This window comes from Urocampus carinirostris, chromosome 2 (assembly GCF_059441175.1).
Source record: "Urocampus carinirostris isolate Australia breed hairy pipefish chromosome 2, RoL_Ucar_1.0, whole genome shotgun sequence".
NCBI lineage: Eukaryota > Metazoa > Chordata > Actinopteri > Syngnathiformes > Syngnathidae > Urocampus > Urocampus carinirostris.
Genome location: NC_142350.1, coordinates 44,833,510 through 44,905,598, shown reverse-complemented (window position 1 = coordinate 44,905,598; position 72,089 = coordinate 44,833,510). Strand labels below are relative to the sequence as shown.

At 40.5% G+C, this 72,089-nt stretch overlaps 2 protein-coding genes across 6 annotated transcripts; one reads left to right on the top strand and one right to left on the bottom strand.

Annotated features, from left to right (window-relative positions):
* The first annotated feature begins 33,284 nt into the window (after positions 1–33,284).
* Positions 33,285–37,424, top strand: cited4b (Cbp/p300 interacting transactivator with ED-rich tail 4b). The gene is made up of 2 exons (XM_088326713.1): positions 33,285–33,485; positions 35,228–37,424. Exon 2 carries the CDS (start codon positions 35,234–35,236, stop codon positions 35,921–35,923), a length of 690 nt encoding a protein of 229 aa, XP_088182839.1. The 5' UTR covers positions 33,285–33,485; positions 35,228–35,233; the 3' UTR covers positions 35,924–37,424.
* Positions 37,425–45,911: 8,487 nt separating this feature from the next.
* Positions 45,912–60,351, bottom strand: LOC148372029 (polycomb protein SCMH1). 5 transcript variants are annotated; one of them, XM_088326708.1, is made up of 17 exons: positions 60,055–60,346; positions 59,822–59,976; positions 58,620–58,692; positions 58,409–58,486; positions 56,145–56,215; positions 55,848–56,082; positions 55,684–55,772; positions 54,286–54,532; positions 53,293–53,531; positions 52,354–52,539; positions 51,694–51,820; positions 50,521–50,721; positions 50,256–50,450; positions 48,431–48,547; positions 48,254–48,349; positions 48,073–48,194; positions 45,912–46,568 (listed from the first exon to the last, which is right to left on the bottom strand). In XM_088326708.1, the coding sequence occupies exons 3-17, from the start codon at positions 58,642–58,644 to the stop codon at positions 46,449–46,451; spliced, it is 2,148 nt and encodes a 715-aa protein (XP_088182834.1). In that variant the 5' UTR covers positions 58,645–58,692; positions 59,822–59,976; positions 60,055–60,346; the 3' UTR covers positions 45,912–46,448. The 5 variants fall into 5 exon arrangements, with proteins under 5 accessions (XP_088182834.1, XP_088182836.1, XP_088182837.1 ...); XM_088326710.1 differs by lacking the exon at positions 59,822–59,976 and having other exon boundaries at positions 60,308–60,351; XM_088326711.1 differs by having other exon boundaries at positions 54,286–54,529; positions 59,822–60,347.
* Positions 60,352–72,089: the final 11,738 nt, after the last annotated feature.

The following is a 72,089-nucleotide window of genomic DNA, read 5'->3' as shown; positions in this document are numbered from 1 at the left end:
TGGGAAAAGCTACCACGCACGATAGAAATTTGCTGTCTCGCCTTCAGCTCTCAACCATAATAGACTGGGGATAATGTGTCGCGGCCGATAAAGGTGCTGTTCATCTTAGGCTTTCTGCCTAACGAGGGAAAAGACGCCTCACTTGACAGAAATTCGCTCTCCCTGCCCCTGCTCTTAGCAAAAGTCGACTAGGGATAATGGGTCACAGCCAAAAAAGTGCAGTTAATTTTAGGCAGGCTACAAAAACACGCTTCAGCAGCCCCTGCTGAAAAATGCGCCCTCCAATCAAATCCCCTCCCCGTTTCGAGCCCTACAAAAAGACTGTTATGATGCAACAACGAGAGGAACAAGCCATGTTTTGTTCTCGGCGTTTTGATAGCCGCCCACAAGAAACAAAGCTTTTCTTTTCTTCTCTGCGGCTTCTCGTAAGAGGAACAGGAAGATGGACACACACAGAGACACAACAAGAAAGAAAGTATATTATTTGCAGAAAGCAACTTTATGGTAGAATTAAACAACTCTTTACCTCTTTTCCTCATGTCCTTTATCGGGTAAATTCGATATTTTAGGGTTATACGACCTGAACTGTCTTACTTTCACGTTTTCTTCAGTTAGAGGTAGATAGTATTTCAGCACATTCTGCATTGACTTTAATGTTTTGTTCCTTTAGATCTAGTGTTCTAACACATCTTAGATTGTCCCCCTTTCATGTTTGGTTCAATTAGGGTTTTTCGTTATTGTTAAATCATTGTGTTCTTGTGTCGTATCCCTTTTATGTTTTGTTCAGTAAGAGGTAGCTAGTGTCCCAACAGATCTTGCATTGTTTGTCTTTCATATTTTTCTTTGTGTTAGAGCTAGTGTTCCAACATATCCTGTCCCCCGTCCAGGTTTTGTTCAATTAGAGATAGTGTTCCCACATATCCTGTATTGCTCTTCTATGTTTTGTTTTGATAGAGCAAGTTAGTGTTTCAATTTGTCCTGCATTGTTTTTCTTTCCTGGTTTTGCTCTGTGAGAGCTAGTGGTCCAACACATCCTGTGTTGTCTTGTATGTTTTGTTCTCCAAGAGCTAGCTAGTGTTACAACATATCCTGTGTTGCCTTACTTCTATGTTTTGTTTTGTTAGAACCAGCACAGGTTCCAACATATATTCTGTGTTGTCTGCTTTTGAAGGTTTGTTCGATGATAGTGTTCCTGGGTCATGTTTCATTCTGAGCTAGTTGGTATTGGAACACTCGTTCAATCTACTGTACAATCCCCAATCAAACGTTCAATCTACATTTGAGAATGTTCCCCGCATCCTCTTTCTTCTGTGTTTTGTTGAGTTAGAACTCATTTTTACACCAGTGTATCCCACCTTGTCTTTCTTGCAAGTTTCGTTAACTGCAAGCTAGTTTGTGTTCCAACATATCCTGCACCTTTTTATTCATGTTTTGTTCAGTTAGATCTAGAGTGTAAAAACATAATGTAGTAGGGATGCACCGTCAAGCCTGAGTTAGCATAGCTTTGAATACCGTCTGAATTGTGGAGGGCTTAGTAAATGTCCTTTTTCTGTACCCTATCTGATACAGATTCCTTTCCTGTTAATCAATATTTCCAAACAATCTTAGTTTGTGTCTATGTTTAAGGGATCTATTCCTCTGCCTCATGACAGGTTATGAGTACAGAAACATGGTTAATCCATCGTTTTAGACCAGGGGTCGGGAACCTTTTTGACTCAGAGAGCCATAAAAGCAAATAATATTAATTTTATTTTGGGAAAGAGCCACACCATATATTATGAGACAAATTTACAAAATTGCTAAACCCGCACCCCAGACAAAAGCTCAGTCTTCAGCACATTTATTTTTGATGATTTGATAAAAAATATGAAAAGAGAATAATGCCAGAGCCCGTGTCCCAAAATCAACAAACATACCACTTTAAACTTGTCTCTTTCTTGCAATTACTCAAGATCGGTTAAACTCCTTTTGACCCTTTTTTTCATACATATTGGTTTCAAAACCAGATGCAAGCAGTTATTGTGTAAAAACGTCACAACATTCTGCAAATAGGGAGCCTGATAAGCTCACTTTTGGCGCAGATGGCGTAGGGCGAGAGATGGGAGGGAATGCTTGCGCTTTGCATGGCTCCACCCATCCCTCCCACTTACCCAATCGAAAGACTAAGTTCTCTTCCGGTGTTTTGGCGTATTTACAGTGTGTTCTGTGGATTCATCATAAGGTATCTGAACACAGATTATATAGTGAACTTTTATATAAAGGATTCTTTAGCGTTGTACAGCCAAAACGAGTTTTTTCCCACCTTTTTTGTGTGACACCTTGACTGTAAATTGTAGTGAAAAACGTGCCCTATATATACTGCGAAGTAACATCGGCCACTAAGCTTTGGATTGGATTTGCATGTACCTGAATAGGATGAATAACTCAAGTTTCGAACAAGATAGAGATATTTTGCATGCAATCAAATTTGTCTCTGAGCCATAGATATTCATAGAAAGAGCCATATATGGCTCGCGAGCCATAGGTTCCCGACCCCTGTTTTAGACTATGCCTTTTTTGCGTAAAATTCAGGAACAAATATGTGTGAAAAGAAATAAAGAATGATATCCTATCACAACAGTACATGGTGTGTAAATAACAACTGGGAAATTTTTTCACATGGGAAATGAAGCGCTGGTTAATGTGGGAGGCCCCCGTGGGAGACTGGAAGCCACGAGCTGGTTTTCTGGACGCGATACGCTCTCGATTGGCTACCGATTCTTTCCGGATGCTTTTCCTTCTCGAGGCCTTTTGTTCTCGGCGCCGTCATGTGAATTTTTCATCACCGACAAAAAAAAAAATATCGAGCAGCTTAAGACGGTCGAGCGCTACCCTGGAATCAATACGGATATTATCCTCCCTTCGACGGCTGTTAAGAAAAGCGTCAGGATTATCGGTTATCGGAAACCATTAAATGATGTTACGTCCTCAGCAGGAAGAACACATGAATACAGTGATACAGTGTAGATAGTGTACTCATGTTTAATCCATTCTGGATCGGTATTAGACCGCAAATTGTTAGACTACTCAAATATTGTTTCTCATAGGAAGTCATGGGATTTCTGTTTATTTTTTTTTGGAGGTAAAAAATGTGGAATGTAACTGAAGAAAACAACATTCAGATAGAGAGATTTGTTACTTAAGACAAAGGCTAGAAGAAACATTTTGTTCCCCGTTTTTTTGACCATAGTTTCAGTGTCTCTAGTTTCCGATGAGCGCAAGCTAATTTGGCTAAACGAGAACGGGCAGCGACATCTAAGTTCTTGTTGTCCCTCCAGCTGGCTCGCCGCCCGCATTTTAAACACCAGATGAAGTAGCTGTGAAGTTCTTCTAAAATAAATCCATAAAAAAACATAGTTTTATGCCAAATGCTCAGAAGCAGACGAGCGCTTCGTCGTTTCGTGGCTCCTCGTTTTGGAATGCTTTTAAAGACGTCGGAACTTGCGTGTTTGCCGGCAACAAAACCGGACGAGATTTTCATTTTGGGGGGGACCTTTCTTTTGCAACACTTGCAAATCGGGGGTGCAACCCTCCTGCTGATGCGGCACTTCCTTTCACTCACAATTGCCTTGTTAATGTTAGCACCCCCGCTAGCAGTTAGCATTGCCACTTGAGAACAGTAACGGTGTTTGCTAATAAAACCGTCTGTATGTGGCCCGTGGCCCGTCGTTTTCCCACCCCTGTGCTAATGCACGCTTTTACGGCCTCTCGTTTCGATTATATTGATTCCCTGCTCTCTGGATTAGAATTTGAAAAAAAAAAAATACAGCGGTACCCTCAACTTACAAATGTGTCTACATACAAAAGTTTTAGGTCACCAAGTACCTGAACAGAAAAGGATTGGCTCTAGTTCCAAAGGCGTTTCAGGATATGAAGTACAGTACAGTACGCGCTGCTTTTAGCCGCTCCCAGAGTTTCTGGAACGTAAACAAACTGGCTAACACTTCCATTTTGCCTGGCAACCAGTGCGCATGCCAGCTCCCAGCATGCTCTTTGGGTCACTGTCACAATTCAGACTTCAGAGAAGAGGAGGAGGGGTTCCGGCAACAAGCAGCGAGCATTTAATGAGCCCAAATTCAGAAAAAATCCATAAAGTCTCAGAATTTGTGGAAAGGAATCACCCGAAAAAGTGTTGAAAAGTCGGACAGACGTCATTGGATCAGTTTTTCAAGAAATGCGAAGGTTTTTAATATTTCCCTCATATTGTATATATATATATTTTATACAATGTGTTTCTCGTTTTATGCTATTTAATTTCAGCATGTATTTGTTTCATTTTCTTATGCTCATTTATGATTTATTAGAAAAATATCGTACCGGACTTGTGCGGGGTTTGGAACGGATAAGGGCATTTACATTCAAAATGCGTCTCTACTTCCGACATTTTCAGGTGACGAAACTACTCCTAGAACGAATTCAAATACGTAAGTCGAGGTACGTCTGTATCCGCGACGTAAAAAGTGAGAACGTTTAAAACGGTCGCCCGGTCAAGGGTCGGGATGCTATATTTAACCGTTCTCTCCTGGAACGTTGCTGACGATGACGAGCGAATAAGAGAAGCGGAAGGTTACGACGACGACGAGATAGTAAAAGCTTTCCACTGGAAGACGAGTCACCGTCTCCTTGTGACTCATTTCCCCGATGAGGTACAGTCAGAAGCCAGGGCGGGCGGGCTTTCCAAAGATGAAATGACCAAAAAACAACGGGGACGGAGGAGCCGTGATGCCCCTTTTTTAGAAATACATGTAAAAAGGACAATTATCTACAAATATATCCCATGAACATATCAACAAATGATGTCATACCTAGATATATGACATCAATGTAATTTGTTCATTTATTGATTTATGGATTTTGTCATTTGTCGTGTATTTCACATTTTTTGTTTATTTTGTCATGTAATTTGTCGTTTGTCATGTATTTTGTGATTTATCCATTGATCTATTTCGGTATTTATTTTGTCGTGTAGCTTTTTTGTGTGGCAGCACGGCGGCGCAGCGGTTAACGCAGTTCTGAGGTCGTGGGAACCTCCTGCGTGGGTTCAAATCCAGCTCCCTGCCTTACTGTGCGGGGTTTGTATGTTCTCCCCGTGCTTGCGTTGGTTTCCTCCGGGCACTCCGGTTTCCTCCCACATTCCAAAAACATGCATTTCAGGTGAATTGGGCGGTCCAAATTGTCCCTAGGTGTGACTGAGCGAGTTGTCTGTCTCCGTGTGCCCTGCGATTGGCTGGCAACCAGTTCGGGGTGTCCCCTGCCCACTGCCCGATGATTGCTGGGATGGGCTCCAGCAAACCCCGTGACCCTACTGAGGATAAGCGGTGTAGCTTATGAGAGATGAGACCTTTTTTGTGTGTTTTTTTTTGACATTTATTTATTTCAGTATTTATTTTGCTGTATTTTGTCATGTGTTTTTGTTGTGTATTTTGTCATTTGTCACTTGTTTTGCCATTTATTTTGTTTTATGTAATTGTCTATTTTTTTGTGTCTTGTCATTTATTTATTTGTGTTATTTGGAGTGTCTTTTGTCATTTATTCATCTTTGTATTTATTCATTCATTTCAATATATATTCCATTGTGTATCTTGTCTGATATATTTCATGTAACATGTTATGTATTGGGCAGCACAGCAGCGCAGTGGTTGTGCGGCACAGTTCTGAGGTCATGAGATCAAACCTCCCTGTGTGGAGTTTGCATGTTCTCCCCGTGCTCGCGTGGGTTTCATTCCACATTCCAAAAACATGAATCCCTGGTGAATTGGCCGGTCCAAATTGTCCCTAGGTGTGAATGAGCGAGCGAGTTGTCTGGCAACCAGTTCAGGGTGTACCCTGCCCACTGCCCGAGGATAGCTGGGATGTGCTCCAGCAACCCCGTGACCCTACTGAGGATAAGCGTTGCAGATAATGGATGGATGGGTGTTGTGTATTTGGTTGTGTATTTATTCATGTTTTTTGTTGTCTATTTTGGCATTTGTCATTTATTTTGACTTCCATCCATCCATTATCTGAACCGCTTATCCTCAGTAGGATAGGCAGGGGTGCTGGAGCCCGTTCCAGCTGTCTTCAGGCAGTGGGCAGGGGACACCCTGAATTAACCAAACATGCATGCTTTGGGAATGTGGGAGGAAACCAGAGAGCCCGGAGGAAACCCACGCAGGCACGGGCAGAACATGCAAACTCCACACAGGAAAGTTCGATCTCATGACCTCAGAACTGTGTCGCACACGCGCCAACCACTGCGCTGCCTTGCCGCCTTATTTTGACCTTGTCATTTGTCATTTTTTGTGGCGTTTCGACATGTATTTTGTTGTGTATTTCGTTGTGTGTTTTGTTATGCATTTGTTCATGTTTTTTGTGTGTATTTTGTGGTATTTTCAGTATTTATTTATGTATCCATATATTCGCGCATTATGTCACATAATTGGCCATGTGTTTCGTCTTATTTTTTCAACATTTATTTTTTTCGTCTATTTCGTCTTTTTTGGGGTATTCATTTTTTGCTTGTAGTTGCTCCTGATTTGTCATTTATTCCATCATTTATTTTGTTGAGTATTCTGCTGCCGTGATTTGTCGTTTATTTATTGGTGTATCTATTTGTTGAGTATTTTGTCATGTATTTGCAAATGTATTCCGTTTTCATTTGGCATTTTTTTTTAGTGTTTTTTGTCATGTAGTTTTTGTGTATTTGGTTAAGTATTTTGACCTTTATTTATTTATGTATCTATTTAGTCGCATATTATGTCGCATAATTTGCCATGTGTTATGTCATTTATGTTTTTCAATACTTATTTTGGCACATATTTTGTCGTGTACTGTATCTATTTCCGTGTTTATTTTGTCTTTTTTTGTCTTTTCTTGGGTATTTATTTTTCTTGTAGTACGCGTGTTTTATCATTTATTTCATCATTTAATTTGTTGTGTATTCTGCTGCCGTGTTTTGGCATTTATTTATGAGTGTATCCATTTGTTGAGTATTTTGCCATGTATTTGGATATACAATCCGTTGCGTATCTTTTTTATTTGTCATTTATTTTGTCGCATAATTCATTGCACATTTTGTTGCGTATTTGGTCGCGTATTGTATAGCTTAATTCATCATTTATTCTTTCATGGATTTGAGCATTTCAGATTCAGATTCAGATTCAGATCTACTTTATTGTCATTCTAGTACACGTGTATACAGAACGAAATGTCGATTTGTGATGTATTTTGGCGCCTATTCCTTCATTTATTCCCTACGGTATTTCCTCACAAGAAAATGTTATTCAAAAGAGCGGGCGGGTCATACTGACCTTTTCACATATCGGTTGATTGACCAGTGCACCGATCGTTCATCACTGATTAACCAATGGGTGAAAAGATCAAGCAGTTTGACCCGCCCCCTGCATTCAATCACGTTGTTGCAACAAATTCCACGACAAAATCAATAGCAAAAGAATTCAATACCTTACAAAATAAAAACATGCATAAACTAATAAATAGCATTCATGTCATGTATTAAGGTACCACGTTTTATTCAAGAGTTAATTTATTTCTATGGCATATATTTGTAGCTATTTATTTCGACATAAAACAGGATTGCTCCTTTATAACCGCCATCACAATCAATGAGCTCACGACCGTAAACTTGATTCACCTTTTATTGATTTACACCAATTTGCAAGCTAACGCCATTGAAAATCCATGTCAATCCTCAAGAAACAAATCCATAAAAGGGAGCGCTTGTTTGCGTTAGCCGACCTTTAACGTGCCGCGATTGGACGGTTATTGCCGTCTGGTGAATTTCACGAGTGGAGTTACATGACTGCATCGGCTAACGTTTGCTAGCGGCGGGCGCTATGTGACCTTTGCAGACTTTTACGATATTGCGTTTATATGTCGTAAAAATGTCGGGGGGAGGAGCATTTTGCTTCCAAGGTGGCTAATTGAAATGAGCAGGCCCTGGATATAACATCTATCGCTAGCTGAGAAGAGGACCTCAAGATGAAATTGCCGTATAGCGGGGGAATAGAAACCAATAGTAATGAGATAACACGTTTCCACCACTTAAGATAAGAATATTAAAATAACAAATATGAACAATAAATGATTAAATAACAAAATAGATTCAAAACCATGCATGTCAGATTAATTGGCCTGCCCAAATTGTCCCTAGGTGTGAACGAATAAGTCTCCAGTAAGGATAAGTGGCACGGTACATGGATGGATGATAAGGCGAGAGTTGAGGTGGTCAAGAGGAGTTGCAGGTGGATGCAAAGAGGTGGGAGACGGCGCATTAAAATTAAAAAACATTATAAAACCTCAATTTACGAGGATTGCCATTCCTGTAAAATACTTTAATTTCCTTTTTATTTTTAAAAGAAGTCCTGATCTTGGATTGCTTAGGGCCATGCAACTTGAAGCAATTCTTTTGTGTTTTTTTTGAGTCGGGTGTCCATGGTTATCATGTTTTTTCTTTGTCCTTTGTCATCATTGCAAGTTTTGGGAGCAGTAGCCAAGCAAATTCAAGGTTGTTGTACAAGATTTTGAACTGAACGAAAAAGAGAAACAAGGCATTTTAGAAAGTAGTTTAACCAATAGCCTGTTAGTATTTACATGATGACGCAAACCAATAGCAGACCAGCATCTTGAATGACACCAACCTATAGCAGAAAGGTATTTTTTGAAACATAGTTTGTCATATACATGAATTTTGAATTCTATCAATTTTTTGAACACAAAAAAAAAATGGTTTTCATATCGTGCAGTGGGTGGAAAGCCGTAAACAGGGAGCGTAAAAACATCATACTCTGCATGGTAATGGGCAACAAAAATCATAAAGAGAGGGCAAGACATCTTATTGCACTTGGTAATGGGAAAATATTGGAAACAAGGTAAAATGGCATCTATAGGAAGTGAAAAAAACATCTTATTCTGCATGGTAACATGAAAACATTGTTTCAAAATATTTATTCTGATCATTTATAGTTGATGATGTATAGTGGGTAAAATGTCGTAAAGAGGGTGTACCCCGAGAGTTTGGTGCGCGTGGTGCAGATGAAGGCAGAGGACAGACCTGGCTGGCCTTCAGCAGCCAATCAATCACAAGAGTCTGGGAAGTAAGCAGCTAGACAAGTTCAAGCCACACAAGAGGTAAGTATTAGTTTCAGGAGCGAGCAGCAGCAAGTCAACTGCAGGAGAGAGAGGGGGAAAGGTGAGATGGCACAACATTCATTTGGACAGGTAACATAAAATTAGTTTTACCTGGTTATATCAGTATCAGAAATTATTTTCCCCCCATTTTATTAACATTTTGTTTGTTTGTTTGTTTGTTTGTACATGATTCAAATTGAATCGTTTTTTCCGGCGCCGTCACGAATGGCAGCCACTCCAGCAGCTCCCGTGTTATTTTCGATTGTTCTCGATTGTTCTCAGCTCAGGGATGCTGCTGGAAATGTGAATTTCCCTTCGGGGATGAACAAAGTATCTATCTATCTATCTATCTATCTAAAAACAGCATAACCCAAGGAAAATACCGTAAAGGGGGGGCCTTAGTACATCTTATTTTACATGGTTACATGAAAACAACATCCATAACCTGGGGGCTTACTGTATACTTTTTTTCTGAGAATTTGTTGTTGATGTTGCAGACTGAGGAAAATGCCTGAAAGTGGCGGTCGTAAAACATCTTAATCTGAGTGGTAACAGAAAAAAATGAAAGATGAGGAAAATGCCTTAGAGAGGGGGCAAAAATACATTTTATTCTCCAAAGTAACGTGAAGACATTGTGAGGCAGGGACGCCATAACCCGGGACTCTCCTACTGTATACATATTTGAGAATTTATTGTTGATGTCCTATAGTAGAGAAAAGGCTTTAACTCGGGTGAGGGTATTGCCTTAAAAGGGCCGGCCTAAAAACATTTCAATCCGAGTGGTAACTGAAAGGAAAAAATAGGGAAAAAAAAGAGGAAAATGCCTCAAAGAGGGGGCAAAAAACCCCATCTTAGTCTCCATGGTAAACGTGAAGACATCATGAGGCGGAGACGCCCTCACCCTGGACTCTACCTGTACATATCTAAGAATTTATGGTTGATGTTGTATAGTGAGGATAATGCCATAATAAAAAAGAGGGGGAGGCGTAAAACTTATCCAAATCTTATTCCAAGTGGTAACGGAAAGAAAAAAAAACAAAAAGAGAATGCCTTAAAGAGGGGGTGAAAAAAACCATCTTATTCTGCATGGTAAACGTGTAGACATCGTGAGGAGGGGAAGCCATAACCCGGGACTACTTCTGTACACATATTTGAGAATTTGTTGTTGATGTCTTATAGTAGAGAAAATGCTGTAATTCGGGTCTGAAAAAAAATTTCACATGGTAATGTAGAGACACCATAACCCGGGGGTTTATTATATTTCATTGTATTCATCCTTTATTGGAGTCGTCCAATGTTGTAACAATGACAATGAAGGCATATTCTATTCTATTATTTGGTCTCGTCCCACAAGCACCGATCCCAAGCTCGATCTCGAAGACGGCGGAGGAAGAGTGGATGAGCAGAGCAGGAGCATAAATCCTCTCCAGCTCCGGGGGGATTGTTACCTTCTCTTTTTATTGAACGTGTCGGCGAAGAGACCGTAATTTGCGGTCCGAGATCTTGCCTGAATATAAATCCCGCTTGGACTTCGGAGCCGGCTCGGCGTCCCGCTTGTCTTGACTGACGGTAAATAATCGGGACCGCAATGAGGATTTTTGTTTCATTGACGAGAAGTGATTACAGTAAACCCTCGCTATAACGTTGCAGTTTAATATGTACTCGTACGTAAAACAGCTAGCCAAATTGACCTTACCAACATGCTAATTTAGTTGGAAGTATCTCGCAACCCATAATGCTGAGAAATCTTTCTGCACCAACAGAAGAATTGAACTGTATAATACAATAGACCCCCAGTATACGGCAACCCCACCTTAAGACATTTAAGTTTAAACGCGGGATATGTTGTTTTTTTACCCCCTCATTATGGATGACCAATTCTGCCATATGTAGAAATAGATGAATACATACAAATATATGCCATAAAGAATGAACGCAAAAAAATATATATTTAGGACTTTTATTGTCATTTGGTATTTACGTATTTTGTTGTATACTTTCCTGCAACGAAATAGTATTCAAATGAGGGGGCGGGTCAAATTTGACGAACTCTTCATTTATTGGTTGCTTAAGGATGAACGATCAATAAAAAGCTCAGTCAGTTTTACCCTCATTAGAATAACATTTTCTCGTGACAAAGTACCTGATAAAATACATATTTTTGACAAAATATATCACGTGAAAAATTACTGGAGAAAATACGCCACAAAATAAACGACGAATGACGAGATACAGAACAAAATACACGATATTGAGAAAGAACACAAAGAATAACAAAGTACATCACAAAATAAACAAAAAATGCTGAAATACACGACAAAATACATGACACTACATAAAAAATGGTCAAATACATGACAAAATACATAACCATATACATGACAAATGACAAAAAAACATGGTAGAATATACAATATAAAATACACGACAGAATACGCCACGAAATGACATGCGACAAATTACACGGCAACATACATGGCAAATGACAAGATACATAACGAATTACATGACAAAGTACTCAACAAATGACGAAATACACGACAAATGACAAAATACACGACAACACACACAAAAACAACAACAAAAGGATTAAATATATGACCAAATACATGACGAATGACAAAACACAAGACAAGATAAATGACCAAATATACGACAATATACACGACCGAATACTCAACGAAGTTAACAAATTAAACGACAAAAGACGTAACAAATGACAAGATACGCGACAAAATACTCAAGAAATGACAAAACAAATAAAGACCAAATACACGACAAAATCAACAACAAATGAGAATACACGAAAAATGACAAAATACATGACAAAATACACACAAAAAAACAACAAAAAGATGAAATATACGACCAAATACATGACAAATGACAGGATACATAACGAAATTTACGACAAAATACACGAGAATATACATGACAAGTGACAAATTAAACGACAAAATAAGTGACAAATGACAAGATACATAACGAAATACACGACAATCTACTGGAAAAATGACAATGCACAAATACAAAAAAAGACCAAATGCACTAACAAAATCCACAAAAGACAGAGTACACAAAAATGACAAAATACACAAAAGGAATGACAAAATACACGACAAAAAGATGAAAAACACAATCAAATACACAAAAAATGACAAAATAAATGACAAAATCCACAACAAATGACAGAGTGCACAAAAAATGACAAAATACACAACAACAATGACAGAATACACAACAAAAAGATGAAATACACAACCAAATACATGACAAATGACAAAATACAAGACAAAAGAAATGACAAAATACACGACAATATACACGTCAGAGTTCTCGACGAAATGACATGTGACAAATCTCATCTCGGGCAGCACGGCAGCGCAGTGGTTAGCGCTTGTGCGGCACAGTTCATGTCATGGGAACCTGTTGTGGGTTTAAATCCAGCTCCAGACTTCCTGTGCGGAGTTTGTATGTTCTCCCTGTGCTTGCGTGGGTTTCCTCCGGGCACTCCGGTTTCCTCCCACGTTCCAAAAACATGCATTTCAGGTGAATTGGCCGGTCGAAATTGTCCCTAGGTGTGAATGAGCGAATGAGTTGTCTGTCCCTGTGTGCCCTGCAATTGGCTGGCAACCAGTTTAGGGTGTCCCCTGCCCACTGCCTGGAGATGGCTGGGATGGGCTCCAGCCCCCCGCGACCCTACTGATTTCTCATTAGCCGTACCGCCTATCCTCAGTAGGGTCGCGGGGGGCTGGAGCCCATCCCAGCCATCTCCGGGCAGTGGGCAGGGGACACCCTGAACTGGTTGCCAGCAAGCGACAAAATAAGAGACAAATGACAAGATACATAACAAAATTGCCTAACAAAACTAAGCGGCCGCTAATGCTAGTACCTTTGCATGAAACATCTCTAGCTAGCATGTAAACTAACCAAACATATCATTTTGACTCCGATAAGATGGTTGTTTTTGGGGGTTTTAGCATTCAAACGGCGACAACATTGTCAAGAAAATGATTAGCATGCAAAAAGCGGAGGAGATAAAGCCTGCATTTGAATAACTCCGGGAGCGTCTTTTACTACGTTGTCTCCAGAAGAAGGACGAGAAAAAGCCTTGGAGACCTAACACCGATTACAACAAAGATAAGCAAAGAAATAGCGTGTACTCCATAAAGAAACCATAAAAAGCGCAATCCTTCACGTAGACACCTTGATTTCTTTATTTTTTACAATTAAAGTAGAACCCCAGGATACGACATGAATCCCTTCTGAGGTGGGAACTGCAAAGTGAAATGGCTGTATAGCGGGGGATAGCAACCTAAGCCAGATAATACAAATAGAGTGTAACAGGTCCAAATTATAGTCAAAAATGAATGACCTGAATTAAATCCTAAAGAATTATAAAAACGTTACGCTGTCTATTCAGGCAATTTAAGATTTAAAAAACAAACATGAAACCCGTTCCAATAATTCATTTTAAAACGATTCCCACGGACGGTGACTTGATAAAAACGTTGAAAAATACCGGAGTAAAGCCCCGGGATTCGACATGAATATAATCGGAGGACAATGTTGTAAGTTGAAATTGGCATATGGCGGGGGTAGAAACTTACACTTGTTTTTTTTTTTGAGTGTTTCAGATCAAACTCATTTTAATATCACACAGACACAACCCCAGGGAATACAAACTTTGGGATATAAAAAGAGGAGTGGCAACTATTTTTTCACGCCACTGTATGGTGATGAGCTAAACTCTTCCCAACCCTCGCTATCCCAGATCAAAACATATAAAAATGACAACATAAAGTAAAGATAAAGACTACTATGTGTCTTTTGTGTACATACAATTACATAACATTATAAATAGAAATACTTGTATAGGAAAAAATTACATTGGATTTCCGTTTGGTGGAATAGAGTAGCGGGTGGATGCAAATGGAGGCTGAGACAGCAATAATTGACTAAAAATGGATGAGTTAAAAGAATTGCTTGCTTTAATTGTCTTATTTTTAAAGGGACAGTGTGTGGAGACAGAGACAGAGAGAGCGAGAGATACTTTATTCATCCCCGCAAGGAAATTCAATATTTGACCACAGGATCTTGGTGTATTGTGTACTGCAACCAAAAAGGACATCGAAGAATACCAACTACGGAGATTCAAAGTGATAAAAATGGAAAAGAAAAACATTTTTCTTCTCATTATTTGCTTTTCACAAGGCTTTTTTAATCCCCCTTAGAAGCAATATGGCGGACAATCATGTCGGCTCCTTCTAAGTGAACGCATGTAAATGTTATGTATTCTAATACAGCCAATAGCATATCCGCATTTTCATGCCATCATGATGCAAACCAATCGCAGACCAGCATTTGATATGCCGTCAACCAATAGCAGAAAGGCATAACATATGACAAATCCTCAAAAACGATTGGTTGTTGATGTATCATAGTGGTAAAATTGCTGAAGAGGGCCGAAAAACGCACCAAAAAAAAAAAAAACACTGTAAAGCGGGGACGCCATATTCCGAGGTCTACTGTACAGTTAAATACTTTTATGGGTGCCAAGCGTTGAGTGGCATTTATGGGTTTTAGAGAATCTTGACATTGAATGAGCACGTACATGTACATTTGAAACGGCAACGTGTTTGTCACACAAGAAGCTGAGAGACTGTTTAGCCAATCAGAATGCAGAAGACAAACAATCCGTGAAAAGCCAACCACGTTACAGTCAAGGGTCACTGTAGAGCACGGGTGTCAAACGCACGGCCCGCGGGCCAGATTAGGCCCGCCGGGATTTACGTTTCGGCCAGAAAGACAACACCCTGAGAAGCACAAGAGAAAAATCAGCTACAATCTGAAAGATGTCCACTTAATGTTGACAAGGCTAAGTGCAACTTGTAAAGCAACTGGAACTGTATTACTTTCGATCATGCTTTTTCTTTGTTTCTTTTTCACTAGTTTTTATTCCTTTTTTCTCTCTCTCTCATACTCTCTTTCTACCCTCTTCTCTCTCCCTTTTTACTTTCTGTCTTTTTATTCTCTTTCTCTGGTTCTCTCCTTGTATTTTTATTCTTTCTCTCCGTCTCTTTATTCTCTCTGTCTCGCTCTTGCCTTGTATTTTTATTCTCTCTTTCAGCTTTTCTTTTTATGCTCCGTCACTGTATTTTTTACCCTCTGTCTTTTTATTTTGTATGTTTATTTTCTATCTCTCGATGTCTTTTTACTGCCTGTGACTCGCTTTCTGTCCATTTATTCACTCGCTCTCTGTCTTTTCATTCTGTCTTTCTATTCTCTGTCTCTCTCTTTTTATCCTTTCTCTCCACCTCTATATTTGTCTTTTTATTTTCTGTCTCTGACTTTCTATCCTCTCTTTTTTTCCTATTCTGTCTTTTTATCCTCTATTTCTCTTGAACCTCTCTCTCTCATCTACCACGCGGCCCCCGTGCTAAACCGAGTCGGACACCCCTGCCGTAAAGCAAATCTTTGGACCTTTGCCGGTAGGACCCTTCTGGAAAAACAATATCTAGCCGAGCGGCGTCCTGCTAATAATTAATCGGGCAGCGGACTTTGTGTGGTTTGGACGGCTTCCCGAATAAATTCAAACCCGGATCGCGCTCCCTTGTTTACCTTTCCCGTCGCTCCGATAACCCGGTTATTTTTAGCCGGCAAAACGTGACTCGGTTCCTGGGACAGAACGCGTCGAGCGTCCCGGTGAACAAACTGATCGCAAAACAGAGAAAACGAAAAGAACGTCCTTGTTAGCGCGCGAGGGGGGGTTGTTTATATTTGGGTGTTCTCTGGATAACTTACTGTACCGGAGCAAAATGTGCCGAGCGCTGTCACGGAACACAGTTCTGGTGGCACGTCATGGGTCATGGCACGTTGCCAGGATCATCTGTGGAAGGAGCTCGACGCTGAAAGGAAACATATCGGACAGTTTACAGAAAAACCTCAAGGAAGTTTATTAGCATCTTCACTGTTCAAAGCTGTGCTAAACATTGCTTGACTACCGTTAGGAAATAATTATTAAAAATGTACATTTTAGCAAATTGTTCTAATTAGTTATCTGACTATTAACCAAACACAACCTAACAATGCGCGCTCGTTTCTTGATGGGAAAATATGGACAAGAGACCAGCATTTCCACACAGGGGCAGATTTAATTTCTTAAACAATTTAATTAAGTGAACTCCATCGAAATAGCCGAAATAGTGTCGCTCGAATCTCCATCAAGCCCCCTCTCTCGATCTGTCGCCATTCCTCTCCCGGCCCACGTTTTGTTCCGCAAGCTGGGGTGCCTGCTCCTCCCATGGGTGTGCCAGGAAAGCCCCCTCGCCTCTATGTCTGAAAATCAAATCAACACAGAGCGTTTATCAAAATTCCCAACCAAAACATTCCGAACAGCGTGACTTGAAGCCCACTCTGTGAAAATCTTCATTACACTCAATAAATGTAACTTGTATTTAATCGTATAAAATCCTTTATAGTAAAATGTAAAAAATCCTTCACTACGCAAATGAACAAAACACAAAAGTAAGATAATGCATGTTGGAACATCTACCAGCTCTAACTGAACGAAAGCGAGATGACGGGCATAACAACTGGTTCGAAGTGAACAAAACACAAAATACAAATATGTAGAATATTTTGTGACACGAGGACTAATTGAACAAAACATGGAAGGAAACAACACAGGGCATGTTGTAACACCAACCAGCCCTAACTGAACAAAACATGAAAAACAATTATTCTGTTCCAGCAGCAGCTAGCCTGGATTTAACTCATTTTGGCTTTTGCTAGCGCTGGCCACATTAGCAATAAGCAGCACTTTGGTCAAGTCATGTTTATTTGTATAGCCCTTAACCACAAGAAGTCTCAAAGGGCTGCACAGACCACAGATTATTGCAAACCACAGACTATTGACACCATCCCCTGATCTAAAACCTACATGAGGGCAAAGAAAAACTCAAAAACCTCAACATGAGGAAAATGAGAAACCTTGAGAAGGGGCCACACATGAGGTCATCCCCCTTAGTAACCTGCGCCAACATCACCGAATTTACCAATTTATGTTACCATTGTGGAGATGGACGCTAGCTGCTAATGCTAGTGTCTTTGCATTAAATCCTGATAATGAATAAAGAACACTTCAATTAAAAAATATATGAGCAAACATCTGGTTAAGCATAGTTGGGGCAATATCATGAAGGATCCCCTTTTGTCTTCACTTTATCTTTCTCTGTTTTTCTCTTTTTCTTTATCTTTGACTTTCTCTTCCACTCTATCTGTCGCTCTTGCTCTTTTTCTCTTCATACACCTACCTCTTTCTTCTATCTTTCTCTTTCTCTAATTTTGCTCTTTTTTCAATCTTTCTTTCCCTCTCAATCTTTCAATTGTACGGCCCACGTCTCAACAAAACCCAAGTAGAAAACCCGTCAACGCTGGGCTATGTTTATGTATTTTCTTGGTATTTATTGGGGCTGCCTCAACACAAAACCCAACTAAAGACACTCATTGAGGCCTGAAGTACAACGGAATACATTTTTCCAAAAATCGGTCGAGTCGTTTCGAAGCCTATAAGTCACATACGAATACACACACGCGCGCATATCGGGAGTAATGAGGTATATTAGCTATATTAGATTGAGATTTCCGTACAACAACATGTTCCCGGATTCCTGATTTTGATTTGATCAAAAATTGAATTGAATTTGCATTTTTCCCATGAAAAATCACCATTCAGACTACACCCAAAACAAGCCGAGTCAGCATTCCCATGCGACGTTTTCTTTGCGAAAGTGTCACATTCCGGCCCCACCCCCGCCTTATTTGTTGTTTGACGTTCACTCCCCTTTCCCCCCCATGCAAAGTGTCTCTTGCAAACTTGGCTGGACTCATTCCTCCCCCCCTCCTCGTTCCTCCCCCCTGCAGCCTTGACTCGAGCTTATTGCCCCGGCTGGCTCAGCTGCTTGTCTCTTAGTTGATTGGTGCAAAAGAGGACCAGGAAGCCTTGAGAGTATTTATAGACTCTCTACTTTACCCCAACAATAACAAGTAGTACCCCCCCTGTCAAAAACACACACAAAGAGGCCGCATGACTTTCAGGTTTCACGTGGGACCATTTTGCACGTCGCTCGATAAGAAAACAACAAACTTTGCCAAGTTTGCAGGCAGGAAGTAATACGACCGGCAGCATGTGAGGCGCATGAGGCTACACGACTTTCGGGAAGTGAACATTCCGTGTCACGTGGTGCCAACGGTCAGTCGTCGTGACAACATATTTGTTTTGGAACGGTTTTATGTATAACAGGAATCTTACCAGTAAACCCCCAGGATACAGCGTCCCCCCCGCCTTACAACCTTTTCATTTTGCAGTGTGGATAAAATGTTTTTGGACTCCTTTGAGGCATTTTTCCATCATACCACACCGAGAACAAAATCTATACAAAATAGACCCCCTGGACACAGCATCCTCGCCTTACAACATTTTCGCTTTAAGGTGTGGAATAGGTTATTCTTAGTCCCTCTTTACAGCAATTTACACCAATATACCACATCAGCAACAATTTCTCAGAATATATAAAGGTAGACGCTCGGCATATGGCATCCCCACCTAACGATGTTTTCATTTTCAGGAGTGGGATGAGATGCTTTCTTGACCCCCCTTTGCAGCATTTCCCCCACTATAAAACATAAACAACAAATTCTCAGTATGTTATCATACAGTCAACGCTTCGGGTACAGTCTCCCTAATAAACTTATTTGCAGCTGTATCACACTAATAAATTGTTTAAAAAATCATGCATTGTGATTTCTGGATTTTTCTTTTTAGTTTATCTCTCAGTGGACAATTTCAGACCCTTCCATGATTTCTAAGTGGGAGAAATAACAAAATAGCAGGGTGTTCAAATACTTATTTTCTTCACTGTATATTACACATAAGTGGTACTTACCATATACTATTTTGCATAAGTTTCTATACCTAAGATTAGGAAATTGATTAATGCTGCAAAGGCAAACGCTGTATGGCATCATTGACGAAAACAGAATTGTTGCAGAGAAGCAAACGGGGACAAAAAAAAGAAAATAGGGATTTGGCTCCTGTTGCGAGTCATCGTGTTGGCATAGCTTCTGTTTGTTGACGCTAGCGTGTCGAAGGTGCGGCCGTGTACTTTGTTCCGTGTGCTCGGTGACACGCTTTGCCAATAAAATGGAAATTGTGAGCCCAGGACTCGTTTTTGCAAACACGATTGTCCAGGAAACGAATGCTTAATTGCAACACAATGACTTTAGTGCAACCTTTTTGTACTTTAATCACTTTTGGAGTGCGACAAAAGACCGGAATGAGCACTAAAACGGGACAAAGCGAAATTTACAGTAGAACCCCCGGGATACGGCGTCCCCACTTTAGGATGTTTTCACGTTAAGATGTGGGAAGAGTTTTTTCGGCCCCCTCGTTACAGTATTTCTTCCACCATAAGACATGGACAACAAATCCTCACTATTTATAGAGTTCCTAGTTTATACCATAGGTTCACGTTCCAACGTGTTGGCCCCTCTTTATGGCATTTACCCCCACTATACCACTTCTACACCAAAGTCTCAGAATGTATATGTACGGTAAAACCCCAGGTTACAGCATCCCTAGTTTACAATATTTTCACGCAATGATTTTATACTGTTTTTTTGGCCCCCCTTTATGGCATTTCCTCCAATATACCACATCAAAACTAAATTATTTGAGGTTAGGGTTATGGTATAGGAGGAAACTTATCGGATGTACACCCCCTCCCCCCCCCCCCCCCCACACACACACAAAATACAGTAGACCCCACCTTAAATGTTTTCACCATACAGTGTGGGATGAGATTGTTTTCGGCCTTCTCGTTAGAGTATTTCCTCCACCATAAGACAGACAAATTCTTAGAATCTATATGTACAGTAGAAGAACAGGTTACAGTGTCTCTTGTTTGCAATATTTTCACGTTACAATTGTATATACTTTTTTTTTGCACCCCCCCCTTTACAACATTTTCTCCCATATACCACATCAACTATAGATTATTGGAGGTTAGGCTTTTAAGGTATTCCAGGAAACATATTGTTTCACACACACAAAATAGACCCCCGGGATAGTGTCCCCACCTTAAGACGTTTTTACTTTTGGCTGTTTTTTTTGGCCCCCTCTTTACAGTAATTTCTTCACTATAAGACATCGACAAATATTTCTCACAGTATAAATATATATATATATATATATATATATATATATATATATATAGAACCCTGGGTTACAGAGTAACTAGCTTACAATCTGTTCACGTTCAAATGGAGTTTACTATATTTTCACATGTTGATGTTTTTCGGCCTCTCTTTACGGCATTTCCCCCCACTCTACCACATCTACACCAAATTCTCTGAATATATATATATGTACAGTAGACCTCCAGATTGCAATATTGCTTGCTTAGGATATTTTCACGTTACAATTTGGAATAACATCTTTTTCAACCCCTCGTTGTGGCATTTTCCCCAATATACAACAAACACTACTTTTCTTGCACAAGAGCTGCGTCGTCAGTCTTTTTGTTCCGTTATCTTTCAATCTTTCAATTCCATCATGTTTTGTTCAGATAGAACGAGTTAGAGCCCCAACATTATGTTTCATTGTCTTATTTAGGATCGTTCATTGTTCTATCATTGTGCAGTTATATCGCCTGTAGTCCTCACTTCATGTTTTGCTCAGTTAGAGCTAGTATCCCAACGTATCATGTGCCATCTCAAGTCAGAGCTGGTCAATGTCCCAACAGAGTCTGCGTTGTCTGCCTTTCATATTTTTTCAGTTGGAGAGTGTGTCCCAACATATTATATGCCTTCTAACTTTCATGTTTTGTTCAGTTCGAGCTAGTTGGTGTCTCAACAGTCCACGTTGTATGCTTTTACATTTTTGTTCAGTTTGTGTTAGATTCAAGATCGTCTTTGTCATTACCATGAAAATGGCAATTACATATTCTTTGCAAACCAGGTGTACAGTTATAAAAGAAGTTGAAAATTAGGTTACAATGACAATAAAATATGTCTGTACAAAAAGTAAAAGACTATGCATGTATGCCGTGTTGTTGTATATGTACATCAAGGTGTGGCTGAGTTGCGCTGTGACGCACAGCCTACAGCTTATTGTCCTACAGTTAAGGGGCAGATGGATTTGACAGCTCTGGGGAAAGAAGTTGTCCCCGTCTGTTTTTCCAACACAGCCTGCCTTGCCTTTAATGTTTTGTTCAGTTATCGCTTGTTAGAGTCTGCATTGCTGCCTTTTATTTGTTCTTCAATCTGAAATTCACCATTATGTATGGTCATTCTTTTATGATTTGTTCGGTCTGGATGATATTTCTTTGGTTTTTCGGGACGCTCTTCTTGTTCTTTACGTTTTGTTCTGTTAGAAGAAATCAGTGCCCCAACAGAGGCCGTGTTGTCTTTTCATGTTTTTGTTCAGTTACAGCAAATCGGTGTTAAATTACAGGGTCTCATCGTCATTATGTTTGTTCTGTCTATATTTGGGAATGTTTGTGTCATCCCCTTTCTTGATTTGTTCTGGTAAAGCTGGTTCATGTGGGAACATTCCCAAGTGAGTATGCTCCCTGCAGCTTTTTGTGTTTCGTTGTTAGAATTGGTTAGCGTCCCACTATATTCTTCCTTATTTTTTTTGTCTTTTTATGTTATATCGAGTTAGCGTTTCAATTTTATGTGGCAGAGAGGAGTTGTCTAGCCTGTGCTAGGGTAGCTTTGATATTTTTGAACTCTGAAGATCCCAGTTAACTTCCTTTTTCTGTACATTATAACACTTTTCTGCAAATAAACCCTTAATTTTTATTCTGTGTCTACATTTGGATCGTGACAATATCCTTTTTTTGCGTTCTGGTGCTTGTTTGCACGTCCACTTGTTCTCTATGTGAGCTAGCAAGTGGGTGCTTATGATGGGGAGGGCACAGAGAGGAATGTGCTATTCTAGGCCATGCTGTGTAGCTACAGCTGCGCATCGATGCGTTCGGTTTTGCAGAGTATCGACGCTTCCCCGCCAGATGCACGTGTTGTCCACTTGAGGATAAATGAAACATCCCCCAACCTGCCCCCTCCCTGAATGACTCAAGGAAGACAATATAGCAAACGTGGGCCGGGCAGCCCTTTGTCATTTTTAGAGGAATTAATAAACCCCGCCCAGGTGAGGGACACGCGCCAATCGGAAGCCTCCTCCTAGCCAGCCAGTTGGGGCGAATAAAAAAGGCAAACGGACGTCAATTGCTCACTCGGGCTAAGTTTAGGGGTGGGGGTGCAATGATGATCCCAATCTGACAATCGGATATAAGTCTGATTTCGGTTCCAAAAATATCAGATTTCGGATCAGAAAAGGGGTCAGAACCTCACAGCTAGGATAGCTCAAACCACATCCGACTGCCAGACTTAAACCCTTCTGGAGGGACAAGAACATAGTGAAATCAAAGATCAGACTCATGCAAGCACTGGTTACTTCCATCTTCCTCTACCCTTGTGAGACATGGTTCTCACAGCAAAACTGAAATGGAAACTTCCGGCCATGGAGATGTGATGCTAGAGAACACTTCTAGGCATCAGCTACTTAGCCCAAGTGACAAACCAAATGGTGTACAAAACCATCAGGACCTCTCTCTGGACCCTACAAAGAACTGTTGGCATAAACTTCAGTGGTGTCACGTCACAAGATCATCAGGACTATGCAAAATCTCTGATATACTTGAGAAACTAGCGGTGCATTCCATATTAAGTTTGTGGTATCAATCATCATCCTTGTAAAATATTTATATATAATTATATAAATATTCTAAATCAAATGTAATTTCAACCTAAACTACTTTAAAAATTCTGATGTGTGTGTGTTCGTATGTAGCTTATATAATCTAAAACGGCTGAACCGATTTTCATAAAAATTTAGACAGTTGTACTTTAGGCCTCTGGAAGTGTCTTCAGCTAGCTTCTGTGTCAAGTTACCCCCGATTAATCACAAAAAAACAAACAAACAAACATATGCTTTCGCGTACAAGCGGCTCTTTGGTACTCCCTAGTGGTTCTCTGGCACTTTTTCAACAAAGCACTGCCCGAACCATTCCCAAGTAAAACGCCCGGTAACGCCAGGCCATTAAGCTTGTAGTAATACATTTATATCTTTTGATGCCTTTATAGACAATCGGGTCCCGTACATTAGATTCAGTATAAGACAAATACTGCATGCAGGATATCGGCATCTGATCCATCCAGCCATCCATCATCTGCACCGCTTATCCTCACTAGGGTTATGGGGGTGCTGGAGCCAATCCCAGCTAACTTCGGGCAGTGGGCAGGGGACAACCTGAAGTGGTCGCCAGCCAGTCGCAGGGGACACAGAGACAGACAACTCACTCGCTCATTCACACCTAGGGACAATTCGGACCGGTCAATTAACCTAACATGAATGTCTTTTTTGGGAGTCGGGGAGGAAACCCACACAAGCACAGGGAGAACATGCAAACTCCGCAAAGGAAGGCAGGAGTTTGATCCCATGACCTCAGAACTGTGCTGCGAACGTGCTAACCACTCATCCGGTGTGCCGCCCGGTATCCAATCATAACTTAAAATTGAAATTGAAATATCAGTTTTGAAAAATACTCCAGGCCCAATATTTGTATCAGATCAGACGTGAAAATTTTAGAAATAGATGAAAGAAAAAAATCCCAGCCTGTATGATTCTCCTTGATATTAAATTTGATATGACATCGAAATTAATTAGGAAATTACCTTGGGTTGATTATCGGAATGGATAATACTCTGGGCTGAATATCGGTATCGGTTTTGTGTATAGCGTCTCCTAAAACGTATGCCAAATCTCCTCACATTGACTTTTTTTTTTACTTTTCCAAGGATTTCAGATCAGAAATAGCAAATTTCAGAAATTTTTTAAAACCCAGTTTGTATAATTCCTGCTGATATCGTAGTGGATTATGTCAGTATCAGAAAATAGTCTGTGTTAAACTTTGGTATTGTATAACAAGTGAAAAGTTGAGACCATGCGAGCATGAAAATGAAAACCCTAACCTGTGTCGTTCCTGCTGATGTTGGATTGGATAAGGTCAGTATCGGAAAATACTACGGGGCCGGGCTGAATATCGGTATTGGATCGAAAGTTTTCAGATTCAGATCTACTTTATTGTCGTTCTAGTACACGTGTATACAGAACGAAATGTCGATACATCTGACCCGCACAGTTTCCTTGAATGTACAGATATAAATAAAATGTTGTATTTAGTTGGAGTATTGAGTACTAATAATATACTAAATAATTATGGCTATGTATAGTATTTTACAGTAGTGCAAATAGTGCAAGAGGAGCAGCTAACCAGATGTGCAAAATGGGCAGTCAGGTAAACAAGTCAGGTAAACAGTAACAATAACACTGTAACAATAACACTGTGAGTACAATAGTGCAGAGAAACAGATGTGCAAGGAGTGGCTAGCTATAAAGAACTGCCAGTAGTGCAAAAAGTCAAACAAAACCAACAGATGTACAGATTAGCAGCAGTTTAGATTTACTATGTGTTTGATTGACCATTTAACAGTCTAATGGCCAGGGGGACAAGACTATTGTGGAACCTGGTGGTCCTGCACCGCACACTGCAGTACCTCTTCCCAGAGGCTAGCAGAGTGAACAGTCCATGGGGGTGAGAGGGGTCCCTGATAATGTTCTTAGCTTGGGATAGGCAGCGCTTCTGGCCAATGTCCTGAATGGAGGGGGAGAGAAGTCCCGATGATTTTCTCTGCTGTCCTCGTCACCCTCCTCACACTACCCCAGTCGGAAGCGCTGCAGCCTCCACACCACACAGAGATACAGCTGGTCAGGATACCCTCTATGGTGCCCCTGTAGAATGTGATGAGGGAGGGTGGGGGCAGGTGGGCTATCCTCATACTCCGCAGGAAGTACAGGCGCTGCTGTGCCCTCTTCACCAGTGATGCAGTGTTCCCGGACCAGGTGAGTTTGTTTGTGATGTGCACCCCTAGGAACTTGATGCTGCTGACAACCTCCACAGCCTTGTTTTTGATGAGAAGTGGGGCATGGTTGGGCTGGTTTTTCCTGAAGTCGATAATGATCTCTTTAGTTTTGTCAACATTCAGGACCAGGCTGTTGTCCCTGCACCAGCCCACCAACTGCTTCACCTCCTCTCTGTAGGCCAGGTCGTTGTCGTCCCTGATGAGGCCCACCACTGTTGTGTCGTCCGCAAACTTCACGATGTGGTTTGTGGCTAACCTAGGGACGCAGTCGTGTGTCATCAGGGTGAACAGCAAGGGGCTCAGGACACAGCCCTGGGGGGAGCCCGTGCTGAGGGTGATGACATCGGAGATGTTCTGACCAATCCGCACTAACTGGGGTCTGTCAGTAAGGAAGTCCAGCAGCCAGTTCCGCAGGGGGGGTGTTGAAACCCAGGAGTCTCATTTTGTCTACCAGGTGTTGTGGGATAATGGTGTTGAATGCTGAACTGAAGTCGAGGAACAGCATCCGCACATGGGTGTTCTTCTCCTCTAGGTGTGTCAGGCTCAGGTGAAGCGCAGAGGAGATTGCATCCCCGGTGGAGCGGTTTGTCCGGTAGACAAATTGAAAGGGGTCGAGTGAGGAGGGGAGACTGGAGGTGATGTGCTCTTTAACCAGTCTCTCAAAGCACTTCATTATGATGGGAGTCAGTGCAACGGGCCGGTAATCGTTCAATGATAAGATCTGGGGGTTCATTGGCACTGGGATGATGGTGGCAATCTTGAAGGATGATGGTACTGTGGCTTGGCCTAGCGAGGTGTTGAAAATGTCTGTTAGTACACAAGCCAGCTGATCGGCGCACTCCCTAAGGACCCGCCCTGGAATGTTGTCCGGGCTTGGACCCTTCCGTGTGTTGACCCTTCTCAGGGACTTCCTCACGTCAGTTGAGTCCAGGAGGAGTGCTCTTTTGTCCTGATGTAGAACCGCTTTCGCTGCAGGGGTGCCATTTTGTGCCTCGAACCTCCCAAAGAAGTTGTTGAGGTCATTCAGAAAGTTCATGCTAGTGTCCTGCACTGGGGCGGTGGTTGGCTTGTATCTGGTGATGGCCTGAATGCCTTTCCACATATCCCTGGTGTTGGTTGTGCTGAGGAAAAGGCCCTGGATTTTTTGATTGTGCGATCGCTTTGCTAGTCTGATAGCACGGTTCGGGTCAGCCCTCGCTGATCTCAGCGCCTCCTCATCACCAGATTTAAAGGCAAGGTTCCATGCCTTTAGCATTTTGCGTATCTCAGCAGTCATCCAGGGCTTCTGATTGGCACGGGTGCAGATGGTTTTGGTATTGCTGACGTCTTCTGCGCATTTACTGATGTAGGCTGACACAGACATGGCGTACTCATCTATATTTATTTTGTTGTTGTAAGTGGCAGCCGATTTAAACATGTCCCAATCTGTGCATTCAAAGCAGTCCTGTAGTGCCTCCATTGCCCCCTCAGTCCACACACTCACCTGCTTCACTGTAGGTTTTTCTCTGGTCAGCAGGGGCTTGTATGCAGGAATTAGCACAACAGAAAGGTGATCTGATGAGCCAAGGTGGGGGCGGTGGGCTGCTCTGTATGCTCCTCTGATATTTGTGTAGGCCAAGTCTAATGTGTTCCTACCTCTTGTAGCAAAGTCGACATGCTGGTGGAAATCTTGGAGAACTGTTTTCATGTTGGCCTGGTTAAAGTCCCCCGCCGCAATAAAAATGCATTCGGTGTAAGCATGCTGCAGTTCACTCACAGTTCGATAGAGAACGTCCATTGCCTCCTTAGTATTAGCGCTTTGGGGCACGTACACGGCAGTAATGATGGTAGCACTAAACTCCCTCGGTAGGTAGAAGGGTCTGCAGATCACCGTCAAAAGTTCAATATCTCGTGAGCAGTGATTCAAGATTATCTTAGCATTTCTACACCAGTTGTTGGTATAAATGCATAGTCCGCCACCCCTGCTCATACCGGTGAGCTCGCCGCTTCTATCAGCGCGGAAAGCAGTTAGCCCCACAATGCTAACAGCGTCATCCGGGATAGATGAGTTTAGCCATGTCTCCGTCAGAATTAAAGCGCAACAGTTCGTCATCTCGCGGTTCGATGTAAGTTCCACTTGTAAATGGTCCAGTTTGTTGTCCAGGGAGCGAACGTTGGAGAGGAAAATGGATGGGAGAGGCGTTTTGAAGGGTTTAGCCTTCAGCCTAGCCGTTAGCCCAGCCCGACAACCTCGCTTCCTCCTCCGGTCACAGCGCCTCCTCTTGCCACTTTTCTTCGCTGCTTTGTAGGCCGCTGGGTCTTGTTGACGTAGCACTCCGAGGCTAAGTGAACACTCCAGAGTGATCGTAGCAACGAGCGCTGGATTTCTGGATGTTCGCATATTCAGCAAAAAACTGCGATCGTATATTAATCTGCAGTTAGAGTTGTCTTTGTTCGCCCTCAAAAACTGAGTCGAAGACTGGGGTTTTTGACCAAAATGTAAGAAACTGTTGGGAGCAGATGCAGCCGCAGCCGTACATTTGTACATTTTTAAACATTTGGGGGAAAGGCATGCATAATTTTTACTGATTTTGAATCGATAGTAGCAGCATTGGAAAATACTCTAAGCTGAATCTCGGTATCGTCAGTGACCATTTCAAAAAAGTTAATGAAAGAAAACCAAAAAAATAGCATGTATATAATTCCTACTGCTAGTTTATTAGATAGTATCAGTATCTGAAAATGATCTGAGCTGAATATCAGTATTGTATCCCAAGTAAAGTTAGAGAAAAATGTAAAAAAGTGACAAGCTTTCGAATAAAAGCTGCAAAGATTTGTGGGTGGAGCCAACGCAAAAAACCATGGCCACTCTCCTCCAGCCATTCATTGATTCCTAATTCGAGAGCTGAGTGGGCGGAGCTTGTCAGCATCACACGAGAATATAAACAGCAGGCGATGATTGCACGCCGATTTTTGGAGAGGAAGATGACGCAAAGCCGAGGCCTGACTCATCTTTAGTGACAGCAGATAATGCAAGATTGAAACCCCCGCACCCCCATCTCCGCCCCACATTAAGGACTTAAGCCAACCTCCCGCCCACCTCTGAGTCAAATTGCTCTTCAGACAAAAAGTTAATTAGCGACATGGACTAGAAAAAACGGACGGCTGTTAATCCAACAATACATTAATGAGGACACAGAAATGAAAATGACTTGGAAAGAAAGGACACCGGTCCCACTTGGAGACCATTTTGTGTCAAATAAAACATGCTAGGGAATTAGCTTTTGTCTGGAGAGAGGTTTGGAAGTTTTGTCTCTCAAAAAAAAAAAAAAAAAAATGAATAATTTAGCTTTTATGGCTCTTTGGGTCAAATGGTTTAGCGACCCCTGGTAGTCTGTAGGGTGTACAGCTCGTGAAGACTTCTTGTGATTAAGGTTATACAAATCAACACAACTTGAATTTTTTGGTAGCTCCGCCTCTTTATCCTGACCCAATGACAGTTCTGTTCCAAAATCTAAATATAATCCATCTAAACTCGATCTGAATCCAAGCTACATGTATTTATAAATCCCGATCTATGTGTGCGTGTTTGTGTATATTCGTATGTGTTTTAAAGGCCCCAAAACTGCTGAACTGATTTTCGTGAAATTTTAAACAGCTGTACGTTAGGCCTCCGGGAGTGTCTTCAGCTAGGTTTTGTGTGAAGGTAGCCCCCCCCCCCCCCCTGAGGCCAATCTGCTAATAACCCAGAAAGCTAGTTTTAAGGACAACTACCCAGGGAGAAGAGGAGTGTTTTCTCAGTAGTGCGGGAGGACATGACATGACTTTTAACAGGATTTGAGTAGGGAAGAGAATGGTAGTGAATGTGGTGATAGGGGGGACGGTAATGCACGAAAAAGATGGATGCCAACTACCGTTAAACCCCAAGAAGAAAAAGCAAGAGAAGGAGAGTCAATTAAACGATTGCCAAACTCCAACAGTGGGCCTCAACGGAGGATTCTTTTATATTTTCTGAGTAGTGAGAGACTATTTGATGGGATTGGAGTAGTGGAATGGTGACGAGGATATGGTGATAGGGGGCGGTACAGCACCAAAGAGATGGATGCCAAGCGCCGATAAACCCATAGAAGAAGAGATTATGACCAAGGTGAGGAAGAGAGAACACCAGTCCCTTGAAAATGATGGGGTAACTGACCAATGGCTGAATCTTTTTGGGGAAAGTAAGAAAAGGAAATCGGTTTTTTTCAGAGAAGTCAGGAATGGGTGGAACTCTGACCTTTCAGGGAGCACTGGAAGGCAGGCTTGATATAATTTGAACCTTTTGCTCCCTGACGCCTATTACAGGAAGACTCCCTCCGATCGGAGAAGAACCTTTTGTTTTTTGGACCTCATCCCCCATTTCCCCGAATCATTTTGTAGTAGTCAATTAACCTTCTTTTGTTCAACTCTGGAAAGCAGTCTCCTGGTTGTGTGTTTGAAGTGTAAAACCTGCCTTTGATTCCTCAGGTTACCACATTGCGTACAAACGGCTCTGGAGGTGCATGCGGCTCTTTGACACTCCCAAATGGATCCATGGCGCTTTTTCTACAAACCACAGCCCCAACAACCTTGCCTAGGGAGAATGCCCGTCAAATTTATTGTATTTTTGCTTTTTTTTTTTTAAATTAAAAGTACTTATTCAATTGTTTTAGGATTTAATTTTATATTGTATTATTTAAAGTGTATGAGTTTTTAAAAAATGCATTTAATTCAAAAATATATATTTTTTTTAAATTAACTTATTTTGTCTTTAATCACTTTATATATAGATTTTTTGATTGTATTATAAAATCCGTGTATTTTTTCAATTATTTTTTTAAACATGTTTTCAGTATTCATTAACTTCTATTTTATTTCTTGATTTGCTTTTTATCAATACATGTTTAAAATTTTTCAAAATGTAATTTTGAAATTGTTATTTTATGTATTGATTCTTTGCGATTATGGTAATTTTTGTTTTTCATAATATATTTAAAGATTATTTTTAATGTTTTATTAAAAATGTTGTTTTCTGTTAAATCATTTATTATTTATTATTGAATTCTTACATTTGTTGCATCAGTTAGTTTATTTAATGAATTTATTATTAGTTGTATTAGTTTTTTTTTTTTCTCAAAATACATTGATTTATTTTTTAGCATTTACTGAGGTCTTATTTTCTATTAATGATGTTTTCATTTCAGTTACTTTTAATATATTTTAATCTTATTATCCATTATTTGTAGTGTGCTTTTTAATGTACTGCTCGTTTATTTATATTCTATTTTTAATATTTTTTTTGTTTTGAAATTGTATGTATTACTTTTAGTCCCTTTATTTTTGTTTGTATGTTTTTTTCAACCAATACGCCCATTGATTGTTGCCATTTTTCGTTTAAGTATAGTGGGAAAGCGTTCCTCAATTTCGCCATTGCCAGCATTGTTACTCCGGGAAAAGGACACTCCAAATCGGGGCACCAACAACCCAAAAATCGAACTGAGGCCCTCACCAACGGGCGTTCTCTTAGGATCACATCATATTTTTAAGGAACAAAACAAACAAGACGTCATGTAAAAGGTCATTGGACACGTGTCAGCTTATACTAATTATTAAAATATTTGGCATTTAACCACGCCAAATAACAATGTCATACACTACTTTTAGAATTGGCGCCATATTGGAAGCAATCCTTTTTGTCTGGGAAAGAAAAATAACTTCACATGAACAGCGTAGAGCTAGTTTACAAGTCAATAATCAGTTACAATGAGCAAATCAATCAATCAATCAATAACAGTCGACCGCATCTACGAAATAAAACCGCAAATGAGATCTTGTTCGACCTACTTTTGACTATTGAATCCGTGTAAAGTATTGAAAATGTTATATTGTATCGATTGAAATTTGTCATGCCCTTGGAAGTTTTCTTTGCCTCTTTGATTTTTAACAGTGCGCAATGTTGCTTGGTTATAGCCATGCAACTTGGTACTGGCATTAAAATTTGGGGCCAAAACCCCAAAGAATAAACATAAATGCAATACTTTTTTGGCAATGACTCACAAAAAAAAAAAAAAAAAGAAAATAAGTGATGCATAACTGACAGGCATATTACTCGATGCTCATTTAAACGGGTTCAGTTATTAAATTCAATTTAAAAAAAAAAAATAGGGATCAAAGTGTTTAATGAAAAGCCGGTTGGAACACAAAGTGATAAAGCAACAAGTAAAATGCAAATAACAGAAGCGAGTATGTTGTACTTTGAGTAAGGTCATGATAAAAAAAAAATTGCGTTTAACTGGTACACTGCTCAATTTTAGCCTTTTACAGAGTGAATGGTGACAAGAAAGCACTATTGGGAGATTATTGATGATTATGGTGGCTGTAGTAGACGCAGTCTAATGCAACAAACAAGTTGCAATCGCCAAAATAAACTCAGTTTATTAAAATCTTAAAGTACATAGATTAGTAATGATCGTTGTGCCCTCAGAAAATGTCCTTCAATCGCCTCCCTATTACTTATACTGTTACTGTTATTGTGTTTTGCTTCTACCTTTAGCAATACTTCAGGTTTTAGGACGCATATCAACAACAGTCGAAAATTTATAGACAACTCACAATATCTTCATGAAGCAAATGCAGTTCCGAACTGAATGAAGTGGAGAAAGGCATTATGGGAGGTGCTGTTGACGCAAACCAATAGCTTAAAAATAGAGCAACCCCAGACTAAAATACTGGTCTCTAAATCAAGATGTTTTAGTAGTTGTTTTAGTTTGAAAAAGTGGTAATTTTTTTTTTTTTTTTTTTAAAGAATCGGCTGGAGTTTTAAAGGGGATAAAAGCGGTAGTCTAAAGCATACAGCAGTCGGGTTGGTGAGTATGATTGAATTCTTTCGACAAGAATTGTTTCTTTTTCCGGAGCCATCACCACCCTGAACAAGGGCGCAATACAGAAATTATTTTGTAACTCGATTGGGAAGTTTTGTTGCTGCTAATGTTATTGCACTATTGTTATGATGCACTATTCTTCCATTACACTATTATCATAATTTGGTCTCTAAGCCAGGGGTCAGAGACGTGTGGCTCTTTTCATGAACTTGGAGAATAAATAAATACGGTCATCTTCACTGTGACTTTCCAATTTTAGAGCATGCAAAAGGCGATGAAACACAGTGAAATATTTATTCTGTCACGGATATATAGGGCAAAATTTGAACTCAGTTTACACTCGCTGTGTTACTCCAACAGTCCCACTTTTGGCTGTACGACTCCTAGGAATTATTTATATTAATGCTCATTACGCAATCCATGTTCACTGTTGAGACTCTACATAATGAAAACCCAAGGGACAAACTATACAGGTGAAAAACCCCGGCCAAGCACCCAGAGAAATTATAATGGGTGAGCGAGGTGTGGACGGATCTTTTCACATATAACACACTCGATTAGAAATTGTACATTAGTATGCTTTTTGTTTGTGGTATTTTGTGAAATTTCCGCAAACAATGTGTATTTTTATTTATTTATTTGGTTTAAAATGGATGGTGTGGATCTTGCTTTGAAGGCTCTTTTGGTCAAAAAGGTTCCCAACCTCTGCTCTAAGCATTATGTTGTAAGAACTTTTGCCTCCTTAACCGTAAAGTCTTATTTTTCTCTATATTTTATATTTTTTCTCTATATAGTATAGACGACATGTTTACCCTGGGGTGCCGCGTCTAATCTCGTTGTATACAATGTTTCATCACGTTCATACAATGACAATCAAAGATAATTCTGTTCTACTCTAATTTGTGAATTATTTTTACCAACAGATGGTGTACTCTACATGCAAAAATTTAAACAAAACCCGTTCGTCCTTCTGTCTTCGCATAACAGTGTTTCTTTTTTTTTTTAGAATTTAGTTTGAAGAGCATAAAAAATCAGAGGAGGAGTGTATTTAAATGACATCTCCCCAGACTGGCTTTTTCCCCTCTACGCCCCTGCACAATGAAGCCAGACAAACCAATGAGAAACGAGTATCTCCCTTTTAGCCCCACCTATTGCCCCGCCCACCGCGGGATCTTTCGCGGACGTGCCTAATCCTCGAGTTGACCCAGAAAATTGTCAGTCGCGAGCTGCAACGTTTCCGCAAAAGACGCCGATTAGTTTCTTTTTTTGTCGGCCCGAAATGACGACGCATAGCCCCGCGTACTGAGAAGACCTCCCGCCCCCTCCGGGCCTGGTCTTTCCGAGCCTAAGCGGACTAACTTTTGTTTTTTTTTTTAATTGAGGAGGAAAACGGTACGTAACGCTTCTTTCTTTTTCAATTGCACGCGTAGAAACGAGTGCACACGCGCGCGTGTGTGTCCGTGCATCCCCCCCTCGTTTGTCCTTTTCGGTGTCCTTTTCATTGTTCGGTTTCGAAATCGGATCGGGTTCGCTTGCATGATGTCAAGCTTCTTTGTTGCAACCTTGCGTGCGTGAAAATGACCCCCCTCCCTCGCCTTGCGTTTGCCTCCCTCCCTGCACGCTGCACACCTCTCGCTCCATTGCATTGAACGCTATTTTCAAAAGGGGGGTTCGTCTCATCTTGCTAAAATACCTGCGTAGCTGCCCCCCCATCCAATATTATTGACGCACAAAAGTAGTAGGTTACTCAGAAAGTAACTCGTTACAAATTACCGTGTGGATATACTCAAATTGAAGCCAACCCCCTAAAACTGCCAAATAATAAAATGGGAAAAAAAAAACACTTTACAGTACACCAAGCTATGGACCAACCTTGGGTTGTGCAATCTTGAGAGCTGCAAACGAACACTTAGCACACTCCATATCCATTTTGTCCTTTGTCTTCAAACCACTCAAATTCATCATTCTCCGTTTCTGGGTAAGGCCCAAAACGTTCTCTTGTCTCTCCAGGCATGGTGTATTGCAAAAATAATTTGACAAATAAAAAGACCAGAATAAAGCACACTTTTAACGTAAATTCTGTCCTTACATTTGCCCCATTGATTGATTTGGTTTGTTGCTCCTGTATAAACCATGCACCCTCTCACCCCCTACTAGGGAGAAACAACCAAACACGTGTATGTAAATGTGCCCCCTGATTTGACCATTTTTATTTTATAATCGTATATACAGCTTGTGAGTATATACGGCAGGGAGTATATCCGAAGGGAGATATTAAGCATACAACGCCACCATTTTTAGTTTTCTTTTGATTGAGAAATAAACATGCACACCCTTCCCGTTTGTTGTATTCAGCGTTGTCTTCCTAGAAGATTGACACTTTAAAAGCGATGGAAGAACAGTTAACAGTAGAAGACACGATTTTTCATCTGCTTTTAAAAAAAAATTGCACCGTGTTTTTATGACAGTCAGTTGTATGTACTACATTTTATTCACAACGTTACTGTATCAAGAACATTCTGGGAATGTGTTCCTTTGTAACGCGTGACTCTCAACACTGTCTACCAGTGACTAAGAGAATCCGGTTTAGAGCCAATTTAACAAGGAACGGTCTTTTAACTCCTTCAGGATCCAATAGTTACATACTAAATATGTTTTAAGAAGCATTGTCCCTGAGTGCCACAACGAAAATAAAAAAATATATATATAATTTTTTTTTAGTTTTACTTTTAAAAAAACGTTTATAAAGTTATTGGCACAGCTCATCAAGCCTTCGGGAAAGGTATCAGAATGATAAATCCCCATTAAAACGTAGTAGTGGCTTAGACAATATTTGGTCCACCCATCCTGGAAGCATCCCCACTTCCTAGTCTTGCTTCCTTTATACAGTAATTGAATGTGTGGGTGGCCCGTATGGCGAGTATAGGCATAGTGAAGTGTGGTCCGACTAGAGAAGATACAGATAAATACAGAGAGTTAATGCTTTAAGTTTTTCTATTTGGGGCGGGAGAGATGAGGTTTTGTGCGAAATCATGTAATTATACACCGTTTATAATTTGAAATGTAAAAACTTTTCAAAAACAGGGAAAGCGTACAAGTTGACACGCATTTAACAACGTTGTGATTCCCCACAGAGGGGCATGGCAGACCACCTCATGATGCCCATGAACCACGGTTCATCTAGCGCCAGCCTCCACGCCTACCGGATGGGCATGAACGGACACCCAGCGCCGCACAACCAGCAGGGGGCGGGCATGAGGGCCGTGCCGGCTAACCAGATGATGCACTACGCCCAGTCAGGCATGGACATGCGCCAGCGGCAGGCCATGGCGCCCCCTGGCGGGGGCATAAGTGCCCAACAGATGGGGCACCACCACCAGATGATGTACAACAACGGGCAACAACAGCATCACATGCACCAGGTCCAACAGAACCAGCAGCACCAACAGAACCAGTTCATGAACGGAGGGTTGACGTCGCAGCAGTTGATGGCAAGCATGCAGTTGCAAAAACTGAACACTCAGTACCACGGGCACCCGTTGGGGTCCATGGGTGGTGGAGGCGGAGCCAACCACATGGGTAACCCGGGAAATCAGTATCGGGTTAGCCCAGCTCAGTTGGCAAACATGCAGCACATGGCAGGCCCTGCGCTGGCACTGAATGGCATGGACATCGCAGACATGATCGATGAGGAAGCGCTCACCTCGTTGGTGGTGGAGTTAGGTCTGGACCGGGTCCAGGAACTGCCAGAACTCTTCTTAGGGCAGAACGAGTTTGACTTCATCTCGGACTTTGTTAGCAAACAGCAGCCCAGCACCGTCAGCTGCTGAGGCCAAAATTCAGTTTAGTAGTTTTCCTTTTAGACAGCCCGGTTGAAGGAGTCGTCAGCGCTGGGCAGGTCCAGGAACTGCTGGAACTCTTCCTGGGACAGAACAAGGTAAACTTCGCCCTGGACTTTGTCAGGAAACAGCAGCCCAAGCACTGTCAGCTGTTGAGTCCAGAACATGTCTACTATTTTTTTCATCGGACAACCTGGTTGAGGTACTCGACAGCACCATGCAGTTTCAAGAGCAGCCAGAACTCTTCCTGGGCCTTAACAAGTTAGACTTCATCTCAGCCTTTGTCAGCAAATAGCAGTCTAGCACAGTCAGCCGCTGAAGCTGGAACCAAGGCTAGTCTAGTTTTTTTTTTTTTTTTTTTCAGTCACCCGGCTGAGAGAGTCGATGCCGCCAGGTAGGTCATGGAATTGGTGGAGTTGGGACTCGACTGGGTCTTCCTGGGCCAGAACAAGTTTCACTTAATCCTGGACTTTGTCACCGTCAGCTGCTGAAGCCGAATCAGAGGCTAGTTTAGTTATTTTTTGACCACCTATTTGGAGAGTCACCGGCACTGGGCAAGTCCAGGAGCAATTCTTCCTGGGCCAGAATGATTTGGACGTCATCCTGGACTTTTTCAACAAATCGTCAGCTGCTAAGTCTGAAATTGAGGTCCAGCTCTCTTTTCTTTTTTGGATCATCTGGTTGAAGGATTTAACTGTGCCAGTAAGGTCCATGATCTGATGGAAATCTTCCTGGGCCAGAACAAGTTAGCTTTCATTGTGGACTTTGCCAGCAAACAATAACCTGCTCAGTCCAGGACCGAGGGCCAACCTTACTTTTCGGACCACCTGGTTGAAGGACTTGGTGGCATTAGTAAGGTCCAGGATCTGTTGGAACTCTTCCTGGGCTCGAACGAGTTAGACTTCATCCTGGGCTTTGCCAGCTGCTGATTCCGGAGCTCACCTTTGTTTTTTCCTGACTGCCCAGCGGAGGAAGTAGACAGCGCCTGGTGCGTTGGACGAGGACCTACAGGGTGGGTGGGGCGACAGCTCAAGGGCGAGGTCTTGTTCCAGTTCCACCTCCTCACTTCCTGGACGTGAATGTAAAGAAAAAAAAAAAGAAAAATGTCCCCAAGCCACTCTGAACAATATCACTGTGTATTTATTTCAGATTATGATCGACCCCCGCATCCCAGTCCGCTATCTTGCTACTCGAATAAGCTCAGAAGGTCCAAAAAGGAGCCTTAATTCCTTTTTTTTTTTTTTTTTTTTTTTAAATCAACTGCTTGTACTGTTGGACATGTCCACACTGTTTTTTGTGTCCTAAAGGAGACGTAGAACCGCCTTAAAATCACACAGATTCTTATTTATTATAATTATTATTATTGTTGTTTATCGGGGTTCTTTTTCTTGTTTAGTGGTCGGATAAAGGCAGAAGGGGGAGGGGGGATCTTTGGGATCTCTGTGAAAAAAAGGTTTTAAGGATCAATAAAGATGGCCTGGTTAGAAGCGTAGCCTGCTTTTCTGTTTATTGTGTATCCTCCCAACCTCCCCCCCAGGCTAAGTGCTGAGGTTTAACCTGCGGGTGAGGGGACACCGCTGTCGCCACGGAAACGTGATGCAATATTTACGAGCTCGGAGATGATTGTTCGTTCCTGGAAAATGTCAGAGTTCTTCCCGTGGATTTTTGCCGTGACGCTTTCAAGGATCTTCTACGTTTTCCCATTCCTACGAGTTCCCATCTTTGGTTGTGATCCAAATTGTTGATTTCTATAAATGTGTGGTTCATTTTAGTTTGGATTTCAAGAAATAGGTTTCCTGGCACGTCTTTGAATGTTGGTGTTTGGTTCTCAGAAATGCGAAGGACCATCTGTTCAGTAGATCCCGGGATACACAATTATTCCATTCTGAGGTGAGTTTTAAAGTGAAATCAACGTAGAGTGGGAGATGGAAACCTATGCTAATCAGCTCATGCATTTCAAACCCTCAGTACCTCGGAAAAATACATTAACATGACAAAAAGAGCATATAGTATTCACTACTTATGTGTAATATATGTGCAGAATGCGCAGAGGTTGGGAATAAATTATACATGAAAAGGAAAAATTACATTTACTTTTGGTGCAATGTGATCTGAGCTTGTACAGTAGAGTTAGTGGGAGGGGTGTAGAGGGGAGGAGACAGAAGATTAAAAATAAAAATTGATCTTAAAACTTGTGATTATGTTTTTCTTAAGGGGTCGAAAAAACATCTTCCCCACCATACAGTGAAAACATATCAGAAGGCAAGGACGCTGTATCCCAAGGGTCTACTGTACAAACACACAAACACATACGTTATTCTTAGACTGTGTTATGTGGTCTAATGGAGAAAATACCGCAGCGGGGGTCTACTGTAATTATCAAACAATCAATTTTTAAAATAGGGAGTGACGGAAGTTTAATCCAGAAAATTATTTTGTCCAAAACAAAATCTGCTTCAGTTGCGAGGAATTTAAACCAATCAAGTGTGGGCAACTGCAGTCAGTTGTGAAGTTTTTAGGGTACAATATGCATGAAGTTTCAGTAAAGTGGGTTGAAACTACAGCAAGAATGGGATATAGTGAAAAGTTTCATTACAGATCGTCCTTTTGCTAATTTGAGGTCATATTTTAGTTATGGTGTGAGCAATGTTGGATAATTGTTGCACTTTCAGACCTTTCTTACAAAGGATTTCCTATTAGGTTGAAATGACTTCAACTTGAAATCAAGCCTTGGTGGGATTTGTTTTGTTTTTACATAAATGTAGATAAAATACTCAAGTATTGACTTATATATCTATGTTTAGTGTCTTCTAAAAGCCAAGAGTATTTTATTTACTCAACATTAGTTTCACTTGCAGTCCTGCAAACATTTAGGTGTCTGATCCGACCAAAGAATGCTTGCTTACCTTGATGGGGCTTGAAGTCACTTCAAGCTCGTAAACAGTACGCTTGCAGGGAAACAAGAACTCGTGCAAACAACACAAAGGATTGTGGGAAATGTCAGACTCACCTGAGAAATTTCTAATTGGATTTATGGGCTCCAGCTGGCAGGAGTTGAAATTTTTGGCCTAAGTAACAGCGCCCCCATCCGGTAAGATTTTCCTGGACTGAAATGTTTTCTTGTTGGATTAAAGGGCTAGTGAGAGAAGTTTTAAGTTGTGGTATCAATGGAAAATGTACACAATATTCACTACACAAGTCTGCTTTCTGAAATTTTGCATTACTGTCGGTAAAATACAACCATGAAAAACAAAAATGAAACAATAAGGAAATTTATGTAAATTAAATTGTATGAAATGACTCAATTTTTAAAACATTTTTGATTTTAGGAAATGAAAAAAATAAATTAATATCATACATATCATCGCAGTCATGTGAAAATATATTTCTTTTTTATGCATTTATTGCATATTTACAGTGTGAAATATGAATTACTCATTTTTTTCTGGTCATTTATTTAAACTTTGATGTCATATTTACAAAGTGAACTGTAAATTAAGAAAAAACTAATTCTTGTAAATTTTTAAAAAAATTAGAATTTGAAGGATGCAAACAATTACCAAAAATGTGAAAATGATAATATATATTTTGATATATTATTCATTATCATATTGAGTAATGTATAATAATACTAATAGAAAATTAAAGATTATAATGACAATAAAAATACAACTATTTTACACATTAAACATTCTATAAATACCTAAAATGAAAAATGGAGAAAAAAGTCTATTTTTGTCCAGTGACTTCGTCATGTAAATGTTACAAAACCTTTTAAAATGTGAGTTATGTAGATCTCATATTTGTTTCACATTGTAAGCAGCCTATAAATGCAAACATGTATTCGATTGCAAAATGGAGATATGTCTTTGATACATGACGGAAAAGAATAAAATAAACTCAATAAGTTGATTCCTACCCCTGCCCCTTTCACTAAGCCAATTGTTATGTCTCTATTATATGTTAGAATCAAGCCAAATAAGGTTTTGTAATTGATTTTTATTAGATAATGTTAATAATGATACCTAGATGAAATGAAAATGAAATGATCTGCATTTCTATAGCGCTTTTCAAGTCAATGACTTCCCAAAGCGCTTTACAGTGTGCTTCACATTTCCCAGTAGCGGCCGTGCAGCCATGTAAGGCGCTAACCTGCCTATTGGGGGTATTAGGGGTTCAGTGTCTTACCCAAGGACACTTCGACATGTAACACGGACAAGCCGGGATTCGAACTGGGATCCCTTGATCCCAAGACGAGCGCTCTATCTCCTGAGCTACTGCCGCCCCAGATAGATTATTAAACAAGGTATATTTTTTTTCTATAACTGCACTCGTTTCGATGGGGTGTTATTCAATATTTTTCATTTAAACAAAAAAAAAGACCATTTCAATCGGAATTGGACTAAATGTGACTATACTTCCCGAAAGAAAACAAATTCCGTGCCAAAAATGTTTTTTGTTGCTGTTTCTCCTTACAGAAAAGAAAAAAAGATCAACGGTACCCACGTTGAGCAAAAGAAAGTGCGATGACAAGACTTAAAGTTATTTATCATGGAGACATTTTTCCCAGTTTGATGATATCTAAGGTGGGACTATTGTGGGCAGGCTTGAACTTGTCTGTGTTTTTAGCATCTGCTGTTTCAGTTTTCCCTGACGGAAAAACATATTTAAATTGTTTTCACGCGTGAAGCTGTGGAGATAGGATTTTTTTTTCAAATGAGCTAATTGTTTTGCTTTCCCGCTCGGGGGAGGCGGCACATTTCCGCAAGCCTGGGCAGCTAAATGTCTGCTTTTGGCATGTGGAGGCAGGTGACAGGTTGCTTGGCGACAGGAGGCCCCGCCCCCCGCTTTTGTGGCCTCTTGTGATTCGCCGGCTCCTTTGAAGTGGAGCCGCTTCAATAATTGATGCGGTCGCGCAATGCCGATACCACGCTGACAGCTCCCCAAATATTTTGTTTGTGTTTTTTTAAGAAAAGGTGGAGGGATCTAGTTTTAAAAACATCTCCTATAGATAACTCAAATGTCACATGTTATTTGTAGTTTGTCAAAACCCCCAAACTGCTGAAATCTGTCAAGAATACTGCAAAAGTGAGATTTTTCGCTACATTGTTTCTCTGTACCTGGCTACGTCCTTTAACTATCTTTCGTGTGGGTTTGTGAGTATTTATTTAGTATGGAATAAACATGAATCCTACAGACAACACTACTCCTTATGGCAGTTTGATGTAGCATGCTAAAGCTAACGCCGAGATTTTTCTTTTCATGCACGCAGTAATGAGAATAAAAAAGATGTATTGCAGTAAACCCTACTCTTATGTATTAAGAACCAAAATTAATCCTAATTGTTTTACTTCAATACAATTGTAGTAGAACATTTAAAGCTACATGTAGTTATGGTTTGATGTTGTATGCTAATGCTAACGCTGGTGATTTTTTTTGTCAAACATGCAGTATAAATAATAACAATGGGTTGCAAAATCTTAAAATCTATTGCAGATAAAACACATCTAAGTGTGATTGTGGTTGAATGTAGCATGCTAATGCTAACACTGGAATAATTTTGCAGGGCGGCTCGAAAAATTACAATTAAATTCAAGGGTGTGTCAGTTTTTCTTTAATATATAAAATTGCATCTTCCCTCCTTTTAGTTAGTGGGCCTAGAGAGTATTAGGGCAGCCTGCGTTCTGGACAAAGTGTCCGGCTTTAAATCGTGCGGCGCTAATCTGGTGACGGCAGCTAGCCAAAGACACACAAGCTGTCTGTAAGCGTGGAAGGGGGATGGGGTGCGGAATTCAGTATCTTTATTTTTGTACTGTATTTTTTGCCTGCGGGTCCAAAGACTTGCAGTAATGCTAAAGGGAGAAGCAAATTGATGATGACCATGGAAACCAAGATTGAATATGTAATTTTGACTAGAATACTCTTCTTGATTGTTAGCTTCGTTTCATCGTCAGAAATATTGTCCATGTTTTCTACTTCTGACCGTTGTTTATAGTTGTAGTTTTTCAATCTATCACTAGATGGAGGTGCCATATCTTAAGACTGTTAATTATAGGAAGTATCATTTTTCTATACTCCTTCTGCTTTTCCCGTCTACAATCATGCATTTATTTTATAATTATAAGAGGATACTATTTCCTCACACATCCAGACCAAAGCCCCCCTAATAAAAATAAGTCTGTCCACTGCTTCTTTTAAGTGTAAAACAGGAATTTTAAATCCAGAGAGATTCCGCCGGCATGCTGAATCATAGAGCTCTGATTCACAAAAATTGAACCATTACTCCTGGAAGCAGTGCCCCGCACCCCTTGAGGCTCTGATTGGTTAGTTGCTAACCAATCACGGTGCTACAAGTGAGTCATGAATTGAATACAAACGTTTGAACTATTATCCGTAAACAATTTAGAGTTTTTCAGCTGAGCAATCAAATGCGTGACTCATCGGGTAACAAGGCTTGCAGAGAAGCTAAAGGAAGGAGCAAAAACGTGATAACCATGGAAACAAAGCTTTTGTATATCAAGGAATATGAAAAGGCAAACGAATACTAAGTTGCATGGCCATAACCAATTGATCTGGAGTATTATTGAAAATAAGGAGGGGATTAAAACTCGGAAATCTTCCAATCCTCAAGAGTGGAAGGTTTCAAATCAGTTTTATTTTGAATCCACTGTCTCCTCCGGCCCACTGCATCCACCCACTCACTCCACTGTACAAGGTTCGTAAAAAAATTGTGAGTCGGCGATACAATACAGTATTTTTGTGCTGTACTTATTCAGTATGGCTCTAAAGGCTTGTAGTGGTGTTGAAAGGAGAAGCAAAATCTGATAACCATGGAAAAGAAGCTTGTAATGATCAAAAAATACAAAGAAAGCACACGAATGGCGATCCTCGCTAAGGTGCATGGCCGCACCCATTCTATGCTATGGACATATTATTTTTTTAAATGAGGTGATTAAAGCAAGGAAATCTAATCCTAGCATGTGGAAGGTTTAAAATCAGTTTGAATTTTAATCCACCGTCCTTCACCACCTCCTTACTCAACAATACCAGCTTCGTAAAGACTTTGCAAGTCGGTGACACAATACTGTATTTTCTGGTGAAGTATTTATTGGCTATGGGTCCCAAAGCTTGCAGTGATGCAAAAGGGAAAAGCAAAATGATGATAACCTGAAAACCATGGAAACAAACCTTGCAATGTTCAGGAAATATGAAGAAGGTGCACGCATTGTTAAGGAATAAAGCCATAAATGAAGATAAGTGCAATTCTTAAAAACAATTAGAATAGTCTTTTTTGTCATTAATAGACACGTACCGATTTTTTTTTTTTTACAAAAAAATAACATGGCACTCAATGATAAACACAAAATGAATACTTAAAAGAGAAAATAAGGAGGTTATCAAGGCAAAGACCTTTGTCAGGGGCATTACTATCCTTGCAAAGATTCAAAATCAGACTTAATCAGAATCCGCCGTCTCCTCCCTTCTCTGCATCCACCTGCTACTCCACCATACCAGCCCTAGTCACGTCACTCCAAGGGTAAATCAAATTACATTTTTCCTTTATATTCATCATGTTATTTAACACTATGCGTCTATATTCAACATAAATAGTACTTCTTATTTACTATTTTGTTAGTTTTATGTATTTTTCTTGGTTTTGGAAGGTAAAAGCTAATTAGATTACATTCAAAACCCCTGCCATACGGCCCGACTTCAGTAACATTTCACATCGTTTCCTTATGCTCTACTGCAATGTTTTTCAAACGTTTTTCAAAGCGGAAGGAGGAAGCGGCTGATTGTCTACCTTCTTTGTTGTGGGAGTTGTTTACCGGTAAAAGGGATTAGAATATTATTAGATTTGTTTATTTGGAGTAAAACTAAAAGTTTAGTGAGCATCTTTTCTATGATAGTTATCTGAATAACTCTTAATATGTTATGTCGTTACTGACGTACGAGTATAGTTAGTATAGCGTGTTTTCTATTTTATTTTTATTCTAAATTGCCTTTTAGGTGACGTGTAAGTCTTTGGTGTTGGATTTTATCACACAAATTTCCACCCAAAATGCCACTTTATATTTTTACTCCTTCCTAATTATGCATTTTTTGGCACATGCGACTTATACGCCATTGTGACTATTAGTCCGGAAAAAACAGTAAATGTATTTCTCTGTAGTACTTCATGGATGGTATATAAAAAAACAGCACTCTGCTGCCACCTACTGATTGGGATGAATGTTTCACTTACTCGGATGATCAATGGAAGAAAGCAAAAATACTGAACAATGGCCTGCTTTTTTGCTAAGATAACATTTGGCAATTTCCCGCAGCACAGTATAGAAGATCTTTCTTGAAAAAGGACACTTAAAACAAGCACATTCGAGTCAATACATCTGGCGCTGGAAAATCCACTCAACTCCGTAAACGTGACATTATAATATAACATGATGACATCTCCGATGCACTTTAAGAGGTGAGAGCGATCACAATACTGAGCACAAAGGTCTGTTATTTTCAGCTATAAATAGCTCGCACGCAGGGCAACGTCAACAATAAGCACACGCTTGTGACACGGGCCCTGGATTGTGACACCGGTGCCGGTTATTTTTTTTCCTTTCGTGCCCAAATGGTGTAATTGAATATTTTTGCACAATAAAGAGGCATAAAATGCATCATTTTGGCTGGTAATTTGAGAAGGTAATTCTGGCGGCGAGGGAAACAGATGGAGATGAAGCTCACCCATGGCCCAATATGACACAGTCCCAAGGAGAAGCTGCGGGGAGACTCTCGAGGGAAAAGTTAGACTCTGCTGCCCCCTGCAGAATGATAAGTGTTAGTAACCGAGGAAAAAAAAATCACATGGTCATAACATAATTAATGTTTTACGCTCCAGTGCATATGATGTAGCGACTGAAAGTAGAGTCTAATGCTTAACTTGTTTAAATAAAACACAAATGAAAAGCAAAAACACATGTACTATCTCATAAACATTATATCAGGTTTGGAAATGTGTCAATATGACGTTTTGTAGATGTTTGAGAGTCATCTTGTAACTACGGAAGACCAAATGAGGATTTTGCAAAGCTAGCTTTTCCCCGTATTAGCACTTCAGTCACTTACCCCACATAGCTGAGCCCTAGATGGGATAGTCGCCAAGTTTCGTTAAGGCATCTTGGACTTTTCCCCCCACTGTTTCCTTCTCTAGCCAGCCAGCTGCTGGCTTGCCCTGTGTGAATAAAGCTGGCTTCTTCCTTCAGTTTTCAACATTTTTTCCCCACTCTAGCCTTGTTATAGCAACTTGGCTGTAGCCTGTGGTTTATTGGTAACCACTATTGTTATTGTCAGCTGGTGTGAGTGAAAACAAAGCTTGCTTCGTCCTTGAGCTTGCAACTATGTTCCCACTGTTTTAAACTCTAGCCACTCATGTTGGCCCCTTGGCCTCAGGATACAGCTCACGGCTAGAAGTTATTACTAGCTGTTCTGTGTGAATAAAGTGTGTTTGATCCTTCAGTATTTAAGTACTTTAAATGTGAATTTCCCTTCGGGGATGAATAAAGTATCTATCTATCTACTTTCCCCTCTAGTTTCTATCACTAGTCACTCATATTAGCCACTTGACTGCAGGCTATGGCGCTAACTGATGTTAACTGCTCCATGAAAATTAAACCTTGCGTCATCCTTCAGTATTTGGCTCCTGCGAGTGAAAATCAATTAAGCTACATGATTCAGTTTCTGTTTCACTTTTTTTTTTTGAACGTTTCCTTTTTTGGCCTCCCACATCACCAAGTTCCATGACTCAGGTTCCGGACACTTGACAAATTCTAGTTTGCTCCTGCAATCTTTTACTGGCCTTTTAGGAGCTTCCTGCTAGCTGCTAAAAAGTTAGTCACTTCTGTCACCTCTGAACAACTTCAGCTATTGACTCTTTTCAGCGGTTCCAGGTGTATTCATCTTCATTCCAAGCCACAACAACCTCAAGTGGTGAATTGTTACACTGTCATTTTAATAGGCAGTGTTAATGCATGATAGTGCTCCTTTAGGATATCAAAACATTATTTAAAAAAGTACAAATAGATGGATACAATGTTAAACAACATCCATGAGAACATTCTGAAATTTTGTCAGGCAGTAACATTGTAGTTCGGCTTTTAGCGAGGACATTTTCCTGTACGCTTACAAAAAGGGGAACATGCTACAAGGAGCCACTCCATCAGTCGGAATTCAACGTCATGATTTGATCAGTTAACGTTGCCCAACCTCAGAGGCAAAATACAATGTGGTGAAAATACAAAAATGGCGATCGAAAAAAAATAAAGCCGATTCTGAAATGTGATTGTACAAAATAAGCACCAGAAACATAAACCAAGTACATTTGCCATGATGCCTCGTGGCTGGATTGTGCAACATGTAATGAATCCTCCTCATTAGATGAGGCAGACGTTCTTTTTCCCAAGATGGCGGCGACCCTTCATTGCCAGGACATGAAACCTTTGGAAGGCGAGCTCGAGCTGGTCCGAGCTCAAGTTTGTTTGAGCTTGTCAATGTGGAAGGTGAGTTTGAGGGCGGGGCCGAGCTTGAGGCCCATGTACTTCATCATGTTGTCGCTACGCAGCAGCAGCAACGCCTTGCCGTCGATTTCCTGCCGCGGGAGACGGACGCTCGCCTTATTTACGATTCGTGATGTGACTAGCAAGCAAATACTAATGTTTCTTGCCATTCTGCTTTTTGAACACCAACAGAAAAATGCCATCCTTGGTTGGATAACACGATAACTGTTTTTGACCGATACCTAAAACCTTTATGAACTGCATGCTTTATTTACATAAAATTGTAAAACACACAAAATCCAATTATTCAATGTGTGTTTTTACAATAACAATGACATTATACAGCTTCATTAAACATGTCTCCAAAAAGTAGTGTTGGAGAGCTTGACTTTATCGACTGATCAAAACTTACTTCGTCAGTAAAACAAAATTGTTATGAGCACCATAGTGCTGACATATAGATATTGCATCAGGTGCATATGAGTATTTGAAATATGTCACCTTTAAACATTATGCAAGTCCTCCAATACTGAATATCAAGTATACTTTTGCTTATCAAATGGCCTTATTATGGCTGTAAACTTTTGTAGAATTGACAGATCAAAATAAACACACAAATATTATATCAGGCAAATATAAGGTTTGGCCAATTACGGACTCTTCTAGCACATGAATCGAATTTATGGCAACGATGATTTTTTTAAAGGAGTAGGGATGTCTATTAAAAAAACACATTGTCTCAATTAAGAGCCTCTTTGTGTAGCTGATAAATTGAATCAAATCAGCAGTTATGCATAAACACAAGGAATTCGGGGAAAAACCATTAAAAAAAAAAACAATGTACTAAAACTGAGAACCTGCCCGTTACAACATTCTAAGCCATGCGACTTACTATGGCCGAGGTCTCCAGTGTCGCGGGGAAATTACAAAGCGGTAGAGAGGTGCCACAATCAAGTTATGCTACTTCTTGCTGCCAAAATTGAATATCATATTTCAAAATGTATTGAGAATTTTCAGATTTTGATTTATTTTTTCATAGTAGCATTTTTAAGTAAAATATGGTCCTGACACAAAAATAAAACACCCACCAAACCTGATGATACTGCAAATGTCCATTAGATGGCAATAATTTACCAAATATAACCCAGGAACAATAAACACTGCCAATACAAAAGCAATCATGTTGTTTTTCCCTCCCCGATTTTAATTTTTTTTAATGGAAAGTGTATTTGGTCATTTGATAGTAGTAAATACGCAAGCTTCGTAGTATTTGGTAGCACTGTACTTGTATAAAAAATAAAGATTTTAATGCGGAACATAAATGGTTTGATTCATTTTAAAGAGTAGTGCTAATTGTTTGAATATTATAGCGTGAGGTCAAGGGTCAAAATTTCCTATTAGGCCGATAAACGTGACCTAATATTTTGCTATTATCAGTCTGATAATCATTGTGCATCCCTAAACCTTAGGCATGAGTTAATATCACTTTAGTTGAAAAAACAAAATGGTACTCTGTAAATTATCACAACATTGTTCTTATGTAACGTAATATAAGGGTTTAAAAACAATGGTGTCTTTATTTCTTCTTCAGCTTACGTGTTTTCGGAAGAGTTCGGCATGTGGCGCCAGCACCGGATCAATATCTTTTATGTAGCGCATGACGTCGTTCACACTCCAAAGGTTGGGATCCTGGATGCCAGGTTTTGGACTTTTCGAAACTAAGAAAGCGGGATCACTCAATCAACTCATCTCACAGACTGTATGGATGTGCGTTTACCTGAAGAGCTAGTGTGATGTGCATTTTTTCCTGACTTTGGCGAGCTTGTCTTTAAGTGCTCTAATGTTGCTATGGTGTTGCTTTCCACAGACTTCCCTAATGGAACACACATCATTTTATGATTAAATACAAAATTTTAACAAACAGGGAACAGTTGGCAAACAAGTTATGTCTTACGATCGGCAGAGGACCGAGAGATCTTGGCCAGGGGGCTTTTAGTGTACGAGTCCTGCAGAGGCCTCTTGGCACCTCGTCCGGGACTCGCGGTCAGGTTGTCCCCCAAACGTCTCCAGTCTGAAAGACGATAAGAGAGTCAGTAAACATAGCCTCTTTACACAAATTTATGTAACATATATATTACGACAGGTTTAAATTACAGTAGACCCCTGGGATATGCTTGACCCCACCTTAGAACCTTTTCACTTCACAATGTGGAATAGGATGTATTTTTGACCCCTTATTATGGCTTTTTTCCCCACTATACTTAATCAACAACAAATGCTGTTCCCAAAAGTGTTGCAGTGTTTTGGAGTATAACGAGTTACATTTCCAAGACGTTTGTTTGCTATTGGTTGACATAATAAATAAGTGAGGACTTGCAATTGCTTTGTGTCAAGGTAACTTAAAAATGTCGAACTTACCTCCCACAATGCCTTTCTAATTCTTCAGTCATTTCAAGATCTCACGTGCTTTGCAAAGACTTAGCTACTCGGCAAAATAACACTTCATTTTTTCTAATGTGTTTATTGGCTATGGGTCTCAAGACTTGCCCTGATGTTGAAGGGAGAAGTAAAATTATGATAATCATGGAAACAAAGCTTGTGATTAGCAAGAAATAAGAGAAGGAACACGAATCACTACCTTAGCCAAGTCGCATTGGCATAATCAATTGACAATCATGACTGTTAAAAAAAGAAGACGATTAAAGCAAAGACATTGTCTAAGGGCATGACAATCCTTAAAAGTGGAAGTTTTCAAATCAGTTTTATTTTTACTCCACTGTCGCCTTCACCTCCCCCCGCTGCATCCACTTGCTACTCTACTCAACCAGCTCAAGTCATGACACACCAAATGTAAATCAAATGTCATTTTCCCTTTTCCCTGGCATGGGCTCCAGCACTCCCACGACCATAGTGAAGATAAGCGGCACAGAAAATTGATTGATGGATGTATTTATCATGTTATGTAATCGTATGCAAGTATATTACATATACCGCATTTTCCGGAGTATAAGTCGCACCAGCCCAAAAAATGCATAAATGAGAATGATAAACATGTATGAGTCGCACTTTGAATGTAAGTCGCGTTTTGGGGGGAATTTATTTAATAAAATCCAACACCAAGAACATACATGTCAACTTGAAAGGCAATTTAAAGTTAAGATAAATTAGAGAACGGGGGTGCTGGAGCCCATCCCAGCAATCATCGGGCAGTGGGCAGGGGACACCCTGAACCGGTTGCCAGCCAATCGCAGGGCACACAGGGACAGACAACTCGCTCGCTCGTTCACCCCTAGGGACAATTTGGACCCCCAATCCACCTGAAATGCATGTCTTTGGAATGTGGGAGGTAACCGGAGTGCCTGGAGGAAACCCACGCAAGCACGGGGAGAACATACAAACTCTGCACAGGTAGTCCGGTAGCTGGATTTGAAACCACACAGGAGGTTCCCAAGATCTTAGAACTGAGTTATTCAGATAACTATAGCATGCTTAACAAACGTTCGGCTTACTCCAAATCACTATATCCAATGAAATATTCATCCTTGGTATCATTTTTACAAGTAAAAACTACTCAAAGACGATAACCTGCCCCGCTTCCTCGTTCCGCTTCCAAAAATGTCCACCCACAATAGAGAACAGGCAACATTATCAACACACGCATAGAGCGCCCTCTTGCGGTTTAGTGTAAAAATAACATGTGAAATGATATACAGTACCAGTAATCAAAAAAATACAACGCAAAGATATAATGTCTTAATAATTTCACATCTAGAACTCACTTTTTGCATGACTATTGTGCGTACCTCCGGTGAAGTCACGTCCATTATAGTGCAAACTTTCTCCATCCACAGGCTGACTGCCAAAAAGAGGGTCGCACTGTAGATTGTGGCAAAGCTTCTCCAGGAAGCGAAGGACGTATGTGACGCTGCTGGCGGTGGGCAGTGTCAGCTTGTGTTGCCTCTTTTCAAAGAAAGCTGTGAACCCAAGAGCAATCAGCGATCCGAGATTGGTGGCTTTCACGTAAAAAACAAAAAAAAACCTCACCTGAGATGAGCTCACCCCTCTGGCCAGGTTTGAGGCAGGAGAACACGATGGACTGGTTGTGGGCGCAGTCCATACAGGCTTGCACGCATTGCTGAAGCACCGTCGATGCTGGGCCTGGCCCGAAATGGTCTGGCAGCTGATGGATGCGGTGCCGATCTAGATGGGGTCCAACTTTGACGTACTTGTTTAGGTAGACGCACACTGGAAAAAGAAAACCACAAAAAATGAATCAAATGTCAATGCTTTTAACACAAAACCAGTGTTTTCCATACTTCAACAGTGTTTTTTAATCAGTGTGCCATTAGACCTTGTCTAATATGCAGCAGGAAATTGCCCAATCCTATCTTTTTTTAATCCATTTTTTCCAGCCATCAGCCAACTTTAACTTTCTTTCATATCAGTTGGTGGTAGCAAATTATTGTTTTTCCTTTTGTTTAATTACTTGTTTCATTTGATGAAGCTAATTAAGATTGCACCACAACCAATAAATGAATCATATAAAGTAAGCATCTTGCTCATAATTTTGCAGATACTATTTGTCTAGTTGTGTTTCCGTATTCTATCATTACATAAATGTATATATTAAAAAAAAAAAAGAGTGTTAAAACATAGTCAAAATACATTTTTTTTGCTGGCAGATCATTTTTGCTCATTTTAAGTAGTATTCAGCTAAAAAGAAAAAGTTAGAATGTAGTAAAAAAAATATTTTTTTCCACTGGCAGATCGTTTTTTGCTAATTTTAAGTGTTAGTTTGATCAAAAAGTAAAAAAATAGTAATAATGTAATTTACAATTGCAAAATTTTTTTGTTAATTTTGAATATTTTTTTTACCTCAAATAAATAAATAATTGAAAAAGTTAAAATATATTAAATACATTTTTTTCATTCCACTGGCATTTTAATGATTATTTTACCTCAAAAAATAGTTTTCAGATGTTTGCTCTTACCCCCTGACCCTTGGTGACCACATACAAGAAACATAGTGAATCTTAATACTGTATTCATTATTCACACTTTGAGCTTAGACTTTAAAAGAAAATATATTAAACTGGTGCCAGGAATGAATGTTTCCACATTTTTTGACGGTGTGCCTGGAGATCAATTTTAATGAAAAAAGTGTGCATAGCGTCCAAAAAGTTTGAAAAACACTGGAGTGAAAAATAATTGGAGTACCTGTAGGGGTCTGTAGTGCAGATCTGGGGATGGTGGGGTTGTCGAAGGGGACGCTGCTGGTGTTGGGCTCCGGAGTGCTGCTGGTCAGAGATGCGGGAACCCGTTTAAGCACCGGGCGAGGTTTTCTCTGGACAAAGAGGCATCAGTCTTTTGAACTCATTTACTACCAGCTTTTTCCAAAGACAACACAATTAAGAATATCTTTCTAAAGTCTCATCAATTGTTCGCATAAAAAAATAATTATGAGATAAGGAAAAATAGAAACAAAAATAAATAGTGCAATTGCAAGAAAACATTTCTTAGGAACTAAGTGAGTTACAAAGGATATCACTGAAAGGCAAATTGCTTTGTGTGTAATAGCAGCAATATATGTTTAGGTCATACTTAGAACTTTAAACAATTTGACCTGGCTAATTTATCATAAACACCCCATTTCTCGCTCTGGATGGTTATTCTTCACAATTTTTTAGCAATCAACAATAAAGTGAAACAGAGCTACAGGCCAAGTAATAAAAAAAACCCTGCCACTTATGGCTGCAGCTCCAATGCACACCTGGCATCTTTATTTTTCTATTTTTTTAAGTTTTGATGAGCAATTATTAAACAAAAGCCTCACTTGCATTTTCAAGGCCGCTAAAAATTGATGTTTGTGACTGCTACCTTGCTTCCAGGTTTCGGACCTCTTTTCTTTGGAATTTTGACGGTCACGTCTTCTATTTGTGGCAGAATTAACCTCTGAGCCCAGTTGGCCGGGATTCGACTTCGGAGTCGTCCCGAGCCCACAGTGGTCCGCCCCAGTCCAGCTGTAGCATCTGGCAGCGTGCTGGCTCTCTTCACCCAACTCAACTACGAGGACGACAAAAATGGAGATTGATGAAAAAATAAATCATGCTTGCACTTTAGCCGAGAACTTGCAGGGATTTCATCATCAATTAATGAAAAATAATAATGTTCTTCATATTCAGTAAAGATTTAGATTTTCAAAAATTGATTTAGTAGATCCATGAGATACGGCGCTCCCACCTTACTAGGTTTTCACTTTTCAGCCTCTTTATAAAACAACTTATTTGGCATGCTCAAAAGCCACCAAGAAGCCCTTTTAGTATTGGTCAGGATAAGAAATTTCTGATCCGCGCCACAGTGTCACAAAATGGCTGATATGCTATTGGCTAAACCAGGGGTCGCAAACCCAGTGCCCGCGGGCACGCTGACACCGCGGGCCCGGTCTAAAAATAGACCTAATCACGACATATCAATGTCTAAAACGATGATTAAATTTTGTTGCGATTAAAAAAAAAATATAGCATTCATATTGATTTAAATTAAAAACAAAAAGTATAAAAAATAAAGATCAAGAAATACAAAAAAGGCACACCAACTGTGATGCTTGTTAAGGAATACCGATTAACAGTCGGGACCATTATTAAAAATAAGGAGGCAATTAATCCGCCGTCTCTAGACATTAGGAGAATAACCAGTTGTTAAACACACCCCTAAAATGTATGGAACACAGTTTAGTTTAAAGTGTTGTGTTTATCTAAACCTGATTTGACAGAGGTAAGGGAAAAAACAGCAACGGCCTGGAGTCTGGAACCGTACCTTTCGTCCAGGTTTGGGTCCACGTTTTCTGGGGATCTTTAGAGGCGTCAGACTTTTATCCGTCTGGATGCTGGGAGGTCCTGAAGTTGAGGTCCTCTGACTCCAGGACCCCTTGGCTTTCCTGCGGCCAGGTCTTCGGCCCCTCTGAACGATGGGCTTATTTTCCACGGGGGTTGCGAGCACAACCGAGGTCTCCACAATCTCGTCGAGGATCGGCCCAGCAGTCTTTTGCATGGTCGCTGGAAGAAAAAAGAGAACGAGTCCACAGAATTACTTTAAGAAATGCAATGGTCTCTTCTTACGAGCTGAATTCATTCCAGGATTGTGCTCATAGCGTGAATTGCTCGTGAAACAAGCGCATTTTCCAGATATGAAATTATTTAAAACTAATTGGTTTGTTCCCAACGTCTCAAAAGCATCAATGTTAACCCTCAATGGCTATAAAACACATCTTCCTGATCACTAAAATGCATTAAAATAGTAAGCAAACACAAAAAATACAGTTAAAAGATATATAAAATGATGTTATTGAAATAAAATGTGAGTTTATTATGAGGAAGCCACCGTAACAGATGTGTGTGCGTTGTGCGGGGAGCTGAAGTGTGACAGCAAGCAAAAGACTGTTGATAGGTAAGCACTTACTGTACACATAAAATTTAAGTTACAGCAACTTTCAGTTTTTATTGATCACTTCCTATTGTACTCTCAACGCTTTCACTTTCGAAATGTCTTTTAAACAAAATATTATCCAAGGAGATTAGTCGCTGCCCCCCCCTTCAAAATGTTACGTAAATATGTAAGGCATGTGTCTTTAAAAAGAGCTGTAGCGCGACCAAGTGGGCCGTCTCAAACGGTTTCTAGTGGTAACTCTGGGAATATTTGTGACTCGAATTATCTGTTGTACGCGGAGCAAAATTCGTTTTCGAAGGCTCGAATATCAAAATTATCGTGTTTGGAAATGCTCCTATATAGAAGTTTAACTGTATTTCTCACCTTTGGCTCCGGGCGGCTGCAGGTTGTCCCCGGTGAGCGCGCACCAGCCGACCGGGAAGATGTCACGTGAGTCGTAGCGGCAGTAGTAATCGAAAGCCCCCCGCCAGCCGTCAAAGGTGACCTGCACCTCAACCCCCCGAAGAGCGCCCACCGTGGCCGGGCAGATGTAATGCGGGTTTTTGCGGTCCACTGCCTCCAGCTTCATACCTACTTGGAAGGAGTTCTGCTCCGGGGCAGGGGGCTCCTGCTGGGGACCGTTCCAGATGATAGAGAAAAAATATATATTCATGTTTTTTTTACTTATTCCTATTTTTGCACTGTGTTGCAGATAATGTCACTGGACTATTTTTATTGCATTTAAATCTTAAAGCAGTTTACAAGCACTAAGATGTAAATCATAGTATTATTACTTTTTTTTCTATTAGGTCTTTTATTTTGACATGTCAATGAATTCTAATCCATTACAACGTCATTATTCAGTGACACAACTTATCCAGTTTTAAAAAATGACAACAAATAATATTCTATTCTTACTCACTTCATATCTCTAGTACAGCAAAATAGCTTTATTTATACAAGATGATCAAATTAATCTTACATTTCAAAAAATATATTAAAAAACAATTTCCGCACATATTAAATAATTACAACTGCAGTCAAGAAATAGACGATTACTGATTGGACGGACATACAAACATTTAAATGCCTAATTTCGTTTTATGAAACATTATGAGAATTTATGATCGTAAAGATAACATACAGTATACACCATATCAGAAGCTAATCATATTAGGTCAGTTTTGCTCGATTTCATATTATACTTTTAAGGTAAGTTAGTGAAAAAAACATTAAAAAAAAAAACTTTTTGGAGAGTGAGTGAACCTACCTTTGGTATTTCGTTTTTCTAAGCCGAGCACTTAAAATTTTGGTTTGGCCCAATTCTTCCATTTATGTGCTTCCTGCTTTGCTTCTTAAAAGGGGGATTACCTCATGTGCGGCCCCTTCTCAAGGTTTCTTATTTTCCTCAAGCTGAGATTTTGAGTTTACACCAAACTATCAGGGTCTAAAATCCATTTCTTCCCTAGAAGGAGAGGCTCTAGAGCCCCCACCTGCACCTTATTCCAGCTTCTTATATCGACTGGCTCCCACACCAGGCGGTTTCATTACCATTGTCACGCCAGGTATGTTTCTTGTTTGGGGATTTTGGTAATTGTTCTAAGAGCTCTTGTTTTTATTTTACTCCGTACAAAAACTTCTTATTCAACAACCACCCTTTTTTCAGCGAGCCTGCCTCAGTCCTTGCTTCCCTGCATGTGTGTCCACCCCGATTATTGACACACACCAAACCATTATATCTGCATGAATTAAGCTAACTGTTGCTGAATGCTGTCAAGTTACCTTGTGAAAAATGCGTGGCGGTGCCATCTCAGCACCATTTAGTGTCTTCAGAAGAAACAAAGGCCAGGAGGATGCATTGAGGCGAAACCCTGATTTGCAAATATTAAGAATCTGAGTTATTACTCCCTCTTTACAAACAAACGTGGTCTATGTGTGTCTTTTACCGAGCGGTGGCTGCAGCATTCCGCCGCTCTTCTCACAGTTGCCGATGGGCTGGATCTCGGACGAGTCCACCAGGCGCCAAAAGTCGTTCTTGTTGTCGGAGCCATCCAGGCGCAGGCGAAGCCGCGACCCGGTCAGGCCCACCACGGTGGCAATGCAGGTGGACGTGGTGTTGCGGGGGTCTTGGGCCTCCAGTTTCATGCCAGCTTTGAACTCGTTGACTGGCGGCGTCAGGCTCTGAGATTGATAATTGATGTTTTTAAGTGCCAGGGTGTAATCACGACGAAGCTTTTGCTTACCTGTCGGAAGCATGACGCAGGTGCTGCAGTGGCACCCATTTCTTTTAAGTACTTCTCCCAACAGAATTGGCCTGAGGGGTTCCAAATGTGAGTTAGTCAATGAGAGATATTTGTGGTGGACCTGATTTGTTTTTTTTCTCCCATTTAAAAAAAAATAGTTACAATTTTTAAGGGTGACAGTGGTTAAAGAGGATACCATCTTGTTAAAAAAAAAAAAGTCCTATCATGATCTTTAAAAATTAAATTGTTTTGATTTTTTTCCGCTTTTTTTTAACAAAAGCTTTTTGGAGGGAGGGGGAAATTGGCACAGTTTGAGTTAACAAAAAAATAAAAATAAAATACATTTATTGTCATTGATAACAACGTAGTGGACATTGTTTGCAAATAGATTAGATCTGGCACTTCAGGATAACGTAATAAAAACTAAAAAGAGAAAAGTAAAGTAACAGAATGTAAGGAAAAATTGACAAAAATATTTACAAGGTAATCATAGTGCGTTGAAAAACATCGCATCATGATGATAGTGCAATGAAAAGTAATGCAATGACATTTATTTAGCAGCAGCAACAAAATATTCCAAATAAACTACCGTAAAATTCGGACTATAAGCCGCGCCCTTTTTCCCAAGCTTTCAACCCGGCTTATGCAACGATGCTGCCAATTCATGCATTTTTTTCTAACTTGAGCAGTAAAGGTAAGAGTGAGAACAAGTGTTATATATGAGTCATAGAAGACGCAAGTTTAATGTAACTTCACGCTTTCTGCATGAATAAAACTAGCATGAACAGACCTTAACCATGGAAAAGGTGTCAATCGAAAGGGGAGTGCTAACTACCATATTGGGAATCATTTTCCAAGTCTGTTTATTTGTAAACGGAATCAATGTGGCGAAACGAACGGATTGAAAGAAGCAACGTCCAACGAAGCAGAATTCTTGTGTGTTTTGGAGTAAATATTTTACACGGTTGGATTCTATGAATTGTCCTTGATGTAACAAAGCCATTTTCGCGGACATTCAAATAGGTTGAAGACGGGGAGGGGACGTAATGGTGAGTTATAGTTTTCGGGCTTCTTGTTTCAGACTGATTGTGATGTTTCTCTAGTGAGTATGTTTTGAAATCATATCTTGAATTGCAAGCGTTTAAGATATCTAATTATATGAGGCCTGACATATTTTAGTGACTGACACGTATTTGTCTATCAAAAGAGCGGCGGCCCACTGGAAAGTTAAGGGATTAAGGTACTGTATATTGTTAAAACGTTCTGTGTACCGTCCTTCTTTGTAAATTTCTCATATTTCAGTATGGGCACGTGCGGCCTATAGTCGGGTACATCTTATCTGTGGCTTTTGTAAGTGCATTTTTTTTTCCCCCTTTAAAAAAATGTACTGGGTGCGGCTACAGATGTTTCTGAGCATGTTAGTCCTTGTGGTTAAGGACCTGTAGTGCCTACCATAGAGCAACAGGTCAAAGAGCTGGTGGCCAGGGTGATGAGTATCTTTTATATTGTTAATGGCTCCGCTGCTGTATCGCAAGCCGACAATGTATTTCAGAGTGGCCAGGAAGCAGCAAAGGTTTTACTAGGCTGTGTTGATTACTCTAAGAATGTTTTTTTTTCGAAACCATTTCTGGCATGGTAATAAGTTATTTCCTCAGTGACCCATTTCTACCACTTGCTCGTTTTTCATACCTAACTTTCTAAATGTCTCAGCTATCGCTGGCTGCATTAGGTCGAAGCTCGCTGGATCCTGGTGCCATGCATTAAATCTGTTTTACTTGTCTCTCAGTGAATGATTTTAAGTTATGTATACACCAGTTATTATGAAGGTTTTGCATGGCGTCCATATGGCAACTCTACATAGTGCTCAGATAACGCATTCTTGCTCCTTGTCCTCCAACTAAAATCCAGACCAAATTTTTCCCTCAAAACCACCTCTACTGCGCTTTGGCTTTCCTTAATGTTTTACTGCGACAAAAACAAAAAAGGCAGTAGTGTCATGAAGGGCGGGGCCCAATGATTGTGTTAAGTACAATTGAAAAAAACAGAATAAAATGTGCATAATAAACAATCTGACTATCTTTTTGTTTTAAGGAGATCGCAATTTCATTAAAGTTCTTCACCCCATCTCAAAACATTTTCCCAGAATAACACTATTCTCAAAGCTTATCTTACACTCAAAATGAAAATAACTTGATTTTAGACCCTATATGAAGCCGGTGATTAGTCTAAACAGATATACTTCTTGTAAAATAAAAATGACCTACCTTGGTACAAAGATGGAACCCGAGAAGGGCGTCCACTGCGGGCATGCTTGATCTTTCTAACATCTTTCCATTCAATAGCTAAAAAGTAAATTCATCAAAAGACAAAACAAAAACATTCATATTAAAAATTCCTGTACACACAAAAACAAATCAATCTATGGAAACAAAGCATAGTGTAAATGCAACAGATACAAGCTATTTCAATAATTACCTTTGTGTGGCACAGGCTTCCTCATGCTCCAATGGTGCAGAACAATTTCAGGGTATAAAAGTGCTTCAGCACTCTGCGAGGAAAGATAAATATAAAAACGCTATTTAGAATATAGCAATTTAGCATCTAGAAATATGAAAGATGGGAACAGATGGATGACACGGTTACAAATGGTCTTCATATTCTTTTATAAAGCCCTTATTAAATGACTCAATTTTTGATATATATCAATTACTTTTGGCTTGCGTTTACACAAAAATATATGACAAAGTGATTTACAATCATTCTATCCAGACGTTTCTTATTGGGTGAGAACATTAAAATATTTTTGTTGAACAACAGCAAGTGTTATGATCCATTCCAATTGCTGATTGTCTTAATACAATTCAGGTACCAGAGCGCAGGCGTCAACTGGATGGGAGGTCCTTTTCTTGTTAATGATTAGCGTCAAGGGCCACCAGTATGATATTCAAAGATAACAAATACTACTATATTGTTGTTTTATTACTAGGTTGTGATTATTAAAAGTAGGGTTAAGCCAAGTCAAGTTTATTTCTATAGCTCTTCGTCACAAGGAGTCGCAAAGGGCTGCAAGGACCACATATTATTGCAAACTACAGACTATTATTGCACTATCCCCTGATCTTAAACCTACATGAGGGCAAGCATAAACTCAAAACCTCAACAGGGGGAAATTGAGGACACCTTGACAAGGGACCACACATGGGGTAATCCCCCTTCCAGGATAGTAAAAAATAGTAATACATGATTGGTTGTTATTTTAGAAGTACATGTCAATCCCCTTTGCACTAATCCGTAAAAAAAAGTATCTCCCAGCAACAAAACAGTTGGTGACCCCTTATCTACAAGAAATACCAACATCTTCATCCGATTAAGCTGTCCAGAGCCAAATTATGCTCAGTCCACCACTAAAACACTTTTAGTGGTGAATAAGAGCACTGACTAATTTACATCTATATACTGTTGTCTTATCTCATGCTAATATCCTCAAAAATTTCAATGACCCATCACTGATGAACTATTTTTAGAAGCAGTCCACGAGCTTCTCAGGTGTTCTTAGGGGCAGCCTGGAGCTTGCGGGTACCAGGTTAGTGAACCCTCTCTATCTACTGTATAGATAATGGAAAATCTACGTATTTTTTCTCACTTCGACCCGTCATTAAATTGGGTAAAATACGTACCTTAAAATGTCATAACCATTTATTGAGGTTGAATGCCCAGCGGACGTTTTTTTTTAATTTGTACTGGAAGTTTTTAATTCCTCCTTCTTCCAGCAGCGACCCTGCAGCACCACTCAACGGGCGGCGTAGCTATTGAGAAGCTCGGCTAAACAGCGCTATATTCGGGGTGCAAGTCCCACAAATAAATACAAAAAACACTCAACTCCGCGTCATATTAAATAAAATATACACACCAGGACGCGAGCGAGCTTTAGCCACAAGCTATAAGAGCGGAGGATGCCAACTAGCTTAGCATTCTAGCTTGTTTACCATGTAAAAAATAACTAAAAATAAAACATGTACACGTAAAACGAGACCAGCTTTTCTGGGTCGTTTTTTGTCACAGTTTGTGTGACAACAATGTGATATTAAAATAAAAATAACGGCCCTAGTTTGATTTTAAACGTAAGTTAGCTTCTCAAGCGTTCGCTGTTGCCAAGGAGTTACCGCCACACCGCCATCTTTCTTTCTTCCCCCCTACGAGACGTTTTGATCTGAGGCGGGAAGATTGTCACGAGAGGAAAGAGCGGCACGTAGCGGCCAATAAAGGTAGTACCACAACATCGTCGCTTCACGTTGCTTCTCTTGCGAGTCAAAAACTAACGCGGTTAAACTAATTTGACTTTTTTGGGTTTGTTACTCAAAAAAGTAAAACGAGGTCATTTTGTTAAGCATTTTATTGTTCTACTTATTGTTCTTTTTCTTCTTGTTGTTCTTGTTCTTTTTCTTCTCGTTGAACTTCTCTTCTTGTTCTTCTTCCTTTCCTTCACTTATTGTTATAATTGTTCTTTTTTTCCTACTGTTAATTTTCCTTCTCTTTTTTCAGAGTCTTCATTTTCCTCCTTTCCTTCTGGTGCCTTTCTTTCCTTCTTTCTTGTTGTTTTAGTTTTTTATTGTTCTTTTCCTTCTCTGCTTGAAACGTCATTTTCTTCATCTTCTCTTTTTCCTTGATATGTTTATTTTACTTCTTTTATTTGATTCTTGTTTTTGTTAGTCTTGATCTTTTACTTATTGCTTTTCTTCCTTTTTGTCTTGTTGTTCTTTGTTTTCCTTGTTTTCCATTATTGTTATTTGTACTTTTCTTCTTGTTCTTATTTTTCCTTGTTCTTGTTGTTCTGTTTCTCTGTGTCTTCTTCCTTTCCTTCTTATTCATATTATTTTCTCTTTCCTTCTTTTTTTCTTGTTCTTTTTCATCTTGTTCTTCATCCTTTGGTTGTTGCTGTTCTTTTTCTTTTCCTTTTCTTTTTGTTTTTCTTATCCTGCCCATTTTTGTTGTTCTTTTTGTTCCTCTTACATCTTATTCTTGTGCTTCCTTGTTTTTCTTCCCTCCCATCTTTTTTCTTTTTTCCCTTTCATTCTTGTTGTTCTTCTTGTTCCTTTTCCTTCTCTTCTTGTTCTCCTTCCTCTCCTTTTTGTTTCTTCTTTCTTACCTTCGTCTTCTTTTTCCTTTCCTTCTTGTTCTTTATAGTCCAACAACGTTAAAATTCTGGACATGGTTCCCACCCCGGCGCAGTGGTTAGCGCTTGTGCGGCACAGTTCATGTCATGGGAACCTGTCGTGGGTTCAAATCCAGCTCCAGACTTCCTTTGCGGAGTTTGTATGTTCTCCCCGTGCTTGCGTGGGTTTCCTCCGGGCGCTCCGGTTTCCTCCCACTTTCCAAAAACATGCATTTCAGGTGAATTGGCCGGTCCAAATTGTCCCTAGGTGTGAATGAGCGAATGAGTTGTCTGTCCCTGTGTGCCCTGCGATTGGCTGGCAACCAGTTCAGGGTGGCCCCTGCCCACTGCCCGGAGATGGCTGGGATGGGCTCCAGCCCCCCGCGACCCTAATGAGGATAATCGGTACGGCTGATGAGATGAGATGAGATATTCAATATATATATATATATATATATATATATATATATATATATATATATATATAGGGTCAGACAACTCACTCGCTCATTCACACCTAGGGACAATTTGGATCGGCCAATTCACCTGAAAATGCATGTTTTTGGAATGTGGGAGGAAACCGGAGTGCCTGGAGGAAACCCATGCAAGCACGGGGAGAACATACAAACTCTGCACAGTAAGTCCGGTAGCTTGATTTGAACCCACACAGGAGGTTCCCAAGAACTTAGAACTGTGCCGCACACGCGCTAACCACTGCGCATATATATATATATATATATATATATATATATATATATATATATATATATATATATAATTTCTTTAAAAATCCCACCAAGATTCCAAAAATGTCTTTTTTTTTTGTTGAAAGGGTAATCGAAAAAAATATCCCTCTTTCTCCTCATGTTGAGAAGGTAACTTTTTAGAGGCGGAATTTGAACATTTCCCAACAAGGGCAAACATTATTTTTTTAACTACTGTACGTTTTTTTTTTTTAACCTTTTTATTTATTTTGTAATTGTTTTTTTTTAGGTCAGCAAGGCGTCCAACCTTTAGTCCACTCGGCTGGTCAAAATTGGACACGGTTAACACAACCCAATTCCTACTCGTCTAGCAGACCAGATTTTGCCCAAACTTCAATGTTCCAAAAAATGTACAGTGCTGGTATTCTTTTTCACAACTTAATAGTGTCGCTTAGAAAACATGCTAATATTCTGCTTCATGTTGAACGCTGAGGAATAGAAAAATAAATAATGGTCACCTGGCATGAATGCCCCCTCCCTCTTGCCCAGCCTCCTTGCAACCCAAGCAATTATGTTCAGTTTCACACGGTGAAAAGGGTTAATTGGCATCGCCCACGCGCCTGATTGGACCTGTTTCACGCCTGTCGGCCTTCATTTTGTCAAAAGAGAACCCACCTCGACCTCCTCCAGTCCACCTCTACCTAAAATATGACGTTTGCATTAAGGATCAACCAATATGGGTTTTTCAGGGCTGATACAGTTTATTAGTACTAAGAGGATAACCGATAACCAATGTTTAGGGCTTCTATGATTTTGCTTTGAAAGTTAAAAAAATGGCGTGATACATTTTTTAATAATGCCCAAAGAAACAAAGATGTTTTGGTTGTAAATTCAAATTAAACTTTAATAGCTCCCAGAAACATTTTACAATAACAAAATAGAATTTCAACACAACTAGCATGACTTCTCTTTTACTTAAACCAAATATTAACAGTATAGGAAATAAAATTAAACCTAGCAGCAACTTTTGGAGAGAACGTCGTTGGACGTCGCCCAAAAAAAATACGCAGAGAGGAGATACGGCGAAAAGGGAACGCACTTTATTGCATTTGGGACACGTTCAAAGTTCCAGACGTTCAACATTGGTCTTTATAGTGTTCTTAAATAAAGTTAAGATGTCTCGTGAAGGTCATCCGCCCCGGCTCCCCCAGCATATCAGCTTGTGACCTCCTGCAACAACGTCATCTCACAACCTTCACCAGATGCCTACATACTTATCATTAGTTATTGTCCACATTCCACAACACAACTCATATAAAGGTACATGAATATTTAAATAGCTTTGTGATTTCTGTTTTTTTAACAATATATGAATACAAATGTCAATGCAACCCACATTATCTAAATTAAATTGAAGGAATCGCAAAAAAACCCTTTATAAAACTATTGCAAAAAGCAACAGAAATTTCAAAGGAGCTCGCAAATTTTAAATTGTTGGCACTCCTGTTTTAGAGCCCGATTGCTAAACTTATGTTATGGTAACAGCTAATCATTCAGCCTTTCATTTAATGTGCTTTTTAGGCTCTCTCTGAATCACATACGCACACGCTTGATTGACAAACACAAGTCAAGTCATATTTATTTGTATAGCCCTTGATCACAAGATGTCTCCAAGAACTGCACAGGTTACAATTACACCCTCCCCTGATCTTAAACCAACATGCGGGCAAGGAAACGCTCAAACCTCAGAACTAATGTTATGATAAGAGCTAATTTATTATTCTCCACCTGAACGTGCTTTCCTCATACAAGTTAACTAGACTTCTTACGCTATCTCCTAATCACACACACACACGCTTTCCTACCACTGACTTTTTGAAATCTCAATTATATCAGCTGTTCTTGATTCGCAGGCATGTCGGGAGTCAGAAGTTAGTAGATCTGCCACTGTTTACTCTGCTCTAATGTTGTTTTCCTGCTCATTGGAGCGTTCGTAATAATCGTGAGAGGTAGAGCAGTGGAATGTTTATTACATTTTGGGGAGGCTTTTCTGTGTTTTCCTTTTACAAGTTTGTCCTCTCCATCCGATCTGCTGTCTGTGACTGTGGAGTCTGGAAAGCCTCTGCTTCAGCAGCTCCACTCCCTGTCGCTTATCCAATCAGAAGGTGGGGTGGGTAGCGAGTGAGATGGCAGGCAGGATTATGAGGGAGAGAGACAGTCTTGGCTGCATCCGAGCCTCGATAATCGGCCAGTCGACTAAATAAAAAGGCTGATACCGATATCCGTCATATTCCTAAATATCGGTGCCGATAATCGTCCCACCCGACAATCGGTCGACTTTTAGTTTTCATACAGGTCAACTTATACGTTTTCCTGTTATTATATACTTTCGATCACTCCAAATTGTGTATGCTGTATAACAATTTTTATTCACAGTTCACAGATACCTTACATAGTCAGGGTCGTCCAGGCACCACTTTCTGTGAAGTGTCTTGTGCAAGAACAGCCTGGCGGTGCCCATCTCTCTTCAAGCCGTTCTTTGGGTAAAGGTTTGCTCCCCCTAATGAAACAGAACAGGTTTCCATGGTTATCAGTGGCAGGAGAATCCATTCAGTCCAGTCTGGTTTAACGTTAAAGACAATATTGTGCAGTATTTTCTCAGCTTCAAGCCTACCAGTAGTTTGATCTGACGTTGTTGCCCGTTCACTACTAAAACTCTTACTATGTTTTTCAATTAATTTATTTAAAAGCAGAATGACTATTGAAGCAGGCATATTTTTATTAATAGCTCCCCCTTGAGTCCGTTGGTATTTGTGGCAAGTTGGTTTGAATGTAATGCTGCATTCACTCAACTGTTAAATAAAACAAAATGTTAGGAAATTCAATGCAGAGCATGAAAATTTGTTTTTTTCCATTGTTTGTGAATAAATATGTTGTTCTTAGAAAATATCCCATATCATCCGTGATTGTAATTTGAGGGGTACAAATAAATGTAGGTTGAATGATAGAGCATGGTTCTGAAAAAAAACAAAAAAACAAAAAACAAAACAACATTTGGCATTGTTCAATGGCGGGCTGTGAATTTTACACTTAGGCCTTTAGTAGCGCTCCGTCTGAATCAATCCAACCCTCAATAACTATTTTATTAAAAAAAAAAACCTCCAGCTGCACCTGAAACATATATAAAAAAAACATCAATAGTAACCTCATAAAAGTTTATTATTATTATTTATTATTTGGGAATGTTGCCACATTTTACTCACCCACACAAATCCTTTATATTATGTACAAAATCCATCTTTCTTTCTTTCCTCAAGAAGATTTCAGTTACAGGTACTCTGTAATTCAGTGTCCATGCATTTCAGTTCCATCTAGAAGTTATTTTTTCGTCACCATCAAAGCCCATGCTGAACGTGCCAGTCCTGGCCTGTCGCATTTCTGGCATAATTTTTTTTTAATTCAATGTTAGGCCGGAAAAGTCTGTACTAGAAAAGTAAGTTCAAGAAAACTCCGTTCTGGAAAAGTCTGTCCTGGAAAAGTCCGTCCTGGAAAAGTCCGTTCTGGAAAAGTCAGTTCTAGAAAACTCAATTTTGGAAAAGTCCAATTGACCGAAGCAGCTGACACAGGCATTTTTTTTCAAAGTTTTCATTGTCAAGTCAAGTCAAGTCATTTATTTTTGTATAGCCCTAAATCACGAAGAGTCTCAAAGGGCTTCACAGATTGTTACACTATATTACACAGACTATTGTCAACCGACAAGAGGAGTAGGTTATTCGTATGCAATAGAGTAGAGGTGAGTTTTAAGTTTAGATTTAAACATTTCCACTGAGGTTGCAGATCGGATCTCAGGGGGAAGAGCATTCCACAGCACCGGTGCCCGGATGGAGAACGCTCTCGAACCAGCAGAAGACTTCTTTGCTCTCGGGATCACCAGAAGACCGGCACTCTCAGATCGCAGGCTTCGGACCGGGACATAGCGGCAGATCAGATCTGAAAGATAAGAGGGAGCAAGTCCATGTATGATTTTGTACAGTACTAAGAGAACTTTGAAGTCACATCTTTGGCTAACTGGGAGCCAATGCAGGTTAGCCAAAATCGGTGTTATGTGATCGTACTTTTTTGTCCTAGTTAAAAGCCTCGCTGCGGCATTTTGTACTAGCTGAAGAGACTTGATTCTGGACTTCGGGAGACCGGAAAGTAGTGCATTACAGTAGTCGAGGCGGGAGGTAACAAATGCATGAATTATTGTTTCCGCATCAGACTGAGACAGTATTGAACGGATTTTAGCAATGTTGCGAACAGCATCATTGGTATTAGCATGTTGAAACATGACATCGACAGGGAGACGAGGGATCCTACCAAACACTAGGTAAAACGGTGCAAACCCTGTTGTCTCATGCTCTGTGCAGTTATAGCAGAATGTGAGCTGCTGCAGCATTTGTGGCCACTTTGCTTTGGGCTGAGGGGGAAGGGTTCTGATCATATCTCCCAATGTTCGGTTGAATCGTTCTGCGATGCAATTTCCCATGGGGTGGTACGGAGTGGTATGGGATTTCTGCACCCCTGCCATCTCTAGAAGCTCTTTGATCAGTTTGCTCTCAAAATTAGCTCCCTGATCAGAGTGGATACGCCGTGGGAAACCATAGACAAGGAAGAAATCCTGCCACAGACGGCGAGCAACTTGTTTGGCGGTTTGATTTCTGCAAGGGAAGGCGTGCGCCATCTTGGAGAAATGATCAGTTACGACCAGGACATCTACAGACTTGTTCTCTTGCTCAGCAGTCCAAAAGTCTATACAGACCAACTCCATAGGCTCAGAGGTGACTATGTTCTTGAGTGGTGCACGGTTGTGTGGTTCCGGTGTTTTCCCTACTACACAGCGCTGACAGGATTTGACATAATTCACAACATCACGTTCCATGCCATTCCAGAAGAATCGTTGCCGCACCAGAGACAAAGTACGGTTCTGGCCTTGGTGACCTGCTGAGTCATGTAAACCTTGAAGGACTTTCTGTTTCAATGAATCAGGCACCACAAACTGGAAGATTTTCTTGGCCATGTGAGGATCTTTCCTTATTTTGTAGAGCATGCCATTCTGTATGGTGAGTCTGCTCCAATGCTTCAGTAGTTTCATCACACTAGGCGACTCGACAGCTCTCTCACGCCTGGTAGGTCTCTTGTGTCTATGCACAAAGTACATGGTCCTGCTTATTGTGTTGTCCTGTTCTTGTAAACCAACAAGCTGACTCTGTGGGAGTGCCGTTGACTGATCTCCCTTCTGCAGAAGATTGAAGTTGGCGTCTGTTCCCATCACTTGACCCACGCCACCAGTGGACTGAGCACTGAAGACAGCAGCAACCTCTTCTGATGTCACAGAACCATTGGAGCCTGATGGATTAGCCCTTTTTACTGACTCGTCTGATGTCCCAGCACTCTCGTCTACAACAGCGTGACAATTGTTGGATACTCTGAACACCTCTTGCACAGTACTGTTGTTCACCCTGTTGACTTGGTCCAAGAGCGAAGTATAGGGCTCGGTAACAAGGCGATGACCCACACATGACCGTACAAATGGCTCACGGCTCAGAGCATCGGCTACGATGTTCTTTGGTCCAGGAATGTACTTCAGGTCAAAATTGTATGCAGCTAGCTTCGCTACCCACCGCTGTTCACACGCATCAAGTCTTGGTTTGGTCAAAATGTATGTAAGTGGGTTATTGTCGGTCCACGTGGTAAAGTGTCTTCCTTTCAACCAATGGCTGAATTTATCACATACCGCCCATTTCAAGGCAAGAAATTCGAGCCTGTGTGCAGGGTAGTTGAGCTGGGAGCGAGAGAGCGTCTTACTTGCAAAGGCGACTGGTCTGGCTACTTTTCCACCAGGTGGCAGCTGTGACAGGACTGCTCCAATCCCATCAAAGGATGCGTCGACAGCCAGAATAAACGGCGCATCAAAATCTGGGTGGGCCAGAGTGACACCTGTCACAAGGTCGTGCTTCAGTGTTTCAAAGGCGTTCTGGCATGCATCGGACCAATCTGCAGGCGTCAGCTTCACTTGACCTTTCTTGCGGGCTCTCTTGCGCTTATGCTTGTCACCAGATTCAGATGTGAGCCTGAACAGAGGTTTTGCCTTCGCAGAACATGCTTCAATGAAGCTTTGGAAATACATCACCATGCCTAGAAAAGATCTGATTTTACTAGGGCATGGCGTCTTGCCATCCGACTCCATTAGATCAGTGACTTGTACGTCATTTATCGCTCTCACTTTCTCGGGGTCAGTCCGAATTCCATCCTCACTGATGACATGCCCAAGAAATTTCACAGTCCGTCTGAGGAAAAAACACTTTTTGGGTGCGAGCTTGAGGTTGTGTTCCTTAAGGCGAGTAAACACCATCTGCAGGCGTTGGAGTGCAACTTCCTCTGTGGGGGCAAACACCATCAGATCGTCGAGGTAACATAATAGGCTCATGAAATTCTGATCACCAAATATTGACATCATCATCCTCATAAATGTTGCTGGGCTGTTGCAAAGTCCCTGAGGGAGCCGGTTGTACTCGTGAAGGCCGAATGGTGAGGAGAATGCCGTGTACTTTTTGTCGTCAGGGTGCAAGGGGACATTGTAGTAGCCTGACGTCAGATCCATTGTGGAGAAAAAGGCATTCCCCCCAAGTGCGGCCAAAGCATCAGCTTGATGCGGTAGTGGGTAGGCATCCTTTATGGTTCTTGCATTAAGCCTTCTGAAATCAGTACATACCCTTAGTTCTCCATTCCGCTTCCATATGAGAACAAGCGCAGATGCATAGTCGCTAGTCGACTTCTGAATAATTCCTTTCTCTTCCATCTCGTTCAGAGTCGTCCTCAGTTTTTCATACTGACTTGGTGGTATACGTCTGTAGGGTAGACGGAACGGCTTATCATCAACAAGGTGGATACGATGTACAAACTCTTTGGCCTCTCCACAGTCCATCTTATGGCGAGAAAAGATTGACTCGAATTGTTCGATGATATGAAGGAGCTTGTCTTTACACTGCAGCGAAACCTCACATGACTTCAGGTCAATGTCTTGCAGTCCCAGAGCTTCCAATGCACGCATCATGTCCTCTTCTGACCTGGGTCGGACCTCTTTGCTCTGTACACTCTGCACGTTGCACTTGACCTCCTCTGCATTGGGCAGGTCTTCCGCTGCGATACAAGGAGACACATCTGCAATTTTCCTGTTTCTTCTCAGCACCACAACTCTGTCCGTGGGATTAAAGACTTTAACAGGCACCCATCCATCTCCCCAGAGTGGAGTAACAACTCGTCCGACAAGGACTTGTCTGGGCGCAGCCTTTGATTGGGTTGGCTCAACGACCACTGTGCTGCCCACAGACGTCCCGGCCAACTCAGATAACTTGCCCCAAATAACGTACTCGGTCCGTGGATTCAGCGTCACGCAACTCTTGATTTTTACTGTCCCTACTTTGTCTGGAATGCAGTCACCTCTCCATCTCTCTGTGTTAGAAAGCATTGACAGGAATTGACTGTGGTTATCGGACAGACCGTTGTCAGGAGTGGAAACTAATCTCCAGTAGCCATCAGTACTTTTCAATTGAGTCAAAATATATTTGATGGCATTGCTGCCAAGGATCATCTGTTCGGTCTGGCCTGGCACAACCATTACTGGTATTATCATTTGGCACCCGTAAACTGTGACGTGAATGTCGTACATATCTCTGGGAGAAACTTGGTGTCCACCGCAGCCTACAATGACATAATCATCGGCCGTGTAACTCATCATATCAGGGAATTGCTGCAGGAGGGACTTAGCCGTGTCCTCACTTACTGTACAAGCCATCGACCCGCTGTCCAACAGCGCTCTGAAAGTGGGGCCTTCTTGCACAAGTACAGGTGTGTAAAACAGTTCGTCAGTCTCCGCTATTCTCTGAAACCCCTGAAAGATCAGCTTCTTCGATGGAGGTATCTTGTTGCTATACAACTCATAAATTGATTTATTGTCTTGCATGTCAGGCTTCACATTAGTGGTGGGAGGTTTACTCAGTTGATCTGCACTGTTCTCCCCTAAGCGCAGATCAGTTAGTTTCCCTGAGGCAGCGGGACAACTTTCGTCACTGGACAATCACGTCGAGAATGCCCTGGGGCATGGCAGTGAAAGCAAAGGTTTTTGTCTCGGCAATGAGAGAGAGCACTGTGTTCGACTTCTTTGCAAATGATACATGGCTTGGCAGTGAAACCATTTATTCTGGCTCCAGGTCGCCTGGTTGGAGCTCCCCCTCTCTCTTGAAACTGGTTCGAAGTAACACGTATCAGAACTTTCTCCAACATACTAATAACGTCCGTTAGAGAGACATACTGTGGGCTCGAAGTCTGAGGTGGCTCGTGCACGAGGGTTGGACCATGGTTCACCTCAGCTTTGTGTACGGCAATTTCCGCTCTATTCGCAGGTTGTTGTAGGGAATCTGCTTTGTAGCTCTTCTCAGCGTGGTATTCATTCAGCACCTCTAGTACCTCACATGCTGACCACTTTTCGATGGTTTTTGATCTGTAAGTGAGTGCCAGTTCCTTGCATGGGCAGTTCCGAATAAACATGCGAGTAACCTCTATTTCAGGGTTGTCAAATGTTTTGCCCTGCTCACTCAAGCACTCAGAGGCAAGGTCAGCTGCTCTGTTTAGTCTCAGCCAGTAGTCATAGGGGTCTTCCTGGTCTTTGGGCAAAGTTGAATAAAAGTCAGCTAAAGGGACAGCAGAGTACTTGGTACAGCTAAAGTATTTCCTGAGAAGACTATAAATCATGTCAGGGCGGGTATAGACGTCTATATTACTGTTTCTAATGCTAAACCTAACTACATCTTTAGCTTTTCCTCTCAAATGTATAAGGATTTCCTCTGCTTGCTCTTCAAGTCTCACATCACTCCTTTTTATAAATGTCCTCATTAGATCTTCCCACTCATGTATTGTTATTGAGTCTGAGCCATCCCCAATAAATGACGGCGGTTCCTTAACCTTTCTCTGCGTAACCACCTGACTCAATCTGTTTGCTTCATCTTGTGTGGCAGCAGCGTTAGGTGCTACTATATTACGTGACTGTATATTTGTGAATATGCTATCAGCCAATTTATGTCCTATCTCCTGAATAATATTTGTCATCTGATCAGCTACACCCTCAGAAACGTCACTTGTGCTCTGAGTAAACATGTTTCAAAGATGTAAATAAGTCAAAATCGCCTGCGTAACACGTCACTGTATAGCAGTTTTAAATACTGTGAGCTGATGGCTTTATGAAATGATGTGGCAGGTAGGACAGTCCTCGGTTCGGAGAGCTTGATAGAAGTCACGGGTCACGGCACCAATGTTACCGCGTTGTACGTGTCCCACCAAAGATCCACATTCACGCTGGACTGGATGATGAGGTTTTTATTATTACAGTTTCTGCAAATGGATGAGTCACAACATTAGCTTTTTCTGCTGGGTTTGATCTCTTTGATCTCTTTGTAGTACTCTGGTTAAACTGACAACAAAGCATATCAAAGAGCTGTCTTTTCACTTTACAGAAAATACATTTTAGAATATCACAATACATTTATAAATCTTTGCATTTTAACAAGATACTTTTAATAAGAGATCGTATAGTGGATTTTTAACGTTTACAATGAATTCAACATGTTTTTCTTTACTCTGAATTTTAACCAACATCATCCTTTTTTAATGTATATGAAAAAATAGGAATAAAAACAATAATGAGTATAAAAATGGGTACAATTTACCTGCAAATGGATGAGTCACAACATTAGCTTTTTCTGCTGGGTTTGATCTCTTTGATCTCTACAAGGGGAATTAATATTTAGTAAAACAGAAACAAAACGAAAATAAATCAAAACAGCTTGACAATATCAATCACATTACTATGCATGGTGAGAGATTTGTCAGCTGGGGTTATAATGTTTAAAATTAACTTATTTTGTGGAGCACCAAAAGATATGTCTTACCTTTGTAGTACTCTGGTTAAACTGACAAAACCCCGCCTCCTAAAAAAAAAAAACAATATCCAAAAAATGTGTTGAAAATTCCAACTAGGCTAGTGAAGTTCAG

Excerpts from the sequence above, each read along its gene's own strand:
- cited4b (XM_088326713.1), top strand. The coding sequence starts at position 35,234 with ATGGCAGACCACCTCATGATGCCCATGAACCACGGTTCATCTAGCGCC.
- LOC148372029 (XM_088326710.1), bottom strand. The coding sequence starts at position 58,644 with ATGAGGAAGCCTGTGCCACACAAAG. Across the intron at positions 56,216-58,408 it reads GGTTCCATCTTTGTACCAAG|GCCAATTCTGTTGGGAGAAG; the intron begins GTAGGTCATTTT and ends GGAACCCCTCAG. Across the intron at positions 52,540-53,292 it reads GACCCAAACCTGGACGAAAG|TTGAGTTGGGTGAAGAGAGC; the intron begins GTACGGTTCCAG and ends TCGTCCTCGTAG.